We start from the raw sequence: 72,089 nt of genomic DNA on the forward strand, positions 1-72,089 counted from the left end.
CTTTTTAGCCCATCCTTGCAGCCATCGTGTCAATTCATCTCTTTGAGGGTTTTCCTCTTTTTTGCTGACCCCCTTCCTTACGAGGCATGAGGCCCTTCTCCAGGGGCTGGTCTCTCCTGATAACATGTCCAAATTATGTGAGACAAAGTCTCACTCTCTTCATTTCCAATGAGCACTCTGACTGTATTTCTTGTAAGACATACTTGTTTGTTCTTCTGGCAGTCCATGGTATATTCAATATTCTTTACCAACACCAGCAATTCTTCTTCAGTCTTCCTTATTCATTGTCCAGCTTTCACATGCATGTGAGGTGATTAAAAAAAAATGGCTTCGGTCAGGTGCATCGTAGTCCTCAAGGTGGTTATCTTTGCGTTTTAACACTTTAAAGAGGTCTTTTGCAGCAGATCTGCCTAAGGCAATATGTTATTTGATTTCTTCCATAGGCATGAATGTGGATCCAGATAAAATGAAATCCTTCGCAACTTCAGACTTTTCTCCACTTATCATAATGTTGCTTATTATTCCCGTGATGAGAATTTTTGTTTTCTATATGCTGAGGTGTAATCCATACTGAAGGCTGTAGTCTTTGATCTTCATCAGTAAGTGCTTCAAGTCCTCTTTGCTTTCAGCAAGCAAAATTGCGTCATCTGCATAGTACAGGTTGTTAATGAGCCTTCTTCCAATCCTGATGCCACATTTTTCTTCAATCAGCTTCTCAGATTATTTGCTCAGCATACAGCTTGAGCAAGTATGGTGAAAGGATACAAACCTGACCCACACCTTTCCTGATTTTAAACCACACAGTGTCTCCTTGTTCCATTCAAAAGAATGCCTCTGAATCTGTGTACATATTTTACATGAGCACAATTAACTGTTCTGGAATTCTCATTCTTTGAAATGTTATCCATAATTTGTTATGATCCACACAGTCCAATGCCTTTGAATAGTCAATAAAACACAGGTAAACATCCTTCTGGTGTTCTGTGCTTTCAGCCAAGATCTATCTGACATCAGCAATGATATCCCGTGTTCCACAGCAGTTCCCTTTTGATGTACTGCTACAAACATTGTTCAAATATCCTCTGCAAAATTTTACTTGTCTGTGATATTAATGATATTGTTTGATAATTTCTGCATTCTGTGGGATACCCTCCTTTGGAATGGGCACAAATATGAATCTCTTACAGGTGGCTGGCTAGGTAGCTGTCTTCCAAATTTCTTGGCATAGAAGAGTGAGCTCTTCCAGTGACACATCCATTTGTTAAAATATCTCAATTGATATTCTGCCAAGTCAAAACAATAGAGAGTTACGGGATTTGCATGTTACCAGTGTCTGCACAAGAAAAAGCAGAGGAAAGCAACTGGGCCTCAAAGGAGTTGAAAACTCAAAATAACCACATATATTCACTTAACAGGACGGTGGTGGCTCAGTGGTAGAATTCTCACCTTTTGTTCCCAGCTAGTACACCTCAAGTACAGCTACGACCTATCTATACAAGTTTATGTGTTGCTGTGATGCCGAACAAGTTTCAGTGGAGTTCCCAGAACAAGACAGACAAGGAAGAAAGGCCTGATGATCTACTCTGAAAAAGCAGTCAATGAAAACCCTAAGGATCACAACGGTCCAATCCCATTGTGTGTGGGATTGCCATGAGTCAGGGCAGACTTGACAGTAGCTAACAACATTCACTTAAAAACCTAGCAAGTCAATTTGAGAATAGCAGCTGAAACTGGACTTCATCTCCAACAGCTAACGAATGCAAGATCTTAAGATGTGGAGACATTTGGACCTCATGAATATTCCAAATAAACAGTCAAAGCTCCCTTCCATGACAAACCCCCCACACTGAGAAGAAACTGCTGGCACAGAATTCAAATTTGAGCAGGATGGAGGCAATAGAGACAAAAGAAAAAGAAAGTCAAGATAAAATTGGAAGACGGGAATAGGACCAGGAGAATTCACAAAGTAAACTGCCACTTCACAAAAAAATGACAGACAAGTCCTGGAGCTATGCTAACCAATACATAGCTACAAGCTACATGTGACTCTTGAGCGCCTGAAATATGGTTAGTCCAAACTGTATCGTGCTGTAGCTTTAAAATACACACCAGATTTCAAAGACTTATTTTGGGTTTATACACCATGACCACGTAGGATTTATTCCAGGAATGAAAGGTTGGTTCAACATTAGAAAATCAGTCAAGGTATATGTGATATTACAAGAGCAAAGGAAAAGAACCACATGGTCATCTCAATGAATGCAGCAAAGGCATTGGTCAAAATCCAACATCCTTTCATGATAAAGACACTCGATAAACTAGGAATATTATTCAATATTATAAAGGACATTTATGAAAAACATACAGCTAACATCATTAAAAGATTGAAAGTTTCTCCTTAAGATCAAGAACAAGACAAGGATGCCCGTTTCCGCCACTGCTATTCAACATTGTACTGGAAGAATTAAAACCATAAAACTCTTAGGACAAACATAGAGTAATGCTTCCAGTTTTCAACAATAGATTTATGGATATGACACCGAAAACCGGATCAACAGAAGACAAAATAGATAAATGGGACTTCGTCTAGATTTAAAACTTTTGTTCATCAAAGGGCTTTATCAAACATGTAAAAAAGACCTACAGATTGAGCGAAAATAAATGTAAACCATATATCTGATAAGGGCTTAATATTCAAAATATATAGAAGACCCCTACAAGTCAACAACATAAAGGCAAACAACCCAATTAAAAATGGGCAAAGAACTTGAATAGACATTTCACCAAAAATAACTGTAAATGACCAATAAGCACAGGAAAAGGTACTCAAGGTCATTGGTCACTGTTGTTGCTGTTTTATCTGCAGCCAAATTGACACTGACGGATGACCACCTGATGTACAACAGAATGAAATATTGTCTGGTTCTGCACCATCCTTGCAGTATGTTCTTTCCGTCTTTGTGGCTATTATGACAATCCATCTCACCAAGGGTCTCCCATGCCCTCACTGGCCCTCTACTTCACCAAAAACGATGTCCTCCTCTAGCAATTAATCCCCCCTATGATGTGTCCAAAGCAAGAGAGTTGGACAATGTGAGGTTTTCATTGGCTAATTTTTGGAAGTAGATTGTCAGGTCTTTCTTCCTACTCTATCTTAGTCTGGATGCTCCACTGAAACCTGTCCACAATGGGTGACCCTGCTAGTATTTGAAATATTGGTGGCATAGCTTTCAGCATCAAAGCAACACACAAGCCACCACAGTATGACAAACTGACAGAGGGATGGTAGTATTAGTCATTAGGGAAATGCCAATCGAAACCACCATGAGATATCACTTTACACCCACTAGAATATCTATTATCATAAAAACAGAAAATCACAAGTGTTGGCAAGGATGTGGAGAAATTGAAACCCTCACCCACTGCTGGTGGAATTATAAAATTGTGCAACCACAATGGAAAACAGTTTGGCAATACCTCAAAATGTTAAAGATAGAGCTACCTTATGACCAAGGAATTCCACTTTTAAGTATATACACCCACCAAAATCAAAGGAACAGATTCTTGTACACCAATGTTCATTGCAGCATTGTTCACAATAGCCAAAAGGTGAAAACAACTCAAGTGTCCATAAAAGGATGAATGGATAAATAAAATGTGCTAACACAGTAGTTAAGAGCTACAGCTGCTAACCAAAAGGTCCTAAAGGATCGCTATGAGTTAAAATCTACTTGATGGCAACAAGTTTGGAGTTTTTTTGTATATACATGCAATGGAATATTATTCAGTCAAAAAAGAGAAACAACCCAAGTACCAATCAACAGATGAATGAATAAATAAAGCATAGTCTATACATACAATGTCACAATATTTAACAGTAATAAAAAAAAATGAAGCTCTGATACATGCTGTGGTATGGATGAACCTTGAAAATATTATTCTGAGTGAAATAAGTCAGACAGAAAAGGACAATTATGGTATGATCCCACTTACGTGAAATATCCAGAATAGGTAAATGCATGAAGACCAAAGCTTATTAGTGATTAATAGGCATATGTGGGAAGGGGGAAAAGGGAGAGCATTGCTTAAGGGGGAACACAGTTTTCATTAAAGGTGGTGAAAACATTTGGAAACGGATAGTGGTGACTTCTGCACAACATGGTGAATGTAGTTGATGTCATTGAATTGCACACATAGAAATGTTTCACAACAATAAAAAAAAAAATTTAAAGAACTTAATTATCTCCTAAATTATTCTGTACATTGAGTGCAACCCCAATCAAAATCTCAGAATTTTTTTGTAAAAATTGACAAGTTGATCTAAAATTTATATGGAATATTAAATACCTGAAAACAGCAAAACAATCATGAAAAAGACAGAACAAGTTTGAGGATCTTCATTACCTGATTACAAGGTTTACTATAAAAAGCTACAATAATCCAGAAAATTCAGTATTAGCATAAGAATGAACAAATAGATCAATAGGACAAAATCTTAGTCCAGAAATAGACTCACACAGATAAGGTCAATTTGTATTTTATGAAGGCATGAAGGTAATTCAATGGGGAGTTGTTAGTCTTCAAAAAATTGGTGCTATTTTAACTGGATTTTTTTTTATTCATATGGGAAATATAAATCTCAACTGCTACCTCACACTATGCACATAATTTAATTATTAAATATACCGCAGACCTAAACACAAAAGGCAAAAATAAAAAACTCCCAGAAGAAAACATAAGAGAAAATTTTTATGAGCTTGGTGTAGGTGAAGGTTTCTTAGGCCATAAAAGGAAAAAATGATAAGCTATAGATCATCAGAAACTGAAAACCTCTGCTCTTCAAAACATACCAAGCAAAAGCAAATTGAACACAATCTCACCTGAAACCCGTGTATCTAATTTCCATGGATTTTGTATTATGTCGTTGTTAAGTGCTGCTGAATGGTTTTTGACCCATAGTGACCCCATGGGACAGAGTAGAACTACTCCACAGGGTTTTCTTGGCTGTAATCTTTACAGAAGCAGGTTGCCAGGTCTTTTCCACCTTCCGAGAAGCTAGAGCCACTGGGTAGGTTTCAATTGTCAACCTTTTGGTTAACAGCAGAGCACTTAACCATTTGCAAATTGGAAAGAATCCAAAGGTGAACAATAGGAGAGTAGATAAACAAATTAGAGTACATTCATGCAGTAGAATATAGCTCAACATAAAATTAAATGTATTGTTTGAATAATGCAAAAACAAAGACGAATTTTACAACCACATTGAGTAAAAGAAGGTAGAAACAAAAGAGCATGCTTTATGACTCCATTTATGTGAAATTTTAGAGCTCGCAAAACATGTATATGTTGATAGAAATCAGATTACTGCTTGTCTAGGTTAGGGGCACAAGGGACCATTTTACAGTGACGGCAAGTTTATTTGTACTAATTGGTGTAGTGGTTATAGGGTTGCATAAAAAAACAAAAAAACAAACCCATTACCATTGAGTCAATTCTGACTCATAGCAATCCTATAGGATAGAATAGAACTGCTACAAGGTTTCCAAGGACTGGCTGGTGGATTCCAACTGCTGGCCTTTTGGCTGGTAGCCAAATGCTTAACCACTGCACCACCAGGGCTCCAGAGAGTTGTATACATTTCTTAAAATCATTGAACTGTACTGTAAAAACCGTGAAAATTTTATTGTACAAAAATTATATCCTAATAAAGTTTGCTCAGTAAACTTAATACAGAATTAATAAACAGAATTCAAATACACTTAAATAATTAGAAAAAGTATTAGTTCTTATAATTAAAAATTCAGAGTAGAGTGGGCTTCAGATAGTTGAACCAGTGGCTCAACAATACCCTTCAATACCTGGTTCTTTCCAGGGCTCTGCTCTGCTCTCCATGATGTTCATATCACCCTAAAGATGGTTCCCCTCATGGTCATAGAATGACTCAGTAGCAAGCAGGACTACATGTTTCTTTGTTCGTGTTCATGTTCATTGAAAGAGATTCACTCACAGATCCCAATGAGAACAAGAAGGGAGAAGAAATTCATTGGAAGACTTGCAATTAATGACTATGCCTAAACCAGCTTCTGGGAGAGGTGATTGTTTTGATTGCCTTGGATTAATCAGGGTCCCTGGGTTGCTCAAATGGTTAAGTACTCGACTACAGGGAAAGGTTGGCAGTTCAAACCCACCCACAAGTGCTTCCAAAGAGGAACAGCCTTGAAAACCTTGGGAAGATTCTGCTTTGCACACATGGGGTTGCCATGAGTCAGAATTGACTTGATTTGATGGCATCTAACAACAACTCACAGGGTGTAATATGAGGTCAGCATTCCAAATCACCTGGGCTGATTAAAGAAAAGTGACTCTCTAACAATATTGGAGATTTTTTTCTAAGGAAGAAACATTGAATAGATCATCAATATACACCACAGCCCTAAACAGTAATTCCTCATTACAAAATTCTGTTTGCAACAATTTTACTGTTATTGTACAGATCAGTTCATCTTGTGGACATAATATGATTGATTTAATCAAAAGTGTATACTAAACATTTGATTGAATACAACTGAAATTGTGTCACATTATTTCATCCATCCCGAGTCATTGAGTTCATCTTTTTTTTTCTAAATTTTATTTCTTCTTGTTGTTGAGCATATACACAGCAAAACATACACCAATTCAACAGTTTCTACAAGCACGTTTTAGCGACATTGATTATCTTCTTCCAGTTGTGCAACAACTCTCACCCTAGTTTTCTGAATTGTTCCTCTGAGTTCCTCTTTCACAAGGCATGCACCATTGTTAGGAGTTCTGGTGGTGCAGTGGTTAAGTGCTGGGCTGTTAACCAAAAAGTCATTGGTTTGAACCCTCTAGCTGCTCTGTGTGAGAAAGATGTGGCAGTCTTCTTCCTTTGGGCAATTCTACCCTGTCCTATAGGGTCACTCTGAGTCAGAATCAAGTTGACATCAATGGCTTTAGTTTTTGTGTGTGTGTGTCTGTGTCTGTGTCTGTGTGTGCATTAATGATTTCTATGCTGGTAAAGACAGAACTAGTAATCCCTGCTTCAGTATTAAGATCATCAAACGAATTCAACATCAAAAGAGCCCTGAAGGATGGTCAGGTATCAATAGATTCCCACCTTCTGGGAAATCAGCAAAGTGGGTCAGTCCAATCCCAATGAGCAAACCTATTTCCCCTAGTACTAGACATTCCAAGGAGTTGTCGGCCTCCTTCTCCATTTACTAAACAACAGATTGGCCAAAAACTGTCTGAAGTGTTGGTAGGTTTATTTGTTTGTATGCTTATTGTGGGGTTTATTATTTTATTGTGATAAAATATATTTTTTAAAATTGTTATTTAACCATTTTTAAGTGCACAATTCAGTGACATTAAATGTAGTAATTACCATGTGGTGCAACCATCATCGCTATTGACTTCCAAATGTTTTTTATCACTCTGAACAGAAACTCAGTACCCCTTAATAACACCCATTGCCCCCCAACCCCCTAGCAAACACTAATAAACATTGGTCTCTACGCATATGCCCATTTTAGATATTTCATATAAATAGGATCATACAATATTTGTACTTTTGTGTCTGACATATTTTACTCAGCACAGTGTTTCAGTGTTTATCCATATTGTAGTATGTATCAGAACTTCATTTTTCTTTATGACTGAATAATATTCTGTTGTATGGGTATACCACATTTTGTTTATTCATATATCTGTTGATGGATGGATGTTTCCAACTTTTGGCTATTATGGATAATGATACACTGAACATTGGTGTACAAATATCTGTTTAAGTCCCTTCTTTCAATCTTTTTGAGTATATACCTAGGAGTGAAATTCCCGGGTTATACAGTAATTCTATGTATAACTTTTTGAGGAACCATCAAACTGTTTTCCACAAAAGTTGCATTATTTCATATTCCCACCAGCAAGGGATGATGGTTCTGATTATCCATACCCTCTCTAAGACTTGGTATTTTCCATTTGTCTAGTATTTGCTTTTAATAGTAGCTATAAAGATGAATATAGAGCTTAGAATTCTAAGATAAATTTCATTCATAGGGTCAAATGTATCTGATAAATAAAGCAATATGTGAGCATACTTTCTTTAAATAATTCTGTATGTGACTCCCACCACTCATCTGTCAGTTTGTCATACTGCAGTGGTTTGCATGTTGCTGTGATGCTGGAAGCTATGCCACCAGCATCTCAAATACTATCAGGATCATCCATGGTAGACAAGTTTCAGCAGAGCTTCTAGACTAGGAAGAAAGACCTGGCAGCCTACTTCTGAAAAAATTGGCCAGTGAAAAACTTATGAATAGCAGCAGAACATTGTCTGATATAGTGTTGGAAGATGCGCCCCTCAGATTGGAAGGCACTCAAAATATGACTGGGGAAGAGCTTCCTCCTCAAAGTAGAGTTGACCTTAATAATGTAGATGGAGTCAAGCTTTTGAGACCTCCATTTGCTGATGTGGCATGACTCAAAATGGAAGAAACACCTTCAAACATCCATTAATGATGAGAATGTGGGATGTATGAAGTACAAATCTAGGAAAATTGGAAGTCATGAAAAATGAAATGGAACCCATAAAGATCAACATTCTAGGTGTCAGTGACCTGAAATGGACTGGTAGCCATTTTGAATTGGACAAATAAATGGTCCACTAGGCCGGGAAGGACAAATTGAAGAGGAATGGTGTCTCATTCATCATAGAAAAGAACATTTCAAGATATACTCTAAAGTACAAGGCTGCCAGTGATAGGATAATATCTATAGGCCTATAGTGAAGACCAGCTAATATGACTATTATTCAAATTTACACACCAACCACTAAAGCCAAAAATGAAGAAATTGAAGATTTTTACCAGCTTCTGTAGTCTGAAATTCATCAAATGTGCAATCAAAATGTATTGATAATTAATGATGTTTGGAATGTGAAAGTTGGAACCAAAGAAGAAGGGTTGGCAGTTGGAAAACATGGCCTTGGTGATAGAAACAACACCAGAGATTGTATGATAGAATTTTGCAAGACCAAAGACTTTTTCATTACCAATACCTTTTTTCAACGACATAAATGGCGACTATACACGTGGACCTTGTCGGATGGAATACACGGGAATCGAATCGACTATATATGTGGAAAGAGATGATGAAGACGCTCAATATCATCAGTCAGAACAAGTCCAGGAGCCAACTGCAAAACACACCATCAATTGCTCATATGCAAGTTCAGGTTGAAGCTGAAGAAAATTAAAACAAGTCACAAGAACCAAAATACAACCTTGATTGTATACTACCTGAATTTAAAGACCATCTCAAGAATAGATTTGACGCATTGAACACTAATGACCAAAGATCAGACAAGTTGTGGGATGACATCAAGAACATCATACATACAGAAAACAAAGGAAAGATCGAAATGGATATCAGAAGAAACCCTGAAACTTGCTCTTGAACATAAAGTAGCTAAAGCGAACTGAATAAATAAGGTAACAAAAAAGCTGAACGCAAGATTTCAAAGGGTGGCTTGAGAAGTCAAAATAAAGCATTATAATGAAATGTGCAAAGACCTGGAGTTATAAAACCAAAAGGGAAAAACAGGCTTGACATTTCTTAAGCTGAAAGAACTAAAGAAAAATTAAGCCTCAAGTTGCAATTTTAAAGGATTTTATGGGCAAAATAATGAATGATGCAGAAAACATCAAAAGAAAGTGGAAGGAATACACAGAGTCACTGTACCAAAAAGAACTGGCCAATGTTCAAACATTACAGGAGGTAGCAAATGACCAAGAATAGATGGTATTGAAGGAAGAAATTCAAGATGCACTGAAGGCATTGGTGAAAATAGGGCTCCAGGAATGACAGAATACCTATTGAGATGTTTCAACAAACAGATGGAATGCTGGAGGTGCTCATTCATCTACACCAAGAGATTTGGAAGACAGCTGTCTGGCTAATCAATTGGAAGAGATCCGTATTTGTGCACGTTCCAAAGAAAGGTGATCCAACAGAATGTGGAAATTATCAAACAGTATCATTAATATCATACACAAGTAAAATTTTGCTGAAAATCTTTCAAAAGTGTTTGCAGAAGTACATCAACAAGGCACTACCAGAAATTCAAGCTAGATTCAGAAGAGGAGGTGGAATGCGGACCGTCATAGCTGATGTCAGATGTATCTTGGTTAAAAGCTGAAAATAACAGAAAGATGTTTACCTGTGTTAACTGACTGTGCAAAAGCATTCGACTCTTTAGATCATAATAAATTATGGATAACATTGTGAAATATGGAAATTTAGAACACTTAACTGTGCTCATGAGGAACCTGTACATAGACCAAGAGGCAGTTGTTTGAGCAGAAAAAGGGGACACTGCCTGGTTTAAAATCAGGAAAGGTGTGCAACGGGGTTGCATCCTTTCACCATGCTTATTCAATCTGTATGCTGAGTAAATAATGCAAGATGCTGGACTACATGAAGAAGAATGTGGCATCAGGATTGGAGGAAGACTCGTTAACAGCCTGCAACATGCAGATAACACAACCTTGCTTGCTGAGAGTGAAGAGGACTTGAAGCACCTATTGATAAAGATCAAATGTTACAGCCTTCGGTATGGACAGTATGGATTACACTTCAAAATAAAGAAAACAAAAATCCTCATAATTGGACTAATAAGCAGCATCATGATAAATGGAGAAAATATTGAAGTTGTAAAGGATTTCCTTTTGCTTGTATCCACAATCAATGCCCACAGAAGCAGCAGTCAAGAAATCAAACAAATATGTTGCATTGGGCACATCTACTAAAAAAGACCTCTTTGAAGTATTAAAATGCAAAGATGTCATTTTGAGGACTTAGGTGCACCTGACCCAAGCCATGGTATTTTCAATCACCACATATGCATGCAAAAGCTCAACGATGAATAAGGAAGATCGAAGAAGAACTGATATCTTTGAATTATGGTGTTGGCAATGAACGTTGAATACACTATGGACTGCTAAAAGAACGAACAAATCTGTCCTGGAAGTACAGCCAGAATGCTTCTTAGAATCAAGGACTTTATTTCACATATTTTGGACATGTTATCAGAAGGGATCATTCCCAAAAGAAGGACATCGTGCTTGTTAAAGCAGATGGTCAATGAGAAAAGAAGACCCTCAGTGAGGGTTAAACACAGCAAAGATTGTGAGGGTGGAACAGGATTGGGCACTGTTTCATTCTGTTGTACACAGGATCACCATGAGTAGGAACCGACTCTATGGCACTTAATAGCAACAACATACGTAACCTTTTTCTTTTCTTTTTTCTTTTACCTTAAAGGGAACCTTTACCTAAACTGTGATTAAGCATTTCAAGACCTATCTTCCAGAATACCAAAAACAAGTCCATTCCTGTCCAGTCAATGCTGACTAATGGAGATTCCATGTGTCTTAGGCTGGTTTCTCTAGAGAAGCAAAACCAGTAAAGTGTATGAAAATAGATGGAGAGAGATTTATATCAAGGAAATAGCTCACACAATTGTAGAGGCTGGAACATCACAAGTCTGTGGATCAGGATAGAGGTTTCCCTGATTCACTTAGCTGCAGGGGCAGGCGAACCTAAGATAGGCAGGTCAGAGAGCAGGACTCTTGCTCACAGACTGTGAAGATCAGTGAATCTCAAGATTGGCTAGCTGATCCCAAGAGCTGCTAGCTCAAGTCCCAAGAGCCTGAGGTCAGATGAACAGGAGGCAGCTGCAGGATCCAGAGCAGGCAAAAGTCAGAATATCCATTTATATTCAGATGCAGACTACACTCCCAAGGAAACTCCTTTCCAATTGATTGGCTACTCACAGCAGATTCCATCATGGGGGTGATCACATATAAACACTGAGAATCATGGCCCAGCCACGTTGACACACAATCTTAACCAACACGTGTTACTGAGTAGAATTGTTCATAGGGGTTTTTTCTCTATAATCTTTAGAGAAACACATTGTCAGACCTTTTGTCCCTGGCAACACTGGGTTGGTTTAAACTGCAAACTTTAAGTTAGGAGTCTAGTGCAAGGAGCTTGCGTCACCCAGGGACCTTCTTCTAGAATAAAACAAAAAACCCAAACCCATTGTCATCAAGTCAATTACAGCTCATAGCGACCCTATAGGACAGAGTAAAACTGCCCCATAGGGTTCTCAAGGAGTGGCTGGTGGATTTCAAATGACAATCTTTTGATTAGCAGCTGAGCTCTTAACCATTATGCCACTAGGTCTCTTTCTTAGTGGTCTCAAATTATTTGATGATGCACATCCTTAGTAAAAAAAAAAGAAAAGAAAAATTAACATGCACACACCTAATATTGAAAATTTACTTATTTAACAAATTCGTACATATGATCTAATGTAATATACCCCAATACATAAGAATACAGATTAAACTATATTAAAAACACTTTAATTAATCTGACATTTTATTCACTAATGGTAAAAATTAATTTGCTCTCACTTTAAAAATCGTTATTAGTCTTTCTAGAAACAGCAATGGGATTGAATATATGTCATTATTTTGCAGAATATTGGTTCAAAAGATGTCTCAGTTATATATTGTTGATTAATAACCCACACTGATGTGGACTGAATTGTGTCCCCCAAAAAGATATGTTTAAGTCCTAATTCCCAGTACCTGTGAATATGATCTTATTGGAAATAAAGTCTTGTGGATGTAATTAGTTAAGATGAATTCATATTGGTCTAGGGTGAGCCTTAAGTCCAATACGGCTGGTGTTCTTATAAGAAAAGAAGACACAGAATACAGATACATAGTGAAGAGGCCATGTGAAGACAGAGAGAGATTGGAGTGATACAGTTGCATGCCAAGGAACATCAATGTTTTCCATCAATTCCCAGAAGCTAGGAAGATGCAAAGAAGGTGTTATGGATTGAACCATGTCCCCCCAAAAATGTGTGTATCAACTTGGTTAGGCCATGATTCCCAGTATTCTATGGTTGTCCTCCATTTTTTAATTGTAATTTTATGTTAAAGAGGATTAGGGTGGGATTGTAACACCCTTACCAGGTCACATCCCTGATCCAATGTAAAGGGAATTTCCATGGGATGTGGCCTGTACCACCTTTTACCTCTCAAGAGGTAAAAGGAAAGGGAAGCAAGCAGAGAGTTGGGGCTCTCATACCACCAAGAAAGCAGCACGAGGAGAATAGCGTGTCCTTTGGACCAGGGGTCCCTGTGCCTGAGAAGCTCCTCAACGAGGGGAAGATTTAGGACAAAGACCTTCCTCCAGAGCTGACAGAGAGAGAAAGCCTTCCTCTGGAGCTGATGCCCTGAATTCGGACTTTTAGCCTAGTTTACTGTGAGAAAAATAAATTTCTCTTTGTTAAAGCCACCCACTTGTGGTATTTCTGTTATAGCAGCACTAGATAACTAAGACAGAAGGATTCTTCCCTAAGACCTTCAGAGACAGAGTAGCCCTGCTGGCATATTGATTTCAGGTACTAATCTCCAGAAACATGAGAGAATAAATTTCCATTATTTTAAACCACCCAGCTTTTAGTACTTTGTTACAGCATCCCTAGAAATCAATGCTGTTATTATCGTTGTTGTTGTTGTTCTTGGGTGCTGTCGAGTTGATTCCAACTCACAGTGACCCTATAGGGCAGAGGAGAACTGCCCATCTTCTGGTTAGCAACTGACTTCTTAGCCATTGTGCCACCAAGGGTCCTTTAGAAATCAATACATATGTACATCAAAGCTTAGTGGCTTAAAAAAAAATGTTTTATTATTACTCACAGTTCTGTTCATTGATTAGTGCTCTGTTTGATGGTTAACTTTATTCTCACTCTTTAAACCCAAATCTTTAATAAAAATTGTTATAGACAACTTTGACTTAATGGTGCTTAAAGAGAAATTAAAGAAAGAGGCTTTGAACTGCATTCATAAAACGTAAAGTAGAAGGAAGCAAAGAGCTCCAGCTCGGATTGATATCACCATTTTCCATTGTATTCCAGTTCAGGAACACCTTCTGTTCTGCCAAACAGAGGCATTTAGGGAAGTGGTGCTTTTTGCCCGTCGTTTGCACTCATCCCCATATTATTGAAATACAAGTGAGAAAATGGCATTAAAAAAAAGTGAAATTCTCCCAGAATTGTTGTGCAAATTGTTCTCTGAGAGTTAAACTGGTAAATTCTACATATAATGGACAAAATCAGACCTCTATAAAAATAACTCATCTTCAGATACACCTAGGGAGAAAGTGGCAAATGAAAGACACAGTAGCATCAAGATGATCAGGGCATAATCTTAGGAGGTCACATTAGGAACTGTACACAGGTGTACAAGTATAGCTGTGGATGGGACCCGCTTTATCATAATCAATTATAATCACTGTTCTAAGGTAATGAATTACAGGCTTTATTGTACATACATTTTATGTTGTAGTAGAAAGAAAACGATGGATAAGAACTTTAGTGAAAAGGGAGAACAAAAACAAACCAAAGGCCATTTTGAGTGGGATTCCAAGCACAGAAGCTACAACACTGAACCAGAAAAAGAATTATCAGAATATATGAAAAATGTAATTCTATAGATCAACTCATCAGCAGTGACCTCTAGTTCTCTAATTCTAAATCTCTAATGTTCAATTTCTAATTTCCCTTCATCTGAACCTGATGTTAAATGCCAAGACTGAATAGAAAATAAGAAGCCCAAAGAGTCAACTGGGCCAAAGCTGGAACTCACCTTAAATTGATGTGTATTGTACGCCTACTGTTCCATAATATGCTTTTCATTAAAAGCAATAAACCTGTCTGAGGGAAATTAAAAGTAATGATCAGGATTTTTTCCTTTTAACTAGTCCATAAAAAGAGAAAGCCAGTCAAGAGGAGGAACCACATCAAATTATATCAGTATCTAATTATATCAGTTACTAATCCCTTAGCAGTCAGACAGAAATTAGGAAAGCAAACTTACGCTCCCTCCATGTGTCCAAAAAGGGCTCTGGAACACGTAAAATGCTTAATAAATGTACATTTTATGGATGAGTGAGTGTGTGAACTCATTCAGTCATAAGTGAAATAAGTGAGAGCCTATTGAAAAATTCAATGGATATGCTTTACACAAGACTTCCACAGAAATAAAAAGAGCAAAGTAGTCCTTTCACAGCAAACACCAATCCAACCACATGTCCATGGAGAATGTTCCATTCATAAGTAGATTTTCATCATCTTGCAAACTGACTTTTGAAATGTATCACAAAAGGCATCATTCCAGCCCCAGTTTCCATTATGATAATTTATGAAAACACAATGTTCTTCATGATTATTGGGCTCACCAGGATGCCAGAATCTGAAAGGGAGAAAAAGGATGAGGCTATTTCTCCAAACTATGCTTTGAATGACTTAGAGACTAAAGGAGCTGGTGTTGAGCCGTGTGGAGTCCAGGTCAGATACGTCCAATCCTACATTTAAAATGCCTTTATTCACATACAGTGTAAATATTGTTTTCTACTGGAAAACAATGACATTTGTCTTTCAATCTGTCAAGCTTAGCTAAAATATTCATATGTCTCTTTTCTACATTACGTACTGACATGATATAGGATGTAGTAAAATTCAATACACATTATTAAATAATTACACACATATATAGAATTTTGGAAAAATGGTTAAAATTACAGATGAACATTAAGTGTGGGCACATAGATATTCTGTGTAAGACAGTGAGTTTAATAGAAAATGCTGCCTCCTTTTGTAAAACCTTCAAGTTTAAGCAGCTTTTCCTCCATCTGTGTCACTGACATTTCCCTTGAAAACTGTGCCCACATCACCTGGTATTCTGCCACCTTAAGCAACTCAGGACACATTAAACATCCTCCTATCAGCTATCCCAGAGGCTCTCATCTACTTGTTCATTCTTCTCTCCTGTTCCCATGGGACTGCCAATCCCATAAAAACCAAACCTGTTTCCACAGAGTCTGTTCAGACTCATAGTGACCCTATAGGACAGAATAGAAGTGCCCAATAGGGTTTCCAAGGAGCAGCTGGTGGATTCAAACCTTTTGGTTAGCAGCCATGTTCTTAACCACTACACAACCAGGGCACCGCCATTCCCACCGGGCTTCCTTAAGTGATGAAAAGATTTCCCCTGGTCTCAAGTATCAATACAGTTTGTTCTTTACATACTGCATTTGAACTAGTCAAGATCTCTGAATCTGCTACTCATTCGGTTATCCTGGGCAAGTAACATAATTTCCTGAGTCTCAGGTTTCCTATCTAAAAAATGGGGATTGAGTACTATCCACGTGTATTTTACACAATTGGTATGAGGATCAAAGCTGTTAATGTATTCTAAAGTATTTAAAAGTTCTTTAAAAACCATATAAATAGGAGTTACAATAAGATTACCAGAATTTAGTGCTTTTGCTTTAGGACAAATATTTAAACTTATTACTTAATTATAGCCTTAAATAACATGAATTTTTGTTTTATTTAAAGATATAAGTATGGTTAAAAGCACAGATTTCAGTGTCAAATAGACCTGGGCTTAAAAGAAAAGATCGTTTTTAACTGTTGCTATTGTTGTTTAGCAGCTGAGAGCTAGAATGGCCCAGTATGGTGCAGAATTCAGAATTCTTTTACTGAATGCTATACTCGTGACACTTTTATTGTATGGTGACTGGTCTACCCATCGCCACTGGTGTTTCTCATCTGGGTCTGATAGCCCCACATAGTAAGCAAATTCTCTTTTCAGCTTCTGGGTTATCAACAGCTGAGAGAAGAAAGAAAAGACTCACAGACTGTAAAGTACTTCGGTTGTAATGAGTTTCTTATGGTCTTAGAGAAAAGAGAAGAAAGGAACAGGAACCAGGGAAAGTCAAATGGTCCCTCACGATGATCACAGGACTTCTGTGACTGAACAGGGCAGGATCAAATATATCACTTATGAGCACGTGGGAGAGAGTTCTAACCATGATCAGACTCGATTCTAATTCCATACCCACTTTCCCTCTTCTCTAAAAAATCATATTCTTCAGAGTTGTACATACGGCAGTGTTCACAGATTTCATAATTTTTTCTTCCATAACTTCAGCGATGCTTTAACTTCATTTCTGATTGTTGATTGTGAGTCTCAAGATTCAAATTTGTTTCTGTATTTCACTTAATACCCTTTCTTTGTTAAGTAGTGAATGATGTATAAAACATGTACATGTTGAAAGAAGAAACTGATAATTCACATTGAAATTTTCTCATCCTTCCACTCACCTCCCACATGTTTGAGAGAGGTTTTATTAAAGCAGGAAGAAGATGCAGAATGTAAAGGCTTAGGAGACTCTCCTATTTGCTTTCCTAAAAGCCTTCTTTCATGGCACCAACATCCCAGAACAATAAAACCTCCTCTCAGTCAACAGAGATGAACAAACCCCAGGCAGGGCTCCTGCTTCATGGTCCATTAGAAAGTACCTGCTCCTTCTTGGTGTTGATCACCAGCAGATGAGCTCCCATCCCAGTGCAGTTCTTCTCACTCTCAGACCAAGTTTTTGCTTCAGAAGAAATAAAGTAGCAGCTGGTATTAGATACCATCCAATTCTCTGGCCAGCAGCCCCAACATTTCCCTGTATTGGGAAGAGAGACATACGAGCGCAATGTAAGGAAAGTAATTTCTAAAGTGTTAATAGTTTAAAACAAAGCACCAAAGGAAACTTCGGCTTTTGGGAAGATGGGGTAGACATACTTTTCGCTCTTCCTCTCACTAAGTACAACTAAACATCTTTGACAGTAAATATAAAACAAACAAACCAAACCCAAAAACCAAACCCATTGCTGTTGAGTCAATTCTTATTCATAGCAACCGTATAGGCAGAGTAGAACTGCCCCATAGAGTTTCCAAGGAATGCCTGGTGGATTTGAACTGCTGACCTTTTTGGTTAGCAGCTATCGCTCTCAACCACTATGCCACCAGGGTTTCCAAACAAACATATCCTTACCCCATTGCTGTTGAGTCGATTCCAGCTCATAGCCACCCTATAGGTCAGAGTAGAACTGTCCCATAGAGTTTCCAAGGAGCGCCTGGTGGATTTGAACTGCTGACCTTTTGGTTAGCAGCCACAGCACTTAACCACTATGCCACCAGGGTTTCCAAACAAACATAGGAAGGCTCCAAACGATGGCAGACTTGCTAGGGATCTTGGGACCAAAGGAATGACACGGTGATTTCCCAGGGTTTCTCTTTGCCCCATAATCCCAGACTTGGAATTGAAGATATGGTGACCCAGGAACATCAACAGGGGCAGGCAAAAAAAATGGGGGCCCTACAAGAGCCTTCTTACTCTATCCAAAGGATCAGGAAATGGGAAGCATAACAAGACATAAAACTTTTAGACAATAATCACTCTATTACCACCAAAGATCATGGGGGGAGGGGGGAGGGGGAGGGGATCTGTGGCCTCCATTCCATCAAAGGATAAATGTGTAGACAGACTTCCACCCTTGCAAAGTTGTAACAAGGTCCCCCCACACCTCTACCGGGGTGGTGTCAAAGAAGGTCAAGTAAGGAGTGGGACTTTTAATGCAATAGTCAGTTAAGAGACATCCCCACCCTGCAGTGTCCGTACAGATCATGTGGGGAGCTTGGACTTCCACTCCAGCCTGGCAGTAATGAGGCACCTCTGCAGCTTCTCACGGGGTTGGTGTCAAAGAAGTCCTAGTGGAGAGTCAGGACTTTTTCTATGCCCAGCAGTAAAGAGAACACACCATCCATGAATTACCTGTGGAGACCACATGGAGATCAGAAATCCCACTCCCACCCAGCAGTGACAAGGATCCCTCATTCCTCAGGTGTCAACACAGGCTGAGTGAGGAACCTGAATTTCTACCTCCATCAAGCAGCGACAAGGTGGAGCCCCTTTATCCCTGTCAGAGTGGTGACAGAAAAAGCCAACTAAAAAAGATGGTTTAAATAAGATGTAAAGTCTCATTGGCCCAGGACAGGAACAATTCCCAAAGCCAACTCTTCAGACAGGGACTGGACTAGACGATGGGTTGGAAAGGGATGCTGGTGAGGAGCAAGCTTCTTGGATCAGGTGGACACTTGAGACTATGTTGGCATCTCCTCCCTGGAAGGGAGATGAGAAGGCAGTGGGGGTTAGAAGCTGACAAAGTGGACACGAAAAGAGAGTGGAGACAGGGAGCGGGCTGTCTCATTAGGGGGAGAGCAATTGAGAGTATGTAGCAAGGTGTATATAGGTTTTTGTGTGAGACCCTGACTTGATTTGTAAACTTTCACTTAAAGCACAATAAAAATTTTAAAAAGATTTAAAGTCTCATAACATAAATTGAAAATATCCAGATTTCAATAGGAACGTACTCACCATACCAAGAACCAAGAAGATCTCAAGCTAATGAAAAAACACAATTAATAGATGCTGCCTTGATACATGAGGAAATGCTCATGATCATTAGCCATTAGAGAAATGCAAATCAAAACTACAATGAGATTCCATTTCACCCCAACAAGGCTAGCATCCAAAAAGTTGGGTGCAGAACTCAAATTCTAGTAAAAAGACCAGACATATTGGTCAGACTGAGACTGGAGGGACCCCAAAGGACATGGTCCCTGGACACTCTGTTAGACCAAAGCTAAAACCATTCCCAAAGCCAACTCTTCAGACAAAGATTAGACTGGACATAAAATGATACTTGTGAAGAGTGTGTTTCTTAGCTCAAGTAGATTCATGAGACTAAATGGGCAGCTCATGTCCAGAAGTGAGATAAGAAGACAGAAAGGGACAGGAGCTGGTTGAATGGACACAGGAAACACAGGGTGGAAAGCAGGAGTTTGCTGTCACATTATACGAAGAGCAACTAGGGTCTCAAAACAATGTGCGTATAAATTATAAATTTTTGTATGAGAAACTAACTTGCACTGTAAACTTTCACTTCAAGCACAATTTTAAAAAATGCTGTCTTAGTTATCTAGTGCTGCTGTAACAGAAATAACACAAGTGGATGGTTTTAACAAAAAGGAATTTAGTTTCTCACATTTAGGAGGCTAGAGTCTGAATTCAGTGCACTGTCTCCAGGAGAAGGCTTTCTCTCTCAGCCTTGGAGGAAGGTCCTTGTCTCTTCAGCTTCTGTTTCCAGGTTCCTTGCAGCTCTCCATGTGGCTTGACATCAATCTTTTACCATCTCTGATGCTTGTTTAATCTCTTTTATATCTCAAAAGAGGCTGACTCAAGAACACTCAACACTAATCCTGCCTTATTAACATAACAGAGCAACACATTCCCAAATGGGATTATTACCACATGCAAAAAGATTACAATTTACAACACATATTTTTGAGAGACACAATTCAATCCATATGACACATCAACACTAAGATGACAGAAATGTTAGAATTATCTGGCGAAGATTTACAAGCAGTCATGTTAAAAATATTTCCATTAGAGAGTATGTACACTCTAGAAACAAATGAAAAATAGGAAGCTTCACTGAAGAAATAGACTTTGCAAAGAAATAAAGACAAAGAAGATTTTTTTTAAAAAAAGAGAAAAAATGAAACTTTAGAATGGAAAAATACAATGACTAAATAAAAAAACATTCAGTGGATGGACTCAACAGCAGAATGGACACAACGTAGGAAAGAATTGTTGAAACGGGAGAGAAAAAGAATAGAAATTCCCCAATCTGAAAAACAAAGAAAATAGAATTAAGAATAGAAGAAGAACAGAAGCTCAGGGACCTGTGGGACTATAACAAAAGATCTAACATTCATGTTACCTGAATCTCAAAAGGAGAGGTAAAACAAGATGGGGCTGAAAAAATACTCAAAGGAATAATGGCTGAAAGCATCTTAAATTTGGAAATCAACATAAACCTATAGACTCAAGATTCTGAGAGACCACTGAACATACTAAGACCAAAGAAATCCATGCCAAGATGCAACATAAGTAAACTTCTGAAAGCTACAGACCAAGAAAAAATCTTGAAAGCAGCCAGAACAACACCTTATCTATAGGGGAAAAACAATTAGAATGATAGAAGATGTTCCCATTAGAAACTATGGAGGCCAGAACAAAGTGGCACAATATTTTCCAAGTGCTGAAAGAAAAGAAGTCAACCCAGGATTTTACACCCAGCAAAAATATCTGCTCTATCTGCTTCCTGAGGATCAAAAGTGATAAAACGCTTAAAACAGAAGCAGATCAGATCTTTCATTAGAGAGTATAGTTTTAACTGCTGTGTTCGAAAAAGAGCAAGTGTGCACAGAAATTTCAGAGGGAAATGAAGGCTGAAGGAATTCAAAAGCATTGTAATCTTTTTTCACACTAAGCCTCTATTTTATTACACAGACACATTGAAGTTATACATATACAAATTTTAGATCCTATATATTTTTACACTTGTAGCTTAAAATGATCATGAGACTCAACTTCTTAGGGTCATCTACCTGATTAGGGATACTAACACAGTAAAGAAAGCAAATAAATTATACATACTAATTTTTACCTTCCATATTCAAATATGTTCTCTCACATATCAATTTTCCATGAAACACTTATTCTGGATTGTCTTTTTCTTTTGGAAGCTGAGAATGTCTTTGAAAAAAAACTGGAAAAGGAAAAAACACCATTCACTTTTCTTGTCATATTATAACTTTGTTCTTGACTGTTACTTTCTTGAGTTGTCTGTAGGAACAAAATCTACAAAGGACCAATTAATTGAGTAGAGGAATCCTGGCTGTGGAAAAAATTTTCCTTCACTCTATCATCAACATAATCCTAATCCTACTGGTTTTAAAACCATAGATTCCTCCAGGAATAACTGAATGATCCATAGCTGGAAAAGCACATGGCTGTTTTATTAGAATGGATCTGATTATATTTAAAGACTAAGTGTAGGATACAGGCAAGGGCTAAGCCTCGAGATTGGAGGGAGAGGAGTCAGAGAGAGAATACTCAAACACATACCAATTTCAGGATATACACAGCATGAGTCTTTGAGGGACACAATTCATCTAATTCTGGGGAATTTTGAGTTAACTTGGAGAGCGAGGAATCAGAAAAGGACACACTGATGTTGATCAGAACATTATTCTCTTCCTCTTCTTTCCTCTCTCCATCCCAACAGGCTCTTACTCCTCAGCATACCAACATCCTCAAGTCTCTCCAATTAAAAACTAAATTACCTCCTCTTATAGAAACTGCCTTTTCTTCCAGCCCTCCTTACCTTTCATTTGTTCCTTGACACACTGCATTCTGACTTCTACTTCCACCATTCCACTAAAATCACCCTTTCAATGGGTTGTCAGTAATCCTTTATAGGATGTATCCAAAGGCCACTTACTAGTCTTCCTACTCAACCTCCCTGACTACTGGATCCCAGTTCTCTTCCCCCTTATCTCTTGGGGCACTACTTTTTTCTGTCTTTGCTTAATCTCTCTTGCTGCTGCTCCTTACACTCTTCAAAAGCTCCTTTACCTCCATTCACCTCTTTTAAAATGTAGTATTACCCAGGGTTGCACCCTTATCCCTCTTCTTATACTAAATCCTCTCCCTGAGTGATGTCATGCATTCCTATAGCTTTAACTACAACCTACATGTAAATGACTTCTAAAACTCAGACTTCTCTCCTGAAATTCAGATGAATATGTCTCCCATTAGGCATGTCCATTTGAGGTTCCCACAGTCATATAAAACTCAACATGCCCAAAACCTAAATCACTGTCTTCCAACCCAAAACTGCTACTCATCCTATACTGTCTACCTCTTTGAATAACTTCATGATGTCTGTGTTGACCAAGGCAGAAACTTAGAGTCAGTCATACTTTACTTCTCTGGGTCCCTTATTCTCCTAAATATTCATTAAGCCTCTACCTCCTTGATTATACCTCCCCACCATGATCTTTTTCTTCACTATTAATAGCCTTAGGTCAAGCTCTCGCTATTTCTCAATTGGATTAATGAATTAGCCCTATACCCTTATACTTATTCTCTTTGCCTCCAATTTTATCCATACATGCATTTGCTCCTGCCAAAAGCATATTTCTATAAGTCATGTTTGATTACATCACTTCCCTGCTTAAAATTCTTCACTGGTTCTACATGACTGTGACACACGGCAAACATTGCCACAGTTCTCCATCCTTCCCTGTAGCCACATGACTTTTCAATGTGACTGCAGCTTCTCCCATCAGGAAGTGGGGTTTATTTCTTCAACTGTTGGATCTGGTCTGGCCTTATGGCTTCCTTTGGCCAATATAATGTAGAAGCAGTAACAACGTGCCAGCTCTAAGCCTACGTCTAGCCAACTCTCAGAAGCTCAGTTGCCTAGGTGACTGGCACCTTATTGCATATGCATGAGTGAGCTCAGCTGGGACCAGAAGAGCCTCTGAGCTGAGCCCAGCCCTAATTACCAACCCACAAAATCATGACCTAAGTAGAGTTCTTGTTTTAGTCCACTAAGATTTAGACTGGTTTATTAAGCACCAAAAGATAAATGATATGATAATCTTCAGGAAACAAATCCAGACTCCTTAGAATGGAGCATAACACTCTTCGTGCTCTGAGCCCTGCCTATTTCTCCCATCTACAACTTCATCTCTCACAGTTCCTCACTTAGCACCATATGTTCCTTTCGTACATATTTATACTTCCAAAATTTTACTATGTTCTTCCATATCTCTGTGTACACAAAATTTTCATAACTTGCTCTTCATTCCCTTCTTAACTAAGCCCACATGTCAACTCCTTCAGGAAACCAGCCCAGACTCTAGTATTTACTTCCAGTAACCACATGCCATATAACATTATAACCGCTGGTTCAGTTGACTACCTCTAGTACCATTCTCTTCAGTTCTTGAGACCCCATGCTATGGCTCTGACTGGCCTCTCTGGTTGGCACAGTGCTTGATATACAGTGGCTGCCCATCACTGCTTACTGAATGACCAAATGAATTAATAAAATCTACCCAAATAAACACTGGCCATTATATCTTCTAAAAATTTCATAAATTCTTATAGCCAAATATGCAGAAATTCACCTATTTGCTAAGTTGGCTTTTAAAACTCACATAGTCTTGAGCAGGACAAAAATAAATAGGCTGAAAATGCAATAGGGAACTCTGCCTGGTATGTTTCCTCTTGTCCACCTACTCATCCCAAAATATCACTTTCATGCCACTCAAATAGGGTTGGCCTTAAAAGTGTTACTAAGGAAATGAAGACTCATTCTCACATAATCTATGGGCACTATGTCTAATGTGGAGCCCTGGCGGTTCAGTGATTTTTTTTGGTTACATCTAATGTAGAGATAGTGCCCAAAGACTTTCCTCTGCAACACACACACACATGCCCACACATATGCTTTTCAATTTCTCTAATGGAGTGGATTCCATTATTTTTACGGAGAGTAACTAATACAAATAATAAGCAAAATTCCCAATAAAACAAAACCGAACTACTTGCCATCCAGTCAATTCCGACTCATAGCGACGCTATAGGATAGAGTAGACCTGGCCCATGGAGTTTCCAAGGCTTTAATCTTTACTGAAACAGACTGCCACATCTTTCTCGCATGGAGCAGATGGCAGATTCAAACCACAGACCTTTCGGATAACAGCAGAGCACTTTAACCACTGCACCACCAGAGCTCCTTAAAATTCTTAATAAACTCCCACTAATTATGTCTCCCTCAGAAAAATCTTCTCCATATTTTTGTATAAACCCTTTGTTAAATGTCAGTATCTAACAGACGACCTCTGTTCTTGTAAGGCAGAAGGTCCTTACTGATTCAGGCGGCATACTTACTGATAAAAGCGATAAAGAATGAGACTGCCAATAGCAGCAAAAGTATCAGCAATGAGGCAAGAAACTGCTTGCAAAAACCAGGGTTACTTTGCTGAGGGCTGGTCTTCTCTTTAGAAGCTGAAAGAGAAACCAAATTTGATGCATCAGTTATAAATTCTGTCCTGGCTTCCTCTTCTTCCTCCTCTTCCTTTTCTTCGATGACACACAATTACCAACTGTATAACATTTTAAAGAATAATAGGAATAGAAAAAGAAATAATAATGTTCATTGTAGAAACTTTAACCCAGTGCCGACGAGTCGATTCCTACTCATAGTGACCCTATCGGTAGAAACTTTAGAAAACGCATAAAAGCCCAAACTCCTATCATTGAGAGATAGCTATTACTAACATTTTGCTCTCTATCCTTCCAGCAATCTTTAAAGCACATGTACATATGTGCACATTTTCCCACATGATTGACACACCATAAGTACTGATTTCTAGTCCATTGTTTTCCTTTATACTATACCATGAACATTTTTTTACCACCATATTTTCTTCCTTAATACTATTAAGGTCACATTATATTTTGCTATATATTTAAATAACTCTCTAAATTGTTTCCATTTTTAATGACCTTAAATAATGCTGTTGTTAGTTGAGTCGATTCCAACTCCTGAAGACCCCATGTTTGCAGAGTAGATCTGCGTCATAGGGTTTTCAAGGCTGTGACATTTCAGAAACAGATGGCCAGGCCTGTCTTCCAAGGTGCCTCTGAGTGGGTTCGAACTGCGAATATTTTGGCTAGTAGTCAAGCACTTAACTATTTACACCACCCAGGGACTGTGAGCAATGTTATAGCAGATAAATTTTTATAATCATCCTTGATCTTTTCCTTAGGATAAGGTCATTCTTTTTAGTCTCCACTTCATAGTGAAGAATTACTTTCTGAAAGTTGTATTGTCAAGTTGTGGGGGTAGGGGGCCTCAGTATTGTATAATGTGATGTCATATTTAGAAAAAAAATATGTATACACATTTATGTGTATTTATACCTGAAAGGATATACACTAATATTTAAATTATGCTTATTTCTGGATGGTAAGGTTAAGTATAACTTAAATTCTTGTGTACCTCTAGTTGATAATTTTTTCTATAATGAATATTATTACTTGTGTAATAATGAATGGACTGGCAGAAGAACAAATCTGTCTTGGAAGACGTACAGCCAGAATGCTTATTAGAAGCAAGGATGGCAAGACTTCATCTCACGTCTTTCGGACATGTCATCACGACGGACCAGTCCCTGGGAAGGACCATGCTTGGTAGGGGGTTATCGAAAAAAAAAGGACGACTGTCTATGAGATAGATTGACACAGTGGCTGCAACAATGAGCTCAAACATAGCAATGATTGTAAAGACAGTGCAATCAGGAAGTTTTTTGTTCTGTGGTGTATAGGGTCACTATGAGTGAGAACCGACTCTACGGCACCTAGCAATAACAACATAGTGAAGAAATGACATAAAGTTTTTGAAGAGGGAAAAGAGTTTCCTCTCATGCTTGCTCATATCTCCAGAGAAATGTTTTTGAAAGCCTGAGCAATCTTGGACCTCTCCCATAACTTCTTGTAGTCTGCATGTATTATTTTTTATCTTTTTTGCTCTGTATCTAAGATACAACGCTTGCAATCCATATTACTTTTTTTCAACTCCCAAGCCTAATTATTTGAGTCTGTCTTGGAAATACGATATGCAATGGATTTTCTGATTTCAGAAAATTTTTCCTGAAGATTTAAGACACTTGCTTTCTTTGTTAGACTTTCTAGTCTTTCACCTACAATGTTCTTTTTTTCCACTTCGGTCCAAAACTAAAAAATACACCCTCAACACTCTTCATCCAAAACACACTAATATATCAATAATCTCTGTGTCTCGGCCTGACATTGTTGATGAGATGGATCCAATCATTGGACTCCAGCCCCCTGAACCTCAGAAGACACAGGGGCATAACTTCTCAGAATCATTAGTACTTTCATTAGAGTAGGACTGTAGTTGATTTCTCATACTTTAGTTTTCTCATAGTCACCAGAATTAAGGACAAAGACAAGGTCATCATATCTTTTCTTCCCTATCATTTAGCTGTACAACTCCTTAATGCCTATCTATAGGAAACTCAATCTTATAGGAATCCTCAGTGTTTCCAGTCATGGCCACTCACAGAAATAGCAACTAACATCACTGTCTCAGTTATCTAAAAAAAAAAAAAATTTTTTTTTCTAGTTCTGCTATAATAGAAATATCACAAGTGGATGGCTTTAATGAAGAGAAATTTACTCTCTCACAGTCTAGGAGACTACAAGTCCAAATTCAAGGTGACAGCTCCAGGTGAAGGCTTTCTCTATCGGCTCTGGGAGAAGATCCTGGTCCTCAAGCTTCCTCTGGTCTAGGAGCATCACGGTGCAGGGATCCTAGGTCCAAAGGACACACTCTACTCCCAGCTTTGCTTTATTGGTGGTAGGAAGTCCCCCTGTCTCTCTGCTTGCTTCTCTCTTTTATATTTCAAAAAAGATTGACTCAAGATACAACCTATTTATAGATTGAGTCCTGCCTCATTAATTTAACTGCCTCTAATCCTGCCTCATTAACATCATAGAGGTAGGATTTATAACACATAAAACAATAACATCAGATGACAAAATGTTAGACAATCACACAACACTGGGAATCATGGCATAGCCAAGGTGACACACATTTTGGGGGGACACAATTCAAACCATAACAATTACCTATGTCTCATTTATAATACCTTCTCTTCATTCTTCGTCTCATCACCAACTCTGACCACCAGAAAATGTTTCTTACCTGCAGGAGGCTCTGAGTTGGCACCTGAGATGTTGGATTTCTTTTTGAACCCCACTTCAGCATAAAAGATCTCTGAAGCCATGTTGAGAAGAGGTCTTTTGCTTTCTTCAGAAAATTTGTTTCATCCCTCCCTTAAAATATCTTAAAATTGAAAACAAACATGGTGCTAAATAGTGATACTTCCTATCACTCAACTGCATGAAAGCAGAGGTCCCAAATGGGCAAGTACCCCTGAGATGTATCCTGTGCAATCTAAAAACCTCAATATGAGCCCACTCAGTCCACAGAGAGAGGCCCAACCCCCAGGAGCAGCACAGTGAGAACCACAGCATTTACACATAACCTAGCAAATGTAACAAGTGGGAACTCAATGGGTGGGGAAAGAAATAGGAAGAAAAAAAAGAACCAAATGGTTAGGGAATCTTTGCTGAAAGCTGTGTTCTCTAAATTCACCAGGAAGAATAAAACTGAAATAATTATGTTTGTATGTGGGTGCATATGGGTTCAAATACCCAATGGTAGCACAATGGCTACACTCTCAGATGTTAATCCGAAGCTGGCAGGTCAAACCCACCCAGCTGTTCCTCAGACAAAAGACTTGGTCATCTGCTCCCATAAAGAGTGCAACCTAGGAAATCCTGTAGAACAGATCTACTCTTTCATATAGAGTCTCTATGAGTCAGAATCAACTCACTGGCACACAACAACAGGTAAAAGTAACAAAATTCACCACCATCAATATCTCCCAACATATTTCCCCAAGTCTGACTCTTGCAGTCTGGCGTCACATCCCAGGGCAGAGGGGACTTCAACATGAAGATCAGTGATATCAGCTGACTTCCCAATTCCAACAGAAAAGTCTCGATAGTGGACATGGTTGCAGGGGAAACTGGACATTCAAACTATCCCACCATGGGCCACAGTGGACGTGAGCACACCAAGGTGAAATTCTTTCATGATCTCCTTCCAATGTGAGTTATAAGCACACCTCTTTAAAGTCACAAAACTTTTTTTTTTTTTTTTTAGGTTTGGAACAACCACAAACTTAGAAAACTTACAAGTACAAAACTTTTTTTCCTGAGCCACTTGAGAGTAAGTTGCTGATATGATACCCTATCACCCCCAAATACTTTACTGTGTATTTCCTACATTCAGGGAACTTCTCCTGAGTAACCAAAATATAATCATCAAAATCAAGAAATTAACACTGGTACATTAAAACAGCTGCTGCAAGTTGATTCCAACTCATGGATACCACATGTGTGTCAGGGTAGAACTGTCCTTCGTAGGGTTTTCAATGGCCTATTTTTGGGAAGTACATTGCCAGACCTCTCCTCCAGGACACCTTTTAATGGGTTTGAACCCCCAACCTTTCAGGTAGTAGCCCACTGCACCTCAGTGACACATTACCTATTGCCATCAAGTCAATTGTGACTCATAGCAACCCTATAGGACACACTACAACTACCCCATAGGGTTTCCAACTCTGTAAACTTTCTGGAACTGGATTGCAACATCTTAGTCTCATGGAGCGGCTGGTGAGTTTGAACTGCTCACCTTGTGTTTAGAAGCGAAATGCTTAACCATTGCACCACCAGCACACCTTCACTGATACATTACTATCATCTAATCCTAGAACCCCATTCCAGTTTTGCCAATTGTCTCAATAATATGTCTTTGGAACAATTATTCACCAGGCTAGCCCTGTTGCTCCAGCCAACACCTACCCAACCCTCAGAAGCTGGGTTGCCTAGGTGACTGGCACCTCACTGCATATGCATGAATGAGCTCAGTTGGGACCAGAAAAGCCTCTGAGCTGAACCCAGCCATAATTGTCAACCCACAAAATCATGAGTTAAATAAGGAGTTGTTGTTTTAGTCCACTAAGATTTAGATTGGTTTATTAAGTGCCAAAAGATAAATGATATAATAGCCTTCAGGAAAAAACCCAGACTCCTTAGAATAGTACATAACACTCTTCATGCTCTGAGTCCTGCTTATTTCTCCCATCTACAACTTCATCTTTCACAGTTCCTCACTTAGCACCATATGTTTCTCCCATACGTATTTCCATTCCCAAAATTTTACTATGCTGTTTCACATATCTGTGTACACACAATTTATTTCATAACATGCTCTTCACTCCCTTCTTAACTAAGCCCAGATATCAACTCCTTCAAGAAGCCTAGCCCAGACTCCTGTACTTACTTCTAGTAAACACTTACCATATAACATTATAACCATTGGTTCATTTGACTTCCTCTGCCACCATTCTTTGCAGCCCTTGAGGCCCGGAAGTGTAGCTCAGGCTGGCCTCTCTGGCTGGCACAGTGCCTGACATACAGTAACTTCCAATTACTGTTTATTGAATGACCAAATGAATGAATAAAATCTACCCAAATATTTACTGGCTGTTTTATCTTTTTAAAATTTCGTAAACTCTTATGGCCAAAGATACGCAGAAATTCACCTATTTGCTAAATTGACTTTTAGAACTCACATAGTCTTGAGCAGGACAAAAATAGATAGGCTGAAAATACAAAGGGAACTCTCCCGGTTATGTTTTATCTTGTCCACCTACTCATCCCATTGTACCAGTTTTTGTTTACTCAAATAGAGTTGGCCTTAAAAGTGCCACTAAAGAAATAAAGATTCGGCCTCACATAATCTATGGGCACTATGCCTAATGTGGACCCCTGATAGTGCAGTGGTTTTTTGGTTATGTCTAAAGAAGAGATAGTGCCCAAAGACTTTCCTCTGCAACACACGCACACATGCCCACACAAATGCTTTACAATTTCTTTAATGGAGTGGATTCCATTATTTTTAAGGAGAATAAATACAAATAAAGAGCAAAAGTTCCGATAAAGCAAAACCAAACGAGTTGCAATCAAGTCAAATCCAACTCATAACAACCCTATAGGACAGAGTAGGCCTGCCCCATGGAGTTTCCAAGGCTGTAATCTTTACAGAAGCAAATTGCTGCATCTTTCTCCAGAGGAGTGGCTGGTGGATTCAAACCACAGACCTTTCAGTTAGCAGCAGGGCACTTTAACCACTGCACCACCAGGGCTCCTTAAAATTCCTCATAAACTCCCACCAATTATGTCTCCCTCAGAAAAAAGCCTCTCCATATTTTTGTATATAAAAAAAGCCATTGTTAAATGCCAGTATCTAATAGATGCTCTCTGTTCTTGTAAGACAGAAGTTCCTTACTGATGCGGGTGGTATACTTACTGATAAAAGCAATAAAGAATGAGATTGCCAACAGCAGCAGAAGTATCAGCAATGAGACAAGAAGAATCTTGGGAAAACCAGGGTTACTTTGCTGAGGGCTGGTCTTCTATTTGGGAGCTGGAAGAGAAACCAAATTAGATGCATCAGTTATAAATTCTGTCCTTGCTTCCTTTTCTTCCTCCTCTTCCTTTTCTTGTGTAACACACAACTACTAACTGTATGACATCTGAAATAATAATAGGAATAGAAAAACGAATGTGAAAAAATAATCACGTTCATTGTAGAAACTTTAGAAAATGCACAAAAGCCCAAATTCCTGTCATTGAGAGATAGCTATTACTAACATTTGCTTTCTATCTGTCCAGCAATTTTTAATGCGTATGTATGTACACATTTTCCTACAAGATTGACACACCACAAATTTTTATTTGTTTTGTTTAGTCCACTGTTTTCCTTTACACTATACCATGAACATTTTTTACCACCATATTTTCTTCCTTAACACTATTATAGTCATATGATATTTTGTTACATATTTAAATAACTCTCTAAATCATTTCCAACTTTAAGAGCCTTAAATAATGCTGCTATTGTAGTTAGTTGTTGTTGAGTCGATTCCAACTCCTGAAGACCCCATGTTTGCAAAGTAGAACTGCTCTATAGGGTTTTCAAGGCTGTGAACTTTCAGACACAGATCCCCAGGCCTGTCTTCCAAGGTGTCTCTGGGTGGGTTCAAACTGACAACCTTTTGGCTAGTAGTCAAGGGTTTACCTGTTTACACCACCCAGGGTCTCTGAGTAATGCTACAGCAGATAAATCTTTATAATCATCTGTGATCATTTACTTAGGATAAGGTTAGTTCCTTTTAGTCCCCACATCACAGTTAAGAATTACTTTCTGAAACTTATATTGTCAAGTGGGGGGAGAAAAAAACCCTCAGTATGATATAATATGATCTCATATTTAGAAAAATATATATATACATTTATATATATTTAAACCTTAAAGAAGATACACTAAAATGTAAATTATAGTTATTTCTAGATGGTAAGATTAAGTATAATTTAAAGCTTTGTATAGCTCTAGTTGATAATTTTTTCTATACTGAACATTATTCGTTGTAGGATAAAGAATGGACTAGCAGAAGAACAAATCTGTCTTGGAAGAAGTACAGCCAGGATGCTCATCAGGAGCAAGGATGGCTAGACTTCATCTCATGTCCTTTGGACATATTATTAGGAGGGACCAGCCCCTGGAAAAGGAAATAATGCTTTGTAAAGTAGAGGGTCTGCAAAAAAAAAAAAAAGGAAGACCCTCAACAAGATGGGTTGACACAGTGGCTGCAACAATGGGCTCATACATAGCAATGATCGTGAGGACGGTGCAACCGGGAAGTTTTTCCTTCTGTACGTAGGGTCACTATGAGTCGGAACAGACTCCACGGCACCTAACAATAAAAACAACATAATAAAGAAATGATATAAAGTTTTTGAAGAGGGAAAAAGAGTTTTCCTTCACGCTTGTTCATATCTCCAGAGAAATGTTTTCAAAAAGCCTGAGCAATATTGACCCGCTCGCGTAACTTCTTGTAGTCTGCGCACACTTTTTAAATCTGTTTTGCTCTATATCTAAGATACCGTACTTGCGACCCAAATTACCTTTTATAAACTCCCAAGTCCAATTAATTGAGTCTGTCTTGGAGATGCAATATGCAATGGACTTTATGATTTCAGAGAATTATCCCTGAAGATTTAAAGCACTTGCTTTCTTTGTTAGGCTTTCTAGTCTTTCATCTACAATGTTCACTTGTTCCACTTCAGTCTAGAACTAGAAAATACACCCTCAACACTCTTCACCCTAAGTGCACTAATACCTTTGTAGGCTGGACATGGTTCATAAGCTGGACCCAATCATTGACCCCAGCCCCACTGAGCCTCAGAAGGCACAGGAGAACAACTCCTGAGAAACATTAGTGCTTTCATTAGTGTGGGACTGTAATTGATTTCTCACACCTTAGTTTTTTCATAGTCATTTCATAGTTAATGCTAAAGACACAGTCATCACATCTTTTCTTCTCTGTCATTTAACTGTACAACTCTTTAATGCCTCTCTATAGGCACTGCCATATTATAGGAATCCTCAGTTTTCCAGTCATGGCCACTCACAGAACCAGCAATTAACATCACTGTCTTAGTTATCTAGTGTTGCTATAACAAAAATATCACAAGTAGATGGCTTTAATGAAGAGAAATTTATTCTCTCACAATCTAGGAGGCTACAAATCCAAATTCAAGGTGATAGTTCCAGGTAAAGGCTTTCTCTGTCAGTTCTGGGGGAAGGTCCTAGTCATCAATCTTCCCTAGTCTAGGAGAGTCTCAGTGCAGGGACCCCAGGTCCAAAGGACACACTGTCTGCTCCTGTCTCTGCTTTCCTAGTGGTAGGAGGTCCCCCGTCTCTGTGCTTGTGTCTCTCTTTTATATCCCAAAAGAGACTGATTCAAGATACAACCTCATCTTGTAGATTCCATTCGGTCTCATTAACATCATAGAAGTAGGGTTTACAACACATGGGAAAATCACATCAGATGACAAAATGGTGAATAATCACACAGTACTGGGAATCATGACATAGCCAAGGTGTCACACATTTTGAGGAGACACAATTCAATCCATAACAGTTACCTATATCTCTTTTATAATACCTTGTCTTCATTCTTCATTTCATCACCAACTCTGACCACCAGAAAATGTTTCTTACCTACAGGAGGCTCTGAGTTGGCACCTGAGGTCTTGGATTCATTTTTAAGCGTCACTTCAGCATAAGCGATCTCTGAAGCCATGTTGAGAAAAGGTCTTTTGCTTTCTTCAGAAAATTTATTTTTTAACCCTTCCTTAAAATATCTTTAAAGTGAGAACTAATATGATGCTAAACGGTGATACTTCCTGTCACTTAACTACATGAGAGCAAAGATCCCAAATGGGCAAGTACCCTTAAGAAGCATCCTGTAAAACTACAAACATCAATGTGAATCCACTCAGTCCACAGAGAGAGATCCAACCTCCAGAAGCAGCACAGACAGAATCACAACATTTACACATACCCTAGCAAATGTAATAAGTGGGAACTCAAAAGGTTGGGGAAGAAAACAGGAAGAAAAAAAAGAGGGACCAAGTGGTTAGAAAACATTTGCTGAGAGTGTTTTCTGAATTCACCAGGAAGAATGAAATTCAAATAATTCTGTTTGCATGTGGGTGCATATGGGGTTCAAATAGCCCACATGAGAATATGTTGCTAATCTGGTACCCCATCACCTCCAAATACTTTAGTGTGTATTTCCTATATTCAACTAACTTCTCCTGAGTAACCAAAATATAATCACCAAAATCAAGAAATTAACACTGATACATTGAGCCAGTTGCTGTAGAGTTGATTCAAACTCATGGAGACCACATGTGTGTCAGAGTAGAACTGTGCTCCATAGGATTTTCAATGGCCTATTTTTGGGAAATAGCCAGATTTCTCTTCCAGGGCACCTATTGATGGGTTTAAATTGCCAAACTTTCAATTAGTAGTTGAGTGCTTAATAGTTTTTGCCACCCAGTCACCTCATCAATACATCACCCATTGCCATCAAGTCGATTCCAATTCATAGCAACCCTATAGGACACAGTACAACTGCCCCATAGGGTTTCCAATGCTGTAATCTTTCTGGAAGCAGATTGCAACATCTTTGTCCCAACGAATAGCTGGTGGGTTTGAACTGCCCACCTTTCAATTAGCAGCTGAGCATTTAACCATTTCACCACCAGGGCTCCTCCATTGGTACGTTACTATCCTCTAATCCTCAAACCCCATTCCAGTTTTGCTAATTGTCTCAATAATACATGTTGTTAGTCTTCTTCAGTCTCCAACTATTCCTCAGTCTTCCCTGGACTTTCAAGACTGACACTTGTGAAGATTACAGTCCAATTATTTCATAGAATTCACTCAATTTGGTTTTGTCTGGTGTTCCTCAGGGGCAGAAATACCCCCAAAATGATGTTATGTTCTTATCATTACATCCTATCAGATGGTACACAATTTCAACTTCTCCCTTTATTGATAATGTTCACTTAGATCAGCTAATTAAGGTGATTTCTGCCAAACTTCTTCACTATAAAGTTACTCTTTTCCCCTTTTGTAATCAAAAAGTATTTTGTGGGAAAGGTTTTTAAAACTATATATATATATATATATATATATATATATATATATATATTGTCATGGATTGAATTGTGTCTCCCAAAAATATCTGTCAACTTAGCTGGGCCATGATTCTCAGTATTGTGTGATTGTCCATGATTTTGTGTGATTGTCCATGATTTTGTGTGATTGTCCATGATTTTGTGTGATTGTCCACCATTTTATGTGATTTTCCTATATGTTGTAAATCCTATCAAAATGATGTAATAAGATGGGTTAGTGGCAGTTATATTGGTGAGATCTACAAGATTAGGTAGTGTCTTAAGCTAATCTCTTTTAACATATCAAAGAGAGAAGTGAGTTTATAGGAGGCGGGGCCAAGATGTCTGAGTAGGTAGACGTTACCTCGGATCCCTCTTTCAACAAAGACTCGGAAAAACAAGTGAATCAATCACATACATGACAATCTACAAACCCTGGCCATCAAACACAGATCTAAAGAGTTGACCTGAGCGAAAGGTGAGCAAAGTGTTGCGCCCTGAACCAACGGCCGCTTCTGGAACCCGCGACCCACTCCACAGCCTTGAGCCCCTGCTGTTCTCTGGTGCCGAGTGGCGGGGCTGATTGCGGCCTGCTGAGGCGGGGCAGGTACAGGACACAGCCCTAACCACTAGCCCCCTGGGGTAACCTCCGTAGAGATTCAGCCAGCACAAGCAGGCTGCACACTAATGCGGCTAATGAGAGAACGAGCAACCATAGGGAAGGAGTGACAGTTTTCAGAGCCTGGACCCAGCGTCCCAGTCAGAAAACCTTGGCACCGGGCTTTTGACTGGGAGCAGGAGAGCTGAGCACGGCATCCTGAGATGGTGCAAACACGGGACACAGCCCTAGCCCCCAGAAGTGACCTTGGGGGAAGCCCAGCCAGTGCACACACACAGTGCAGCGATGCAGCTGACAGGAGGAGAAGTCACCAAGAGGCAGCTATTGGTTTTGGAGCCTGGACTACGGCATCCCAGCTGGGGAACCTTGGCACTGGGCTTTGGACTGGGAGCGGAGGAACTGACGACAGCTTCTGAGACAGCACAAACACAGGACACGGGCCTGACCCTCGGGGCCAATCTGGACCCAGCCAACACACATAGCATACACACCCCTTGGGAATCTCAGATAAAACAGTCATCACCAAGCAAGATAAGTAACTTTGTCTATATTCCTGGGTGCTACTCTCTCCTATCTATCTGATCCCTCCCCTCCCCTTCCCAGGCAGCTTCATTAACACTGGAATTTCCTGGGCCAGACAGTGAAGTGCTCTGTGGGTTTTTTTGTTTCTTTGTTTGTTTTGTCTTTCCCTGACCCATTCTCCTGGCCTGAGAGAAGCAGCTACAAAAAACCCAGGGACCAAAAATCCTTCCCTGACTTCCCAAAATTGGACTGAAAATACAGAACCAGCTCCAGCCAAGCAAATGAGATCCACAATCTTCGGCTTTCAGCCCTACAGGGAACAAGGTGGCTATTACAATGCAAAGGCAATTCTGATAGGGATCTGACTGTAATTGTTTTAGCAGATTACTGGAAAGACAAGTTTCCCAGTTCTGATATCTCTACCTATTAAACAGAGCCTCACTGACCCAAAATGGGGAACTGAGAGCTGAAGCTCCACCCAAACCACCTAACCTCCTGCCATAGGGGTCTGAGGATAGTGACATCTACCAATCTGTAGAGGCACATGCATTGGGTGCCTAAGGTACAGCTCCAAAGCCCACCCACCAAAGTGCTTTAGGAATAGAGACACACCTACCTCACTGGCACTTGGGGAAAGCCTGTCAGCATCCTGCCCCCCTGGGAATGTGACCCCCTGCTGCTACTAGAATCTGGTGCACACAACTATCACCACTACTCCTCTAAGCAAATAGTTGACAGTCTACCCCACACACTTGGTGACTGAAAATCAGATTCTACTCAAGAATAGTGAATGGATTCTTAGGCTTATATTTCTGGTAACAGCCCAAACCAGCTGGTAAGAGGACATAAATGATTCAAACGCTACAACGATCAAGACAGCACAATCTAGTAGCCCATCTACATATATTGAAAGAAAACAAAACAAGATAAGACTCAGTGAGCAAATATAAAATAAATCATTACAATATCTTATAGATAGCTCGGAGACAGCAGTCGATACCAAACCACATAAAGGAGCAGACCATGATTGTTTCTACAACTCCCCAAATTAAAGAATCAAAATCTTTCCCAAATGAAGATACAATCCTGGAATTGACAGATGCAGAATATAAAAAACTAATTTAAAGAATGCTTCAAGGCATCAGGGATGACTTCAAAAATCAAATAAGGCAATCTACAGAAAAAGCCAAGGAACACACTGATAAAGCAGTTGAAGAAATCAAAAAGTTTATTCAAGAACATAGTGGAAAAATTAATAAGCTGCAAGAATCCATACAGAGACAGCATTCAGAAATGCAAAAGATTAACAGTAAAATTACAGAATTAGACAACTCAATAGGAAGTCAGAGGAGCAGAATCGAGCAATTGGAATGCAGAGTGGGGGAGATGCAGGGTAAGGCAATTGACACCAATATAGTTGAAGAAAAATCCGATAAAAGAATTTTAAAAAATGAAGAAAACCTAAGAATCATGTGGGACTCTATCAAGAAGAATAACTTGTGTATGATTGGAGTTCCAGAACAAGGAGGGATAACAGAAAATACAGAGAGAATAGTTGAAGATCTGTGGGCAGAAAACTTCCCTGACATCATGAAAGACGAAAGGATATCTACCCAAGATGCTCATTGAACCCCATATAAGATTGATCCAAAATGAAAATCACCAAGACATATTATCATCAAACTTCCCAGAACCAAAGATAAAGAGAAAATTTTAAAAGCAGCCAGAGATAAAAGAAAGGTCTCCTACAAAAGAGAATCAATAAGAATAAGTTCAGACTACTCAGCAGAAACCATGCAGGCAAGAAGGCAATGGGATGACATATATAGAGCACTGAAGGAGAAAAACTGCCGGCCAAGGATCATATATCCAGCAGAACTCTCTCTCAAATATGAAGGTGAAATTAAAACATTTACAGATAAACACAAGCTTAGAGAATTTGCAAAAACCAAACCAAAGCTACAAGAAATACTAAAGGAAATTGTTTGGTCAGAAAATCAATAACATCAGATAACAACACAAGGTAAGGTCACAGAGCAGAACATCCTGATATCAACTCAAATAAGGAAATCACAAAAACAAATTAAGATTAATTTTAAAAAGAAAAAAACACTCAAAACAGGGAATCATTGAAGTCAATATGTAAAAGATCACAATAATCAAAAAGAGGGACTAAATACAGGAGGCATAGCACTGCCATATGGAGAGGAAAACAAGGCAATATAGGGCGATACAAGTTAGGTTTTTACTTAGAAAAATAGGGGTAAATATTAAGGTAACCACAAAGAGGTCTAACAATTCCATAACTCAGAATAAAAACCAAGAAAAATGTAATGACTCAGCAAACATAAATTCAACTTCTGCGAAAATGAGGAACACACAATTTACAAAGAAAAACATCTCAGCACAAAAAAGTAAGTGGAAAAATGAAATGGTCAACAACACACACAAAAAGGCATCAAAATGACAGCACTAAACACATACTTATCTATAATCACACTGAATGTAAATGGACTAAATGCACCAATAAAGAGACAGAGAGTCTCAGACTGGATAAAGAAACATGATCCATCTATATGCTGCCTACAAGAGACACACCTTAGACTTAGAGACACAAACAAACTAAAACTCAAAGGATGGAAAAAAATATATCAAGCAAACAACAACCAAAAAAAAGCAGGAGCGGCAATATTAATTTCTGACAAAATAGACTTCCAAGTTAAATCCACCACAAAGGATAAAGAAGGACACTACATATTGATTAAAGGGACAATTGACCAGGAAGACTTAACCATATTAAATATTTATGCACCCAATGACAGGGCTGCAAGATACAGAAAACAAACTTTAACAGAACTGAAAAGTGAAAATAGACACCTCCACAATTATAGCAGGAGACTTCAACACACCGCTTTCGGAGAAGGATGGGACTTCCAGTAAGAAGCTCAATAGAGACACGGAAGACCTAATTTCTACAATCAACCAACTTGCCCTCATAGACCTATACAGAACACTCCACCCAACAGCTGCAAAGTATACTTTTTTTTCTAGTGCACATGGAACATTCTCTAGAATAGATCACATATTAGGTCATAAAACAAACCTTTGCAGAATCCAAAACATCGAAATATTACAAAGCATCTTCTCAGACCACAAGGCCATAAAAGTAGAAATCAATAAGAGAAAAATCAGGGAAAAGAAATCAAATATATGGAAACTGAACAATACCCTGCTCAAAAAAGACTGGGTTATAGAAGACATTAAGGAGGGAATAAAGTAATTCATAGAATGCAACAAGAATGAAAACACTTCCTATCAAAACCTCTGGGACACAGCAAAAGCAGTGTTCACAGGTCAATTGTATCAATAAATGCACCCATACAAAAAGAAGAAAGAGCCAAAATCAGAGAACTGTCCCTACAACTTGAACAAATAGAAAGTGAGCAACAAAAGAATCCATCAGGCACCAGAAGAAAACAAATAATAAAAATTAGAGCTGAACTAAATGAATTAGAGAACAGAAAAACAATTGAAAGAATTAACAAAGCCAAAAGCTCGTTCTTTGAAAAAATTAACAAATTGATAAACCATTGGCCAGACTGACTAAAGAAATACAGGAAAGGAAACAAATAACCCAAATAAGAACGAGATGGGCCACATCACAAGAGACCCAACTGAAATTAAAATAATCATATCAGATTATTATGAAAAATGGTATTCTAACAAATTTGCAAACCTGGAAGAAATGGATGAATTCCTAGAAAAACACTATCTACCTAAACTAACACAATCAAAAGTAGAACAACTAAATAGACCCATGAGAAAAAAAGAGATTGAAAAGATAATCAAAAAACTCCCAACAAAAAAAAAGCCCTGGCCCGGATGGCTTCACTGCAGAGTTCTACCAAACTTTCAGAGAAGAGTTAACACTACTACTACTAAAACTGTTTCAAAGCATAGAAAATGATGGAATACTACCTAACTCATTCTATGAAGCCACCATATCCTTGATACCAAAACCAGGTAAAGACATCACAAAAAAAGAAAATTACAGACCTATATCCCTCATGAACATAGATGCAAAAATCCTCAACAAAATTCTAGCCAATAGAATTCAACAACATATCAGAAAAATAATCCACCACGACCAAGTGGGATTTATACCAGGTATGCAAGGTTGGTTTAATATTAGAAAAACCATTAATGTAATCCACCATATAAATAAAACAAAAGACAAAAACCACATGATCTTATCAATTGATGCAGAAAAGGCATTTGACAAAGTCCAACACCCATTCATGATAAAAACTCTCAGCAAAATAGAAATTGAAGAAATATTCCTCAAAATAATAAAGGGCATCTATACAAAGCAAGCCAACATCATTCTAAATGGAGAGAGCCTGAAAGCATTTCCCTTGAGAATGGGAACCAGACAAGGATGGATGCCCTTTATCACTGCTCTTATTCAACATTGTGCTAGAGGTCCTAGCCAGAGCAATTAGGCTAGACAAAGAAATAAAGGGCATCCAGATTGGCAAGGAAGAAGCTAAATTATCTCTATTTGCAGATGACATGATCTTATACACAGAAAACCCTAAGGAATCCTCCAGAAAACTACTGAAACTAATAGAAGAGTTCGGCAGAGTCTCAGGTTCCCAGATAAACATACAAAAATCACTTGGATTCCTCTACATCAACAAAAAGAACACTGAAGAGGAAATCACCAAATCAATACCATTCACAGTAGCCCCCAAGAAGATAAAATACTTAGGAATAAATCTTACCAAAGATGTAAAAGACCTATACAAAGAAAACTACAAAGTACTACTCCAAGAAACTAAAAAGGACCTACATAAGTGGAAAAACATACCTTGCTCATGCATAGGAAGACTTAACATAGTAAAAATGTCTATTCTACCAAAAGCCATCTATAAAAGCCATCAATGCACTTCTGATCCAAATTCCAATGACATTTTTTAAAGTGATGGAGAAACAAATCGCCAACTTCATATGGAAGGGAAAGAAGCCCTGGATAAGTAAAGCATTACTGAAAAAGAAGAAGAAAGTGGGAGGCCTCACTCTACCTGATTTTAGAACATATTACACAGCCTCAGTAGTCAAAACAGCCTGGTGCTGGTATAACAGGCACATAGACCAATGGAACAGAATTGAGAACCCAGATATAAATCCATCCACATATGAGCAGCTGATATTTGACAAAGGCCCAGTGTCAGTTAATTGGGGAAAAGATAGTCTTGTTAACAAATGGTGCTGGCATAACTGGATATCCATTTGCAAAAAAATGAAACAGGACGCATACCTCACACCATGCACAAAAACTAACTCCAAGTGGATCAAAGACCTAAACACAAAGACTAAAACGATAAAAATCATGGAAGAAAAAATAGGGACAACGTTAGGAGCCCTAATACAAGGCATAAACAGAATACAAAACATTACCAAAAATGACGAACAGAAACCAGATAACTGGGAGCTCCTAAAAATCAAACACCTATGCTCATCTAAAGACTTTACCAAAAGAGTAGAAAGACCACCTGCAGAATGAGAAAGAATTTTCAGCTATGACATCTCCGACCAGCGCCTGATCTCTAAAATCTATATGATTCTGTTAAAACTCAACCACAAAAAGACAAACAACCCAATCAAAAAGTGGGCAAAGGATATGAACACGCACTTCACTCAAGTAGATATTCAGGCAGCTAACAGATACATGAGAAAATGCTCTCGATCATTAGCCATTACAGAAATGCAAATTAAAACTACAATGAGATTCCATCTCACTCCAACAAGGCTGGCATTAACCCAAAAAACACAAAATAATAAATGTTGGAGAGGCTGTGGAGAGATTGGAACTCTCATACACTGCTGGTGGGAATGTAAAATGGTACAACCACTTTGGAAATCTATCTGGCGTTTTCTTAAAAAGTTAGAAATAGAACTACCATACAATCCAGAAATTCCACTCCTCGGAATATACCCTAGAGAAATAAAAGCCTTTACACGAACAGATATATGCACACCCATGTTTATTGCAGCTCTGTTTACAATAGCAAAAAGCTGGAAGCAACCAAGGTGTCCATCAACAGATGAATGGTTAAATAAATTATGGTATATTCACACAATGGAATACTATGCATCGATAAAGAACAGTGATGAATCTGTGAAACATTTCATAACATGGAGGAACCTGGAAGGCATTATGCTGAGTGAAATTAGTCAGATGCAAAAGGACAAATACTTTAGAAGACCACTATTATAAGTTCTTGAGAAATAGTATAAACTGAGAAGAACACATTCTTTTGTGGTTACAAGAGGGGGGAGGGAGGGAGGGTGGGAGAGGGTTATTTACTGATTAGTTAGTAGATAAGAACTACTTTAGGTGAAGGGAAGGACAATATTCAATACAGGGAAGGTCAGCTCAACTGGAGCGGACCAAAAGCAAAGAAGTTTCCGGGATAAAGTGAATGCTTCGAAGGTCAGTGGAGCAAGGGCAGGGGTTTGGGGACTATGGCTTAAGGGGACTTCTAAGTCAATTGGCATAATAAATTCTATTATGAAAACATTCTGCAATCCACTTTGAACTGTGGCGTCTGGGTTCTTAAATGCTAACAAACGGCCATCTAAGATGCATCAATGTGTCTCAACCCACCTGGATCAAAGGAGAATGAAGAACACCAAGGCCACACGATAACTATGAGCCCAAGAGACAGAAAGGGCCACATGAACCGAGACTTACATCATCCTGAGACCAGAAGAACTAGATGGTACCCAGCCACAACTGATGCCTGCCCTGACAGGGAACACAACAGAGAACCCCTGAGGGTGCAGGAGAACAGTGGGTTGCAGACCCCAAATTCTCATAAAAAGAGCAGACTTAATGGTCTGACTGTGACTAGAAGGACCCTGGTGGTCATGGTCCCCAAACCTTCTGTTGGCCCAGGACAGGAACCATTCCCGAAGACTACTCATCAGACATGGAAGGGAGTGGACAATGGGTTGGAGTGAGATGCTGATAAAGAGTTAGCTACTTGTATCAGGTGGACACTTGAGACTGTATTGGCATCTCCTGTCTGGAGGGGAGATGAAAGGGTAGAGAGGGTTAGAAACTGGCAAACCGTCACAAAAGGAGAGACTGGAAGGAGGGAGTGGGCTGACTCATTAGGGGGAGTGTAAATGGGAGTATGTAGTAAGGTGTATATAGGCTTATATGTGACAGGCTGACTTGATTTGTAAACTTTCACTTAAAGCACAATAAAAATGATTAAAAAAAAAAAAGAGAGAGAGAGAAGTGATCAGAGAGACTAGGGGCCTTATACCACCAAGAAAGCAGTGCTGGGAGCAGACAGTGATCTTTGGACCTGAGTTTCCTGCCCTGAGATGCTCCCAGACCAAGGGAAGACTGATGCATCACAAGGACATTTCTCCAGAGCCAACAAAGAAAGGAAACCTTCCCTTGGAGCTGGTGCCCTGAATTTGGACATCTAGCCCACTGGACTGTGAGAGAATAAACTATTTGATAAAGCCATCTGTTTGAGGTATTTCTGTTATAGCAGCGCTAGATGACCAAGACAATACATAATATCTCACTTCTCATTGAACTTTCAATTCATTATTTTTTAAATAAAATATGGGCCCTGGTGGCACAGTGGTTAAGCTTTTGGCTGCTAACCAAAAGGTCAGCAGTTTGAGTCTACCAGCTGTTCCTTGGAAACCCTATAGGGCAGTTAAACTCTGTCCTACAGGATCTCTATGAGTTGGAATTGACTCAGTGGCAATGGTTTTCGTTTGGGGTTTATGGGATCACTGTTTTCTATTTTACTGAATGGGATATTATCTGGTACTATCATTATTAATTTTGATGCTCTAATTGTCTCATATTTGACCAATGAGAACCTGAAAAGTATGCATTGTTATTCCTCATTTGACCAAAGTCACATATCCAGTAAAAATAGATTTTTCTTTTTAATTTTAATCCAGGCTTGCTAATTCCAAAACCGAACTTTATATTACAAAAGGCTAATTATCAAGAATATGGGAGAATTGTCTTTTAGGCATGTTACTAAAAAAGGTGTTTTTTGCAAAATTGTCTTTAAAGCCTCTTTCAAGGAAAGAGACTCCAGATAAGTAAAGTATTACTGACAAAGAAGAACAAAGTAGGAGGCCTCACACTAACAGATTTTATTATGTATTACACCACCACGGTAGTCAAAACAGCTTGGTATTGGTACAAAAATAGACACATAGATCAATGGAATAGAACTGAGAACCCAGACATAAATTCATCAACATATGAGAAGCTGATATTTGACAAAACCTAAAGTCCACTACATGGGGTAAAGACAGTCTCTTTAACACATGGTGCTGGCATAACTGGATATCCATCTGCAAAAAAATGAAACAAGACCCATACCTCACACCATGTACAAAAAGTAACTCGAAATGGATCAAAGACCTAAACATAAAATCCAAAACAATAATATCATGGGAGAAAAAGTAAGAACAATGCTAGAAGCCCTAATACATGGCATAAATAGGATATAAACTACAACTAACAATGCACAAACACCAGAAAAAAAATAGTTAACTGGGAGCTCCTAAAAATCAAACACTCATGCTCATCAAAAGACCTCACCAAAAGAGTAAAAAGACAACCTACAGACTGGGAAAATTTTGGGGCTACGACATGACTTGTAAGGGTCTAATATCTAAAATCTACAAGATACTGCCACACCTCAACATCAAAAAGACAAATAACCCAATTAAAAAACAGGCAAAGGATATGAACAGACACTTCACCAGAGAAGACATTCAGGTAGCTAACAGATACTTGAGGAAATACTCACAATCATTAGCCATTAGAAAAATTCAGATCAAAACTACAATGAGATACCATCTCACCCCAATAAGGCTGGCACTAATCCAAAAAACACAAAATAATAAATGTTGGTGAGGTTGTGGAGACACTTGAACACTTATGCACTGCTGGTGAGAATGTAAAATGATACAACCACTTTGGAAACAAATTTGGCACTTATTCAAAAAGTTAGAAGTTCCATATGATCCAGCAATCCTACTTCTTGGAATATATCCTAGAGTCATCACACCAATAGATATATGCACACCCATGTTCATTACAGCACTGTTCACAATAGTAAAAAATGGAAACAACCTAGGGGCCCATCAACAGAGGAACGGATAAACAAATTTTAGTACATACACACAATGGAATACTAGGTAACAATAAAGAACAATGATGAACCCACCAAATATCTCACAACATGGACGAATCTGGAAGGCATTATGCTGAGTGAAATTCGTCAGTTGCAAAAGGACAAATATGTATGAGACCACTATTATAAGACCTCAAGAAAAAGTTTAAACACAGAAGAAAACAGTCTTTCATGGCCATGACGGTGGGGAGGGAGGGAGATGGGAAGTCACTAACTGGATAGTAGACAAGAATCATCTCCGGTGAAGGGAAGGACAACATATAACACAGAGGAAGTCAGCAAAACTTGACTAAACCAAAAGCTAAGAAGTTTCCTAAACACAACCAAATACTTTGTGGGACAGAGTAGCTGGGGCTGGGGTCTGGGGACCATGATTTCTGAGAACATCTAAATCAGTTTGCATAACTAAGTTTATTAAGAAATGACCAGCATTCCACTATTGTGAGTGGCATCTGCAGTCTTAAAAGCTTGCGAGTGGCCATCTAAGATGCATCATTTGACCCCAACCCACTCGGAGCAAAGGAGAATTAAGAACACCAGAGACACATGGAAAATATTAGACCAAGAGATAAAAGGACCACATAAACCAAAGACTCCAATCACCCTGAGACCAGAAGAACTAGATGGTGCCCAGCTACCACCAACAACAGCCCTGACACGGAACACAACAGACAGTGTGGTGCAGAACTCAAATTCACGTAAAAAGATCAGACTTAATGGTCTGACTGAGACTGGAGGAATCCCCAAAGCCATGGTCCCTGGACAATCTGTTAACCCAAAACTAAAATGATTCCCAAAGCTCACTCTTCAGGCAAAGATTAGACTGGACTACAAAATATAAAATAATACTCGCGAAGAGTGTGCTTCTTAGTTCAAGCAGATACATGAGATACATGAGACCAAATGGGTGGCTCCTGTCCCGAGGCAGGAAGAGAAGGCAAGAAGGGACAGGCACTGACTGAATGGACACAAGAAACCTGGGGTGGAAAAGGGGAGTGTGCTATCATATTATAAGAATTGCAACTAATGTCACATAACAATATGTGTAGAAATTTTTGTATGAGAAATTAATTTTAGCTGTAAAATTTCACCTAAAGCACAATTTAAAAAAAAAAAAAAAAAGAGAGATCTCTTTCAAATTCAAGACTCTGTGGTTCCTTAGAACTATAAGAGTATTAAAACTTTTTACCAAAAAAAAAGGAATGGAATTCATGTAGTGGCTGGTGACAACTGGAAAGGAATGAGGGTCCCCAGCCCCACTACTGCTGATTATTCTTCTTACACAAGCCCCATGCAACTAAACATAGGTTGTGGCAACCTATCATTGGTTGAGAGACACTCCGTCTGCCAAGGAGATGTTACAGAATCAGCCCCTGACAGTCTCCCTACTGAATAACTCCAGTCTGACCTTCAAGCCCCATATGTAAGCACATCCTTGCCAAACAGCCAGGTAAGTAGGCTGTAGCTTACATTTTGAGAACTGGACTAACAATTGAATACTTCATTGCCACTTAATGTAAAGACAAAAAGTTTTGAGAACAACTTTTTAAACATTTTTTAAAAATGTGCTAACCTTTTCACTAGACACACATGCCAGTCCAAACAAAACCTTTATATACATACATTATATTTTCCGTAGAAGATACTAAAACCCAATTACCTTTGAGTTGATTCCAACTCATAGCAACCCTATAGGACAGAGTAGAATTTTCCCAGAGGGTTTCCAAGAAGAGGCTGGTGGGTTGGACCGGCTGACATTTTGGTTACCAGCCTGAGCTCTTAACCACTGCATCACCAGGGCTCCTAGAAGATACTGGTTAGATAAAAATCTGATTAAATTCCACCATAATATGTGTAAGATCCTGAACATGGGTTAACCAAAAACCAAACCCTTTGCCGTGGAGTCGATTCTGACTGATAACGACCCCACGGGACAGAGTAGAACTGCTCCATAGAGTTTCCATCCTCAACTCTCTGTCTTCCCTTTCACTTAAAATATGTTCCAGCAAACCAGGCTAGTCAAACACTGTAATCAGCATGAGCACTGAGTGCTTGCTAAAATTTCCTCTGACTAGAATACATTCCCTCCCATACCTGCCTGTTGAAATTCTTCCTATTGTACATGACTAGCTCAAATAATACTTGTCAAGACATTTACTACCCTCCCAGTCTGAAAGATGATCTCCCTTGTTTTCTCTGGGTTGCTACTGAAATTCTCTCTCAGACTCTTTGTAAGCTCTTTGAAGAATAGAACCACGTCTTCGTTTTTTCTACTCACAGTACTTCACAAACACCTTTCTAGATAGTAGATGCTCATTAAATACTTGTTGAATTCACAGTGCTTTCAGCAAAGAAAAACTAGAAATCAGTAAGTTGAGTGTTTTCCTTCTTTTACTCATTCTCATTTGGATTTTTCCTAGCTAAATGACTTCAGTCTTCACAATATGCTTTGTCATAGTTGCAGAAATCCTCCTTCCTAAGAATCAGTCACAATATGAGAGGGCCAAGTAAGACGGGATGAAGGTAAGTTGTACTCTGGTACATAGACCCCATGACCTGAGAAAAGGAACACTAGGGATTGTGTAGCACAGATGCTACACAATTTGGTAACTTACTAACTGGCTAAAATTACATTGCACCTTGCTCATGTTTTTTTTAATTACTCTTTTCCTACCTTTTAAAAAAAAGTCTATGATTTCCACTAACCTCTACATGGAGACAATACACATAGTTTGTGACTGTAGAACTCATACTCAAGAGCTGTTCTTCAGATACATTCTCTTGTGAAAGAAAGGAATCATATTTACTTGTGGATCCTTGGTGGCATAGTGGTTAAGTGCTATGGCTGCTAACCAAAGGATTGTCAGTTCAAATCCACCAGGCGCTCCTTGGAAACTCTATGGGGCAGTTGTACCCTATCCTATACGGTTGCTCTGAGTCAGAATCTACTCGATGGCACTGGGTTTGGTTCTGGGTTTTTTTTTTTTTTTTTTTTTTTTTTAGTAGCTCCTTAAGGGGAATAAATAGGCTTCTAATGGCTTTCACAGCAATATTGTGGTCTGGCATTTTCTTCAAAATTTTGCCAGAGTTCTTCTTTCCAACCCTTTATGAAAGATGTCAAGATATGGGGGTGGGTGTTTTAAAAAAAAAAAAAGAGCTCTGGGATACTTGAGTTGCCTGCATCCGAGCAATGGGTAAAATTGTCCAATGCGATCTCACATTCGGCCATATAAATCGAAGCATAGGGTCAACCCCTTGACTAAAAACATAATACATTAATACTCACCATAAGGTTGTTTTGGGTTTTTTTTTTTTTTGCTTTTCAATTTTTTTTTTTTTTTTTTTCCCCATCATATGCATTTATAATAGGAAAGAGAGAAGTATTTTGTGTGGATGCTGCATCTGGCTGCATACTAGCATAGGACCACTAGAGGGCGTGCTCCTATGAGCAACTCCAGCCAAACGGTAGGACATACTGCTCCGACTTCCTGGTGGTAGAAGCTCTTAAAAAGTGATACATAGTACATAAGTGAAATTTCATCTATGGAGTCTAAAAGTATACCCCATCCAAAGTTTGTTGGGGATGCAAAAATAAAGCATCTTTGGCAGGCAGAAAATGAGTTACAGAATATTTTTTTCAGACTTCAGTAGCCAAACAAATATTTGCAGAATAAACTTATTAATTATAATGACCCCGTCTTAGTCATCTAGTGCTACTATAACTGAAATACCACAAGTGGATGGCTGTAAAAAAGGGAAATTTATTCTCTCACAGTCTAGTAGGCTAGAAGGCCGAATTCAGGGTGCCAGCTCCCGGCAAAGGCTTTCTCTCTCTGTGGGATCTGGAGAAAGGTCCTTCTCATCATCAATCTTGCTCTGCACTAGGAGCTTCTCCTCGCAGAAAAACCGCGGGTCCGAAGGACAAACTCTACTCCCTGCACTGCTTTCTTGGTGATACGAGGTCCCCATGTCTCTCTGCTTGTTTCTCTCTTATATATCAAAAGAGATTGACTTAGGACAAAATCTAATCTTGTCGATCTCATCAAAATAACTGCTGGTAATCCAACTATTAGCATCGTGGTGATAGGGTTTACAATACATAGGAATATCACATCAGATGACAAAATGGTGGAAATCACACAATACTGGGAATCATGTCCTAGCCAAATTGATGAACATATTTTTGGGGACACGATTCATTCCATGACGACGCCCAACCCCACCCATAATAGATGATTAATGGGCAGTAAAGAGTAGTGCTCAGGAGCATGGAATTTGAAGGAGATAAACTATTGTTGCTATTGTTGGGTGCTGTGGAGTTGATTTCTGACTCATAGCAGCCCAATGAGAAATAACAGAACTGCCCCATCTGGTCCTCTTGGCTGAGCATTTTTTTTTTCATTGTGCTTTAAGTGAAAGTTTACAAATCAAGTCAGTCTCATACAAAAATTTGTATCTACCTTGCTATATACTCCTAGTTGCTCTCCCCCTAAAGAGACAACACACTCCGTCTCTCCACCCTCTATATCTGTGCTCATTCAGCCAGCTTCTGTTCCCCTCTGTCTTCTCATCTCCCCTCCAGGAGCTGCCCACATAGTCTCATGCGTCTACTTGAGCCAAGAAGCCCACGCCTCACCAGTATCATTTCCTATGTTATACTCCAGTCCAACCCCTGTCTGAAGAGTTGGTTTGAGGAATGGTTCCTATCTTGGGCTAACAGAAGATCCAGGGACCATGACCTCTGGGGTCCTTCCAGTCTCAGTCAGACCGTTAAGGCTGGTCTTTTTAAGAGAAATTTGAGGTCTGCACCCCACTGTTCTCCTGCTCCTTCAGGGATTCTCTGTTGTGTTCCCTGTCAGGGCACTCATCGGTTGTAGCCAGGCACCATCGAGTTCTTTTGGCCTCAGGCTGGTGTAGTCTCTGACTTACGAGGTCCTTTCTGTCTCTTGGGCTCATAATTACCTTGTATCTTTGGTGTTTTTGATTCTCCTTTGCTCCAGGTGGGTTGAGATCAACTGATGCATCCTAGATGGCTCCTTGCGAACGTTTAAGACCCCAGATGCCACTCTCCAAAGTGGGATGCCGAATGTTTTCTGAATACAGTTTATTATGCCAGTTGACCTAGATAGCCCCTGAAACCATGGTCCCCAAATCCCTTGGCTGTAATCTTTAAGAAACCAGATTGCAAGGTCTTTCTTCTGTGGAGCCACTGGGTGGGTTGCAATGGCTAACCTTTCTGTTACCAGCCAAGTACTTAACTGTTGCACCATCAGAACTCCTGGAGAAAGATTGCCTTGATAAAAAAAAAACCTCTTTCTGTCGTTTTTTGGCTTTGTGGCCTTGGACAAGTTGTTTAACCACAGGGTAAGGTCAGGCCCTCACTCTACCTACTGCATTTGTGAGCAAAGGAAGTTTGACGGGTTTGAGTGTTTGCAATGCTTTAACCTGAATCCTTCCCATACCTTTTATCAGTTCTTGAGGTCACATTTTATCACAATCAGGCCTCTAGTTGTTACTTAAAAGATCTAGCAAAGCTTGAATTCAACTGACTTTGTAATTTTCTAACCTATAGAGTCAAATTTTGATTTTGGTTTTGGATTCAGCTTGCAGCTACAAGCAATGAAAGATTCTTCTCACATAGTCATAGAAAATCTGATTGTCAGGTTTTACCTGGAGCCAAGAATTCAGGACTTTGAGCTCGGCATTCTCTTTCTTTAGGCTGTCCAGTGCCATAAGAAGCACCGTTCTACTCAACAGTCCTTGAATTGTCCTTTCCCTCACAGCCACTTCATCCCCCGTAGTCTTGTTGATAGGACCACTTATAATAACGTCCACAATATATTACTAAGTGAAGAAATTAAATTGCAGAACTATATATATGTTTTCATCAATTTGTGTAGAAATAAAACTTATATTCATATACCTTTGCATATGTATAAAAATTGTAGGGAAAGGTAGACATCAAATTTTTAAAACATAGCTTTATTTGAATACGTAGAAATAAGGTTGGAGTAAACAGGGCAATTTATTTTTACATGAAAGCTATTATACTGTTTGATAGTTTGTGGGCATGTATTTTTTTTATAAGTATATTTGGAGAATATACTTATTAATCATAATGACCCCTGTCTTACTCATGTAGTGGTGCTATAACAGAAATACAACAAGCGGATGGCTGTAGCAAAGAGAATTTTATTGACTCACAGTCTAGTAGGCTAGAAGACCGAATTCAGGGTGCCAGCTCCAGGCAAAGGCTTTCTCTGTCTGTTAGATCTGGAGAAAGGTCCTTCTTATCAATCTTCCTGTGCACTAGGAGCTTCTGCTCGCAGGAACCCCAGGACCAAAGGATGTGCTCTGCTCCCAGAGCTGCTTTCTTGGTGATACAAGGTCCGCATATCTCTCTGCTTGCTTATCTCTTACATCTAAAAAGAGATTGACTTAGGACAAAATCTAATCTTATAGATCTCATCAAAATAACTGCTGCTAACCCATTTCATTAAATCATGGTGATAGGATTTATAATACATAGGAAAATCACAACAGATGACAAAATGGTGGAAATCATACAGTACTGGGAATCATATCCCAGCCAAATTAATACACATATTTTGGGGGACACAATTCAATCCATGACAGCCCCCAACCCCATTCATAACAGATAATTAATGGGAGGTTTTTTTAAAGAGGAGTGCTCAGGAGCATGGAATTTGAAGGAAATAGATAATTGTTGCTGTTGTTGGGCTCCTTGAAGTTGATTTCTGACTCAAAGCTGCCTCATGTGACACAGTACAACTGCCCATCCTGTCATCTTGGCTGTAATCTTTAAAAAGCAGATCAAGAGGTCTTTCTCCTGGGGAGCCACTGGGTGGGTTCCAATGGCCAGCCATTCTGTTAGCAGCAAAGCACTTAAATCTTGCACCACAAGGGCTCCTGGAGATAGATTGCCTTGGTATAAAAACCTCTCTCTGTCATTTTTTGGCTTTGTGACCTTGGGCAAGTTATTTAACCACAGGGTAGGGTCAGGCCCTCACTATACCTACTGCATTTGTGGGCAAAGGAAGTTTGATGGGCTTTGAATGTTTGCAATGCTTTGACCTGAATCTTTCCCATACCGCTTTATCAGTTCTTGAGGTCACATTTTATCACAATCAGGCCTCTAGTTGTTACTTAAAAGATCTAGCAAAGCTTGAATTCAACTCACTTTGTAATTTTCTAACCTGTAGAGTCAAATTTTGACTTTGGTTTTGGTTTCAGCTTGCAGTTACAAGCAATAAATGATTCTTCTCATACCGTCATAGAAAACCTGATTGTCAGGTTTTACCTTGAGCCAAGAATTCAGGACTTCGAGCTTGTCATTCTCTTTATTTAGGCTGTCCAGTGCCATAAGAAGCTCTCATCTACACAACAGTCCTTGAATTATCCTTTCCCTTGCAGCCACTTCATCTCCCGTAGCCTTGTTGATAGGACCACTTATGATAACACCCACAGTATATTGCAAAATGAAGAAATTGAATTGCAGGACTGTATATATTTTCGTCAATTTGTGTAGCTACAACAGCTATATTTATATACCTTTGCATACATATAAAAATTGTAGAGAAACATACACATCAAATTGTTAAAAATAGCTCTCTGAATATGTGAAAATAAGGATGGAGTAAACAGGGCAATTTATTTTTACTTTAAAGTTGTTATATTGTTTGATATTTTCTGGGCATGTATCTCTTTTATAATAAAAAAACATGAGAAGTCAATGATTTTTTTCTCATGAAAAGTTAATAAATCAAGGTTCTCTTAGTAGAAACCAATCAGATATGTATTTTGAATATTTCAATTTCAATCAAATTTTAGATCAAAACAGGTTGATTTTGCTGGTATAACCTAATCTCAAAATGTTTGCAAAATAATTTTCTAGCAATGAAAAAACACAAACTCATGGAATGTTCAAGTGGAGGTAAGTGGATAGATACCAATGCTTTTGTGTTTTTGGCTAGAGGTACAGCTGATTCAAATAGAACAATCTAAATAGTATTTTAAAAAAATCATTAATAAAAAAAAATACCTTTAATTCAGTGATAGAAAAAGAAGCAAAGAAGAGACAGAAAACTTACATTTCAGAGTGAGGGCAAATTTACATAACATTAAAGGGCAAGCACAAGTTGTCCATAAGTCAGAGGTTCATAACCTGGGGACTGCCTGTATATAAAAAAAATCCTAGACTCCACAAGAAAGTTACTAGGACTAACAAATGAATTCAGTAAAGTTGCAGGGTATAAGATCACCTTACAAAAATCCGTAGGGTTTTTATACAGCAGTAATGAACTATCTAAAAAGGAAATTAAGAAAATCATTCATTTACAATAGCACCTAAAATTTAGAAATAAATTTAACTAGGGAGGTGAAAGTCTTGTACACTGAAAACTGTAAAACAGTGCTGAAGAAAACTAAAGATTTAAATAAATGGGAAGACATTCTATGTTCATTGATTGGAAGACTTAATAGGTCCTTATAAAAAAAAAAGAAAAAAAAATTTTTATGAAGATGTCAATACTATCCAATGCTCTATAGATAGAACAGCCTTTTTGCACAAATGGAAAACTCAATTCTCAATTTTATATAGAATTGCAAGGGATCTGAACAGTCAAAGAAATCTTGAAAAAGAAGAAAAATATATGAGGATTCATACTTCCCAGTTTCAAAAACTTACTATAAATCTACAGTAATCAAAATAGACTCGTACTGGTATAATAATAGGTGCATAAAGCAATAGACTAGAACTGAAAGTCCAGAAATAAACACATATATCTATGACCAAATTGTTTCAACAAGTGTGCTAAGTCCATCCAATGGGGAAAGTGTCATCTTTTCAACAAATGGTGCAGGCACAACTGGATCTCCACATGCAAAAGAATGAAGTTGAAACCATACCTCACACCATAAATGAAAATTAGCTCAAAATGGATCAAAAGCCTCAGTGGAAGAATTAAAACCATAAAACACTTAGAACAAACATAGGAGCAAGGCACCCAGTTTTCAACAATGAATTTAGAGATATGACACCAAAAACATAAGGAACAGAAGACAAAATAGATAAATGGGACTTCATCAAAATTTAAAACTTTTGTTCATCAAAGGTCTTTATCAACAACATAAAAAGACAACCTACGGACTGAGAGAAAATAAATGGGAAACACATAGCTAACAAGGGTTTAATGTTTAAAATACATAGAAGACCTTTACAACTCAACAACATAAAGACCAACAACCCAATTAAAAAATAGGCAAAGGAATTGAATAGACATTTCACCAAAAATATATACAAATGGACAATAAGCACATAAAAAGACGCTCAAGGTCATTAGTCGTTGTATCTGCAGTCAAATTGATGCTGACTCATGACCACCTGATGTACAGCAGAATGAAATATTGTTTGGTTCTGCATCATCCTCACAATCACCAGTATGTTCTTTCCATCGTTGCAGCTATTATGTAAATCCATCTCACCAAGGGTCTCCCATGCCCTCATTGGCCCTTTACTCCACCGAACATGATATCCTTCTCTAGTGATTGATCCCTCCTGATGATGGGTCCAAAGCAATTCTTGGAAGTGGATTACCAGGCCTTTCTTCCTACTCTACCTCAGTCTGGATGCTCTGCTGAAACCTGTCCACCCTGGGTGAACCTGCTAGTATTTGAAATACTGGTGGCATAGCTTTCAGCATCAAAGCAACACACAAGCCACCACAGTACAACAAACTGACAGACAGAGGGTAGTATTAGTCATTAGGGAAATGCAAATCAAAACCACAATGAAATACCACTGCACATCCACTATAATGGTTATTGTCATAAAAATAGAAAATAACAAGTGTTGGCAAGGATGTGGGGAAATTGGAACCCACACCCACTGGTGGTGAGTTTGTAAACTGGTGCAACCACAATAGAAAACCAATTGGCAGTACCTCAAAAAAGTTAAACATACAACTTCCTGATGACCAAGGAATACCACTACGACACCAGGGTTTCCGCTAGGTATAAAAAAAAAAAAGGTATAAACCCCCCCACAATTAAAAGAACAAACCTATACTTCCAGTGTTCATTGCAGCATTATTCACAATAGCCAAAAGGTGAAAAAGATGAATGGATAAATAAAATTTGGTGGCACAGTGGTTAAGAACTACAGCTGTTTGAATCTACCAGCCATTAGTTGGAAACCCTATGGAGCAGTTCTACTCTGTCTTACAGGACTGCTATGAGTCAGAATCAACTCAAGGGCAATGGGTTTGTTTTTTTTGGGTATATCCTACAATGCAATATAATTCAGCCAAAAAATAGAAACAACCCAAGTGTCCATTAACAGAAGATATGATGACATATGTATATAAAAAGAAAAACAAACTTCTGATACATGCTTGGGTATGGATGAACCTTGAAAACATTATGCTGAGCGAAATAAGTCAGACACAAAAGGACAAATATGGTATGACCTCACTTATATGAAATATCCAGAATAGTCAACGCATAGAGACCGAAGTTTATTAGTGGTTACTCGGGCATATGGGGGGCGGGGAGGGGGGAAGGGAGAGCATTCCTTAAGGGGCACAGAGCTTTCATTAAGGGTAGTGAAAAAATTTGGAAGTGGATACTGGTGATTACCGCACAGCATGGTGAATGCAGTTGATATCACTGAATAGTACACATAAAAATGCTTGAAATGTTTGTTGAAATGCTTCACCAAGGTAAAAAAAAAAAAAATTTAAAGAGGTAAGTTACATCCTAAATTGTTCTGTACATTGAATTCAAATCCAATCAAAATCCCAGAATTTTTTATAAAAATTGATGAGTTGATTCTTAAATGTATATGGGACATTAAATAACTGAAAATAGCAAAACAATCATGAAAAAGACAAAACAAAGTTTGAAGACCTTCACTACCTGATTACAAGGTTTACTATGCAAAGCTACAATAATCCAGAAAATGATCTATAAGAATAAATAAATAGATCAATGGCACAAAGTCATGAGTCCAGAAATAGACTCACATAGACAAGCTCAACTGATATTTTATAAAGATATGAAGGTAATTCAATGGAGAGTTGATAGTCTTTTCAAAATCTTGATCCCATTTTAACTGGATATTCATGTGGGAAATGTAAATCTCAACTGCTCTCTCACACTATGTACAAAATTTAATTATTAAATACATTGTAGACCTTAACACAAGAGGCAAAAATATAAAACTTCTAGAAGAAAACATAAGAGAAAATCTTTATGGGCTTGGTGTAGGTGAAGGTTTCTTAGACAGGCCAAAAAGAAAAAGTGATAAGCTACATGTTACCAAAAATTGAAAACCTTTGCTCTTCAAAACATACCACACAAAAGCAGCTTGAACACAACCTCACCTAAAACCCACATACCTAATTCTCATGGATTTTGCATGATGTTGCTGTTGTTATTGTTCAGGGCAGATAAATCATTTTTGACACACAGTGACCCTATGGGACAGAATAGAACTGCCCCATAGGATTTTCATGGCTGTAATCTTTGCAGTAGCAGGTTGTCAGGTCTTTTTCCCAAGGAGCTAGAGCCACTGGGTGGGTTCAAACTGTCAACCTTTTGGTTAACAGCCCAGTGCTTAACTGTTTGCAAATTAGAAAGAGCCCAAAGATTAACAATTGGAGAGTAGATAAACAAATTAGAGTACATTCATAGAATAGAATATAGCTCAACATAAAATTAAATGTATTGTTGAAATAATGCAAAAACAAAGATGAATCTCACAGCCATGTTGAGTAAAAGAAGGTAGAAACAAAAGAGCATGCTTCATGACTCCATTTATGTGAAATTTTGTTGTTGTTATTTGGTGCTGTTGACTTGGTTCCAACTCATAGCAACCCTACGTACAACAGAATGAAACACTGCCTAGTCCTGCACCATGCTCACAATTGTTTTGCTTCAGCCTATTGTTGCAGCTACTGTGTCAATCCATCTTGTTGAGGGTCTTCCAGTTTTACAATGACCCTCTACCTTACCAAGCATGATATCTCCAGGGACGATTCCACCTGATAACATGTCCAAAGTTTGTGAGATGAAATCTTGTCATTCTTGCTTCTAAGGAGCATTCTGGCTGTACATCTGCCAAGACAGATTTGTTCATTCTTTCGGCAGTCCATGGTATATTGAAACCCTTCACCACTGCCACAATTCAAAGGCATCAGTTCTTTTTCGATCTTCCTTATTCATTATCCAGCTTTTGCATGCGTATGAGGTGATTGAAAACACCATGGTCAGGCACACTTTAGTCTTCAAGGTGACATCTTTGCTTTTCAACACTTTAAAGAGATCTTTTGCAGCACATTTTCCCAATGGAATGCATCGTTTGATTTCTTGACAGCTATTTCCATGGCTGTTGATTGTGGATCCAAGTAAAATGAAATCTTTGACCATTTCAATCTTTTCTCTTTTTATCATGATGTTGCTTATTGGTCCAGTTGTGAGTATTTTTGGTTTTCTTTATGTTCAGGTGTAACCCATACCGAAGGCTGTGATCTTTGATCTTCATCAGTGAGCGTTTCAAGTCCTCTTCACTTTCAGCAAGCAAGGTTCTATCATCTGCATAACTCAGGTTGTTAACGTCTTCCTCTAATCTTGATGCCCTGTTCTTCTTCATATAATCCAGCTTCTCAGATTATTTGCTCAGCATACAGATTGGATAGGTATGGTGAAAGCATATAACCCTGACACACACCTTTCCTGACTTTAAGCCACGTAGTATCACCTTGTTCTATTTGAGTGACTGCCTCTTTGTCTATGCACAGGTTCCTCATGAGCACAATTAAGTGTTCTGGAATTCCCATTATTCACAATGTTATCCATAATTTGTTATGACCCACACCGTTGAATGCCTTTGCATAGTCAATAAAACACAGGGAAACATTTTTCTGGTATTCTGTCCTTTCAGCCAGAATCCGTCTGACGTTAGCAATGATATCTCTGGCTCCAAGTCCTCTTCTGAATCTGGCTTGAATTTCTAGCAGTTCACTGTCAACATACTGCTGCAGCTGCTTTTGAATGATCTTCAGCAAAATTTCATTTGCTTGTGGTATTAATGATATTATTGGACAATTTCAACATTCAGTTGGATCACCTTTCTTGGGAACAGACATAAATATGGATCTCTTTCAGTCGCTTGGCCAGGTAGCTGTCTTCCAAATTTCTTGGCATAGACAGGTGAGCACTTCAGAGCTGCATCCATCTGTTGAAACATCTCAATTGATATTCCGTCAATTCCTGGAGCCTTGTTTTTTGTCAATGCCTTCAGTGCAGCTTGAACTTCTTCCTTCAGTACCATCAGTTCCTGATCATATGCTTCCTCCAGAAATGGTTGAACGTCAACAAATTCTTTTTGGTATAGTGACTCTGTGTATTCCTTTTGTCTTCTTTTGATGCCTCCTTTGTCATTTAATATTTTCCCCCATAGAATCCTTCACTATTGCAACTGAAAAAAAAACGCGACTAGAGGCTTGAATTTTTTCTTCAGCTCTTTCAGCTTGAGAAATGTTCTTCCCTTTTGGTTTTCTATCTCCAGCTCTTTACACGTCATTATAATACTTTATTTCATCATCTCCAGCCACTCTGAAATGGTCTGTTCAATCCTTTTACTTTATCATTTCTTACTTTTGCTTTAGCTACCTGACATTCAAGAGCAAGTTTCAGAGTCTCTTCTGACATCCATTTTGGCTGTTTCTTTCCAGTTTTTTTAATGACCTCTTGCTTTCTCCATGTATGATGTCCTCCACAACTCATCTGGTCTTTGGTCATTAGCGTTTAAAGCATCAAATCTATTCTTGAGATGGTCTGTAAATTCAGGTGGGATATACTCAAGGTCATGCTTTGCTCTTCTGGGCTTGTTCTGATTTTCTTTAGTTTCAACTTGAACTTGCATATGAGCAATTGGTAGTCTATTCCACAGTTGGCCCCTAGCCTTGTTCTGACTAATAATATTGAGCTTCTCTATTTTCTCTTTCTACAGATGTAGTCGATTTGATGCCTGTGTATTCCATCTAGTGATGTCTGTGTGTATAGTCGCCATTTATGTTGGTGAAAAATGGTATTTGCAATGAAGAAGTTGTTGGTCCTGCAAAATTCTATCATGCAATCTCCGGCATCCTTTCTATCAACAATGCAATATTTTTTTAACTACCAATCCTTCTTTGTTTCCAACTTTTGAATTCCAATCTCCAGTAATTGTCAATGCATCCTGATTGCATGTTAGATCAATTTCAGACTGCAGAAGTTGGTTAAAATGTTCAGTTTCTTCATCTTTGGCCTTACTGGCTGGTGAGTAGATTTGAATAATAGTGATACTAACCGCTCTTCCTTGTAGGCATGTGGGTATTACCCCATCACTGACAGCTTTGTACTTCAGGATAGATCTTGAAACGTTCTTTCTAATGATGAATGTGACGCCATTCCTCTTCAAGTTGTCATTCCCAGCATAGTAGACCATATGGCTGACTAATTTAAAATGGCCAATACCAGTCCATTTCAGCTCACTAATGCCTAGCATATCAATCCCATATGTTCCATTTTGTTTTTGATTACTTTCAATTTTCCTATATTCATACTTCATACATTCCACATTCAAATTATTAATGGATGTTTGTAGCTGTTTTTTCTCATGTTGAGTAATACCACATCAGCAAATGAAGGTCCCGAAAGCTTGACTCCATCCACATTGTTAAGGTCAACTGTACTTTGAGGAGTCATCTTTTGAATGCCTTCCAACCTGAGGGAATCATCTTTCAGTACTATATCAAATAATGTTCTGCTGCTATTCATGTGATTTTCGCTGGCTAAATCTTTTTAGAGGTAGACTCCCAGATCCTTCTTCCTTGTCTGTCTTAGTCTGAAACTCAGCTGAAACCTGTCCATCATGGGTGACCCTTCTGATATTTGAATACTGGTGGTATAGCTTCCAGCATCACAGCAACATGCAAATCCCCACTGTACGACAAACTGACAGACATGTGGGGGAGAAAGTGTATTATTTCTTACAATTAAAAATTCAGAATAGAGTGGGCTTCAGAGACAGTTGAACCAGTCGCTCAGCAATACCCTTAAACACCAGGTTCTTTCCAGGGCTCTACTCTTGCTATCCATGATGTTCATGTCATTCTAAAGTTGATCCCCCTCATGATCATACAATGACCATCAGTAGCAAGCAGGACTAAATGTTTCTTTGCTCATGTTCATGTTCATTGGGAGAGACTCACTCACAGATCCTGCTGAGAACAAGAAGGGAGAAGAAATTCATTGGATGACTTGCAGTTAATACCTACTTCTAAACCTACTCCTGGATAGGTGATTGCTTCAATTGTCTTGACCTAATCAGGGTCATTGTGTTGCTCAGATGGTTAAGCATTTGACCACAGGGAAAGGTTGGTAGTTCAAACCCACCCACAAGTGCCTTGGAATACAGGTCTAATGATCCGCTTCTGAAAAGGCACAACCTTGAAAATCCTATGGAGAAAGAAATTCTACTCTGCACGCACAGGGTCACCATGAGTCAGAATGGACTTGACTTGACCACAACTAACAACAGTAATCCACAGAGCTTAATGTGAGGTCAGCATCTCAAGGTACCCTGGCTGATAGAGGAAAGGTGACTCTAAAAAATGTTGGAGTTTTGTTTCTAAGGAAGAAGGGTTGAAGAGACCAACAATATACACCACAGTCCTAAACAGTGGCTCTGCATTATGAAATTACATTTGCTACAATTTTACCACTTTGCACAGCATTTCATCATGTGGACATACTATGACTCATTTAATCAAACCCTTACACTAAACATTTGGTTGAATACAATTCTGTCACATTATTTCTTCTGTCTTTGAGTCACTGAGTTCATCTTTTTATTTTTCTAAATTGTATTTCTTGTTGCTGAAAATATACACAGCAAAACATTCACCAGTTCAACAGCTTCTGTAAGTATGTGACACTGATTACATTCTTTGAGTTGTGCAACCATTCTTACACTCCTTTTCTGAGTTGTCCCTCTGAGTTTATCTTTCACAAGGTGTGCACCATTTTTAAAGGAGCCATGCTGGCACAGTGGTTAACTGTCAGGCGGGTATCCAAAAGGTCATCAGTTCCAACTACTAGCTGCTCAGTGGGAGAAAGATGTGGCAGTCTGCTTCCCTAAAGATTTATAGGAGAATGGCCAACATGACACTGTACACAGAAGTACCATGCCATCCCTCTGCAGCAAAGACCTGAAAAACTAAGTAAAACAGATACAAACATCAATCCTAGAATCCTAAGTATCACATGAGGAATAAAGTAATCAAGCACCACATGGAAAATGAAACTGACAGAGAACAAAGAGACCTACAGAGTGGAGGTCCCCTACCAGCTAATGTGGCACAGATTCGCCATCAGGCTACAGCCACCAAGGAACACAGACAGGGAGTACAGGAAGGCAACTTCATGGAGCTCCCAACAGGAGACAGAGCAGCCAGTAAGCAGGGATACACACTCTCCCACACCTCACCCTTCTTCCCTGTTCATGGCCTCTGCCACTTTCCAATGGGCCACAGTCACTCTGCTAGAGAGACACAGCTCACTGCCACAGGATCTGCCCCACGCCCACCCACTGGCTCTTTTAGCACCATTTTTTTGTTTCTTTGTTTTGTTTTTTATTTTATTATTTGTTTGTTTCTTCATATTGCCTTTTTTGTTATTGCATCTCTCTCTCTCCCTTCCTTCCTTTCCTTTCTCCCGTCCAGCTAGCTCCATGTGCCATTGCCTTCCTTTCTTGACATGCTCAGATTTTTTGGTTTGTTTGCTGTGTTCCTTTTCTTTCTTTCTTTCTTTTCCACTTCTTTTATCTGCTTTCCTTCCTTTCCTTTATCCTACCCACCCAGTCCTGTGCACTACGTCTGCCCCTTCTTGAGGTACTGTGCTGCACTGCTCAGCTGGAGAGTTACTGTAAGCAGCCTCCTTGGCTCTGCACTGTCGCATAGGCGAGCTCCCTCAGCACCACTTTTTATTTATTGTTTGTTTCTTTGTTTTCATTTTTGCAGTTCTTGTGCCTTCTCTCTCTCACACACTTCCTTCCCTTCCTTTCTGTTGCCCACCTAGCCACATGCACCACCACCCCCTTCTTGGTGGGCTGTGCTGTACCACTAGGCTGGAGAGCCTCTGGCACATGGCCTCCTTAGGTATTCACCACCACCAGAGGCCAGCTCCTTCAGTGCCATATTTTTCATTTTTTCTATATCTTTCTCTTTCTCCCTCTTCCTTCTTGCTCCCACCTAGGGTATGCACTGCCTCCTCCTCTTCCTGACAAGCCATGCTGATCCATCTGGCAACAGAGACATCAGATCACTGCCACCCCAATTCTGCCCTGCCCACAATTGCCAGCTCCCCCAACACCATATTTCTGTTGTTGTTCTTTTAATTTTTAAAATTATTTTTATTTACTTATTTTTGTTTGCTTTCTTGTTGGTTTCTTTGCTTTCTTTGTCCTCTTTCCTTTCCTTTTTCCCACTCACCTAGCCCCATGCACCACCCACACCACTTCTCAACAGGCCAAGCTACATCGTTCCGCCAGAGAGCCACCAGCACACAGACTCACCAGGTCTGCCACACCCCCACCCACTGAATCTTATTTTTTTTCTTTTTTCCTTTATTTTTGCTTCTGTTTCTCTGTCTTCTTTCTCTTCTTTCACGCCCCACGTAGCTCCACACATCACATCTTGTCCTTTCCCTCCTGCCTATCTGCATTATGCACTGAGTGCCATGCCCTCAAATGGCACTGTTGTGGTCCCCTGGACCCAGCCCTGCAGTGCCCCCTGCCCCATGCTATAAGCCCCAGTTCATGCTGCAAACTATCCATCTCCACCCCACCACCCCTGCTGGACCTGCTCTGTGGCACCATAGCAGACTAACTGGCCCTGTCCAAGTAGACAATGAGGTGAGAAGTATCATGCCCACAGTTGAGCAAGCATCAAAACACACCCAGCCTACCTGCCAAGACATAACCAAATGAAACAAAACAGCAAGATGGAACAATCAAATCTACAATCAATAAGTGAAGAAAATAATTCCTGAATGTCCTGGAGAGAGCAGGCAATATCAAAACATAAGAAAACAGGAGAGGATCACTCCAGAAAGCAACCAAAATAAAACACCAGAACTTCTGGTATAAGAAAAGTCACTTGAACTACCTGATAGGCAATTTGAAACTCTAATATTATGGGTTCTCCAACAGATGAAAGATAATGGAAACAAATATAAGGAAAACATAGACAAAATCAGGGAAAACACAGACAAAATAATGGAAGGATTAAGGAAAATAATACAGGAACAAAATGGCAAAATAAGTAAACAACTAGAAACCAAACAAAAACAGTAATTAGAAAATGAAAAGATAAAAAAACAAAATTTCAGAAATGAACAGTGCAATAGAAGGCTTTAGGAGCAAATTTGAATTAATGGAAGATAGAATCAGTGAAATTGAAGAGAAATCCTTGGATACCACTTTGAGGAAAAATCAGAGAAAAGAATGAATAAAAATGAAGAAACTCTGAGAACGATGTGGGATACAATCAGAAGCAAAAAAGTGCTTGTGATCAGAATTCCAGAACAGGCAGAGGAAACAGGAAACACAGGCAGGATCATTGAAGATGTGCCTACAGAAAACTTCCATAACGTGAAAGACAAAAAGCTAACCATCCAAAAGCTCAATGAAACCCATATTGGATAGACCCCAAAAGAAAATCACCAAGACATATCATAACCACACTCACTAAAACCAAAGATGAAGAAAGATCATGGGAGCAACTCAAGAAAAATAAAAAGTCACATACAAAGGGAAAACATTAAGACTAAGCTCTGATTACTCAGCAGAAACCATGTGAGCAAAAAGGAAATGGGATTACATGTATAAAATCTTGAAAGGGGAAAACTGCCAAACAATAATAATATATCCTGCAAAACTCTCACTCAAATATGATGGCAAAATTAGGATATTTCCAGACAAACAAAAAGGTAAGGGAATATGTGAAAAACAAACCAAACTTATGAGAATTATTAAAGGGAGCCCTTTGGTTAGAGAACAAAAAACATTAGACTGCAATCTGAATCTAGGACATAAGACAGCATCAGCCAGGTACCAACCTAGATAATGAACTCTTGAAGAAAAAACAAGTCTAAAAACTATACAACAAGAAGCCAGAAAGGCAAATTGGTAAATGAAAACAATGTCAGAACAATAAAAAAAGAAACAAATGTTATAAACATAGGACACTCAAATAGAGAGGAAATCAAGGTGATGGTTTAAAATAAGGAAGATACTGGTAAATTTCAAGGAAACCAGAAAGAAAATTACCAAAGCTACTCATCAAAACAAAGAAGAAAAGCAAAAAGTCTCAGTAAACACAAAATCAACAAAAATGAAAGAAACAGTTTCAAAAATCCACGAACAAAAGGAATTCAGCACAGAAGAGTAAGAGGAACAACAAAAACGTCAGTACCATAAAAAGCACTATAAAATAACAGCAATAAACTCACATTTACCAATAATCACACAGAACGTAAATTGCTTAAAGGCACCCATAGACAGAGAGTGAGAGAATGGATTAAAAAAACAGGACCCATCAATATGCTGTATACAAGAGACATACCTTAGAAAAAAATGCATAAATATATTAAAAATCAAAGTTGGAAAAAAATACATCAAGCAAACAGCAACCAAAAAAGAGCAGGAGTGGCAATACTAATCTCAGATAAAATAGACTTTAAAACAAAATCCACATAAAAGATAAAGTTGGACATTATATAATGATTAAAGTGACAATCCATCATGAAGATATAACCATAATAAATATCTACACACCAAAAGATAGGGCTCCAAAATACATAAATTCTAACAGCACTGAAAAGAGAAATTGATAGTTCCACAATAATAGTAGGAGACTTCAACACACCACTGTCAGTAAAGGACAGAACATCTAGAAAGAAACTCATCAAAGACCCAGAAGATCTCAAGACCACAGTCAACCAACTTGACCTCTTAAACATATATAGAACACTCCACCCATCAGTAGCAAAGTACACATTCTTTCCCAATGAACATGGAACATGCTCTAGGATAGACTACATCTTAGGCCACAAAGCAACCCTCCACAAAATCCAAAATATTAAGAAATTACAAAGCACATTCTCTTATCACAGCACCTTAAAAGTAGAAATTAATAACTGAAAAAGCAAGGAAAAAAATCAAATACATGGAAACTGGATAACACCTTGCTTTAAAACAAATGAATAATAAAATAAATCAAAGATGGAATTAAAAAATTCCTAGAAACCTCTGGGACACAGCAAAAGCAGGGCTCAGAGGTCAATTTGTAGCAGTACATGCTCACATCAAAAAATTAGAAAGGGTCAAAATCAAAACATTAGCTATAAAAAAATTAAACAAATAGAAAGGGAACAGCAAAAGAAGCCCACAGCCACCAGAAGAAAGGAAATAATAAAGATCAGAGAAGAATAAATGAAGGAGAGAATAGAAAAACAATAGAAAGAATCAACAAAACCAAAAGTTGGCTCTTTGAAGGATCAACAAACCATTGGCCAAACTGACAAAAGAAAAACAAGAGTGGAAGCAAATAAAACAAATAAGAAACGAAATGGGGACATTACAACAGACCCAACTGAAAGAAAAATGGTCATAACAGAGTACTATGAAAAACTATACTCCAACAAATTTAAAAAAACTAGAGAAATGGACATTATATCTAAAAACACACTACCTCCCTAAACTAACACAAACTGAGGTTGAAAATCTAAACAGACCCATAACAAGAGAAGAAATTGAAAAGATAGCAAAAAAAAACCTCTCAACCAAGAAAAGTCCTGGACCAGATGGCTTCATGGAGAATTCTACCAAACATTCAGAAAAGACTTGGCACCAATACTACTCAAAATATTTCAGAACATAGAAAAGGAAGGGATACTTCTGAATTCATCTTATGAAACCAGCATAACCCTGATACCAAAACCAGGCACAGATACCAGAAAAAAATAAAATTTACAGATCAATATCTCTCATGAATGTAGATGCAATAATTCTTAACAACATTCTAGCCAATAGAATTCAGCATCATATCAAAAAAATAATACACCACAACCAAGTGGGATTCATAATAGTTATGCAAGGAAGGTTCAACATTAGAAAATCAATTAATTAATCCACCACATTCAACAAAAGAAAATAACCACATGATCATCTCAATTGATGCAGAAAAGGCATTTCATGAATTCAAACACCATTCCTGACAAGAACTTTCAATAAAATAGGTATAGAAGGGAAATTCCTCAACATAGTAAAGGGCATTTATACAAAGCCAACAGCCGACATCATTCATAATGAAGAGAAGCTGAAAACAATCCCCCTGAGAACAGGAACAGGGCAAGGATATCCTTTTTCATGATTTCTGTTTAACATTGTGCTGAAAGTTCTAGCTAAAGCAATAAGGCAAGAAAAAGAAATAAAGGGCATCCAATTTGGTAAGGAATAAGTAAAACTAACCGTATTTACAGATGACGTGATAGTATGCATAAAGAACCCAAAGGACTCCACAAGAAATCTACTGGAAATAATAGCAAGATTCAGCAGATTAGCAGGGTACAAGATAAACATACGAAAATCAGTTGAATTCCTATACACCAATAAAAGAACTACAAAAAGCAAATCAGGAAAGCAATAACATTTATAATAGCCCCTAAAAAAATAAAATACTTAGGAATAAATCTAACCAGAGACATAAAAGACCTATACAAAGAAAACCAAAAAACACTACTGCAAGAAAACAAAAGACACCTAAACCCACTAACGTCAAGTCGATTCCAACTCATAGCGACCCTATAGGACAGAGTAGAACTGCTCCATAGAGTTTCCAAGGAGCACCTGGTGGATTCAAACTGCTGACCCTTTGGTTAGCAGCAGTAGCACTTAACCACTGCGCCACCAGTGTTTCCAAAAAGACACCTACATAAATGGAAAAACATACCATGCTCATGGATAGGTAGACTCAATATTGTGAAAACATCAATTCAAACCCAACCAATCTAAGAATGCAATGCAATCCCAATCCAAACACCAACAGCATTCTTTAACAAGATGGAAAAATTAATCAAATTTACAGGTAGTCAAAACAGCCTGGTATTGGAACAATGATAGATACATTGACCAATGGAACAGAATCAAGAAACCATATGTAAATCCATCCACCTACAGTCACGTGATCTTTGACAAAGGTCTAAAGTCCATCAAATGGGGAAAGGACAGCCCTTTTAACAAATGGTACTGGCAAAACTGTTCATCTGCAAAAAAAAATGAAACAAGACATACATCTCACACCACACAGAAAAACGAAGTCAAAATATATCAAAGACCTAAATATGAAACCAAAAACTATAAAGATTATAGAAGAAAAAATAAGGTCAACACTAGAGAACCTAATTAAGGACATGAATAGTATACAAACCATAACTAAGATAAGCTAGATAACTTAAACATTTATGCTCATCAGAAGACTTCTCCAAAAGAGTGTAAAGAGAGCCTACAGATTGGGGGAAAAAAAATTGATCATGACAAATCCAACAAAGGTCTAATTTCTAAAGTCTATAGGATAATCCATCACCTCTACAACAAAAAGACAAATAATCCTGTTAAAAAATGGGCAAAGGATGTGAACAGACACTTCACAAAAGAAGACATTCAGGCAGTTAACAGATATATGAGGAAATGCTTGAGATGACTAGCCTTTAGAGAAATTCAAATGAAAACAACAAAGATATACCATCTCACTCAGACATTACTGCCATAAAAAATAATAATAATAATAAATGTTGAAGAGGCCACAGGGAGATTGGAACATTTATGCTTTGCTGACGGAAATGTAAAATGGTACAACCATTTTGGAAAATGATATGATGCTTCCTTAAAAAGCTAGAGATAGAAATACCATGTGTTCCAGCAATCCCATTCCTAGGAATATGTCCTGGAGAAATAAGTGCCATCACATGAATAGACACATGCACACTCATGTTCACTGCAGTTATTATTCACAATAGCAAAAATATGAAAACAATCTAAATGCTCACCAACAGATGAATAGATAAGCTATGGTCCATACACACAATGGAATGCTATGCAAAAATCAAGAAAAAGCAACCAAGGTGTCCATCAATGGATGAATGGATAAATATATTGTGGTATATTCACACAATGGAATACTAGGCATCAATAAAGAACAGTGACGAATCTGTGAAACATTTCACAACATGGAGGAACCTGGAAGGCATTATGCTGAGTGAAATGAGTCAGAGGCAAAAGGACAAATATTGTATAAGACCACTATTATAAGATCTTGAGAAATAGTATAAACTGAGAAGAACACATACTTTTGCGGTTACGAGGGAGGGAGGGACGGAGGGTGGGAGGGGTTTTTTACTGATTAGTTAGTAGATAAGAACTACTTTAGGTGAAGGGAAGGACAATACTCAATACATGGAAGGTCAGCTCAACTGGACTGGACCAAAAGCAAAGAAATTTCCTGAATAAACTGAATGCTTCAAAGGTCAGCGGAGCAGGGGTGGTGGTTTGGGGACTATGGCTTAAGGGGACTTCTAAGTCCATTGGCAAAATAATTCTGTTATGAAAACATTCTGCATCCCACTTTGAAATGTGGCGTCTGGGGTCTTAAATGCTAACAAGTGGCCATCTAAGATGCATCAATTGGTCTCAACCCACCTGGATCAAAGGAGAATGAAGAACACCAAGGTCACACGACAACTAAGAGCCCAAGAGACAGAAAGGGCCACATGAACCAGAGACCTCCATCATCCTGAGACCAGAAGAACTAGTTGGTGCCCAGCCACAACTGATGACTGCCCTGACAGGGAGCACAACAGAGAACCCCTGAGGGAGCAGGAGATCAGTGGGATGCAGACCCCAAATTCTCACAAAAAGACCATACTTAATGGTCTGACTGAGACTAGAGGAATCCCAGCGGTCATGGTCCCCAAACCTTCTGTTGGTACAGGACAGGAACCATTCCCAAAGACAACTCATCAGACATGAAAGGGACTGGACAGTGGATAGGAGAGAGATGCTGATGAAGAGTGAGCTATTTGTATCAGGTGGACACTTGAGACTGTGTTGGCATCTCCCGTCTGGAGGGGGGATGGGAGGATAGAGAGAGTTGGAAGCTGGCAAAATTGTCACAAAAGGAGAGACTGGAAGGGCTGACATTAGGGGGAGAGCAAGAGGGAGTACAGAGTAAGGTGTATATAAACTTATATGTGACAGTTTGACATGATTTGTAAATGTTCACTTGAAGCTCAATAAAAGTTAATAAAAAAAAAAAATCAAGAACAATGAGAAGGGCAGGGCCAAGATGGCAGAATAGACAGATGCTGCCAGCAAGCTCTCTTACAACAAAGATCCAAAAAAAAAAAAAAAAAAAAAAACCAAAACGAGTATATTTATGACAAGCTAGGAGCTCTGAATATCAAAGGCGATGTTAAAAAACAAACTGAGGGGCCAGGGGAAGAAGAGGCAATTCAGAAGCAGAGAAGAGTTACCAGACCTGAATCGTGGGGACCCCTCAGACACCATTCTCGGGAGCGACTGCAGTGGGCTGGTACTAGCATTCAGCCACAGTTTCCTCAGAGAGAAGCAGCCAGCCACACAGCCTACTCACACCTCCAGAAAGAGAAGAATGGCGCTCTCAGCAAAAGCTAAGTACTTGTGTATGTATTATGGTACCCCCACCACCTCCACCCCCACCCACCACTCCACCACCCCACCACTCCCAAGCCGGCTTCAACTGCTGATTTTCCTGGGTCTGAGATAGGCCCTGTAGAGTGCTTAGAGCCATCCTCCCAGCCTTGAAGAAGGAACAAATTTGCAATTGGGAGAAAAGATAATTTGCCAGCTCCACTAACCAGGGGAGCTCAGGACAGAAACGCCTCCTGTCCAGGTATAAACAGTCTGTGGACTTTGAATACCTTTACCCTCTGCATGGATATGAGTGGGCCTATTTCAGGAGAATAGGCCCTGGTTGGCAGACTGCAACTGTTTCAGCTGTGTGGTGGAGAGGTGGGTGTTTGATGTTTGACATTGCTTTGCCTGTTAAACAAGGTCCTCATGTACCCACATCAGATGCCTAAGGACTGGTGGCTCCATTCAGATCACCCAGCCACCCACAACAGGGGTCCAAAGATAACTGGCACCTCCCAGTCCTTACAACCAAAAACTTTGGGTACCCATGGTCCCTTTGCAGAACCCACCCACCTCTATGCTCTAGGGAACAGGGACACGCTTTCCTCAGAGACACTCGGGGGATGATTCTCAGCCCCCTGCCTTGTTCAGAGCATGTTCCCCTGCTGCAAGCAGATACTGGTACCTACACCAATCACCCCTGACCCTCTAAGACTATAGGACAGAGCCTGTACCACACACTTGATGATCAGCTATCTGAACACCTGAGCTGAATCCATACAAGAAAAGTGAATGGACTCCTAGACTGATATACCTGATAACAGCTCTAGCCATCTGGGGACAGAACGTCAGAGCTCCAAAGGTGAAAATAATCAAGCTACCTCACTCAAGCAAACCATTTGGGCATATCAAAACAGAACAAAGGAAGAAGCTATGACACAGTAAGTAAACATAAAATAAACTAATACAATAACTTATAGATGGCTTGGAGACAACATTCAATATCAAGTCACATAAAGAAAGAGACCATGATAACCTCAACAAGCCCTCAAAACAAAGAATCAAGGTATTTTCTAGATGAAAGTGCCTTCCTGGAATTACCAGAGGCAGAATACAAAAGATTAATATACAGAATTCTTCAAGAAATCGGGAAGGAAATAAAGCAATACGCACAACAAGCCAAGAAACACACAGATAAAGCAGTTGAAGTAATTAAAAGAAAATTATTCAGGAACATAATGAAAAATTTAATAAGCTGGAAAAATCCATAGACAGACAGCGATCAGAAATTCAGAAGAGTAACAATAAAATTACAGAATTAGACAACTCAATAGAAAGTCAGAGGAGCAGAATTGAGCAAGTGGAAGGCAGAATTTCTGAACTTGAAGATAAAGCACTTGACACCAATATATTTGAAGAAATATCAGATAAGAGAATTTTAAAAACTGAAGAAACCTTAAGAATCATGTGGGACTCTATCAAGAGGAATAACCTATGAGTGATTGGAGTACAAGAACAGGGAGGGATAACAGAAAAAACGGGGAGAATTGTTGAAGTTTTCTTGGCAAAAAACTTCGCTGGTATTGTGAAAGATGAGAAGATATCTATCCAAGATGCTCATCGAACTCCACATAAGGTAGATTTTAAAAGAAAGTCACCAAGGCATATTATAATCAAACTTGCCAAAACCAAAGATAAAGAGAATTTTAAGAGCCACTAGGGATAAATGAAGAGTCACCTACAAAGGAGAGCCAATTAGAATAAGCTCAGACTACTCAGCAGAAACCAT

The 72,089-nt window shown here is 38.7% G+C and overlaps 1 pseudogene; it reads right to left on the bottom strand.

Moving 5' to 3' along the window:
• Positions 1-16,589: 16,589 nt before the first annotated feature.
• LOC126076236 (C-type lectin domain family 4 member A-like) lies at positions 16,590-33,731 on the bottom strand (annotated as a pseudogene).
• Between the last annotated feature and the right edge of the window lie 38,358 nt (positions 33,732-72,089).

The sequence above is a fragment of the Elephas maximus genome, chromosome 4, assembly GCF_024166365.1.
Source record: "Elephas maximus indicus isolate mEleMax1 chromosome 4, mEleMax1 primary haplotype, whole genome shotgun sequence".
In the NCBI taxonomy this organism is placed as follows: Eukaryota; Metazoa; Chordata; class Mammalia; order Proboscidea; family Elephantidae; genus Elephas; species Elephas maximus.